We start from the raw sequence: 72,089 nt of genomic DNA, 5'->3' as shown, positions 1-72,089 counted from the left end.
CCGCTGCTAAAAACGGAAGCATCAAAGTGAAGGAACAGTCTACACACCAGTGTTTTCCTTCTCTCGAATTTTGTTTAGGACAAAAATGTGCCAATGTTGTTCTTAGAAGCCCCACAACCATCAGCTACCGAAGGAGGAACAGATCCGTTAGGTAAACCCCGCATACAAAGATCTTATGCAAAAACAAAAAACCGGCAAATACACAGTGACATTATAGCAAATCAGAAAAAACACATTTCCACCCCCACCCCCAATAGAGTCCTTAATTTCCTTCTGAATCTTGTATTCAGGTTTCAGCTGTGCAGTTTCAAAATCATTGAATTAGGATGGGTTTTTTGTTGCTATTGTTATTGTTGCTGGTAAGTTTGATCTGCATATAGATGCATATAAAAACAGGTATACAGCAAGTGTGTGTGTGTGTGTGTGTGTGTTCTAAATATGGGATGTGTGCTATAAATATTGCATGCTTATGCATTAAAAACTATTTGCTCTCCTTTGCATTGGCCCCGTTTTTAAAAACTGATGAAAATCCTAATCCTAAACACAGGCAGTAGTCCTAGAAAGAAGCTCGCTCATTCAGATAAAAACTACTTGGAAGTGAGTGAGCTGAAATGGAAATGGGCTTCACCTGTATTTAAGACTGCAATTTCAGAAAACCTTTGTGCTTGTGTGTGTGTGTGTAGGAAATCACCCCCATAGCATCTTCATTTTAATGGCCCATTCTGTTTCCTACCCTTGCTTGCTAAATGATGTTGTTTAATTTTATAAATGACAACTTCTATTTAGTTAATGGGAATTACATCCGGACTCAATTTTTAATTATCTGCTTGCTAAGTGAGCCTTTTTGGTCACTGACATACAATTATGAAATCACAATAGTTTTTTAAAATAATTTGACTTGATTAAAAAAAGGAGAGGAAATAAAACAATCTAAAAATGGGTGCAACAGCTATCTATGTTTAGAGGGTTGTAATAAGGCCTTGTCTGACCACCCCCACCTCAATCTCGCCAACAGCCTTTTTCATTGATGTCAACCTTCTCTATTATTAGGAACTGGGACTCTTCTCAGACAGGATTTGTAGCTGGACAATCTCATTATTTTTGATCCGGGCATTTAACGAAGAGTCTCACCTTCTTTAAATAAAGTGTGGTGTATGGTGCTTTCTTTTTTTCTTTTTTAAAAATGCCCTCTTTAATAAAACTCATTTCCATTTGAATTAAATATTGATAGAATTGTTAGAACCTAAGACTAAGGTACTTTCAAGAATGTATAACTTGCTGTTAAAATGGAACACACAAGATGAAATGGTTAAATCGGCTATGATAAAGTGGGCACAGGACATTGGGCACAATATTATGTTTGAGGACTGGGTAAGGTTGTGGACCACTGGGCTGAACTTCACTGCATGTAATGCTTTGAAGGAAAATATAATGAAAATGATATATAGATGGTACATGTCCCCAGTTAAACTTGCCAAAATATACCATTTGTCTGATAACAAATGCTGGAAATGTAAAGGAAATGAAGGAACATTTTTTCACCTCTGGTGGACATGCCCTAGAGTGAAAGCCTTCTGGGAAATGATATATAATGAGTTGAAAAAGGTATTTAAGTATACTTTTCCCAAGAAACCGGAAGCCTTTCTCTTGGGTATGGTCGGCCAGATGGTGACAAAAAAGGATAGAACTTTTTTCCTGTATGCAACAACAGCAGCAAGGATACTCATCGCCAAGCATTGGAAAACTCAAGATTTACCCACACTGGAAGAATGGCAGATGCAACTGATAGACTATATGGAACTGGCTGAGATGACCGGCAGAATCCGAGACCTGGGAGAGGAGAGGGTTGAAGAAGATTGGAAGAAATTTAGGACTTATTTACAAAAATATTGTAATTTGGTTGAATGTTAAGAAGGATGCTAGATCATAAATAATTGACCACCACTAAATAAGATGGAATTAAGACGATAAGTAGATTGAGGAAAATATAAACCATTTGGAGAACTCTTAGACTATATTTAAAAGAATGGGACCTAAGAATATAAACAAGATGACAATTTGCTGGTTAAAATTTAAGACGATGCAAGTGGGAGCGGGAGATTTGAGGGAGTCCAAAGAGGTTTTGAAAATATGTTATGATATATGCTATATTGTTGATTATTTTTGCATTTGTATTTAAAAAATCTTAATAAACATTTATAAAAAAAAAATGAATTAAATATTGATAATCTGACCTTTATGTTCCTTTAACTAATCAAAAGAAAGAAATTTCAAATGTGGATGGGCCCCAGCCTTGCCCTGGTGGGCCTTTCCGCTTGAATAAGTGCTCAGATTAAACAAACCCAACTTCCTTTTTTTTCCAGAGCACCCTCTCTTTGCACTAATTGCTTATGCAAAAATGCAGATCCATATTAATTAGTAACTCTACTGATTAGTTCAGTGGTATTTCCACATAATAAATCATGCTGCAGACATGGGGTTTTTGGCACCTCACCAAGAGTGACTCAGGATACAATAAGATTTCCATATTAAATAATAAAAATCATAGGCTAAGGCTACCTTTTTTTGCAGGTAATGCTGTGTACCACCTGCTCCCTGCACCTGCCATGGGAAATTGCTTTCTGTCCTGGCAGGCCTTCTTTCCTGCCCTTCAAGCGCACAGCACTCTCAGTGTGAATCACAGCGCAGAGAAGCAAAGGGTCAGATTGCAAGCTGATGTCATTTTGCTCTTTTAAAAGTTAGAGAGCTCAGGTTTTTGAGACAGAGACTTGGATGAGGCTACCCAAGGGAAAAACAACAACAATGGACCTGTACTGAATGCATGGTGAGGATACTATATTACATATATATGAAGATGATGTGCCCAGGTGAAAAAGCATGTTTTTCACAACAGCTTAAGACATTCAGTATCGAGACTGAGGCTGCTGCTTTGCTGTTCCAATAATTTCTGAATGCATATCTTGAAGAATGTGTGGATGTGAATCCTGTGATGCACTACTGTCTCAGCTATATACATGCAATATATGGTATTCATTTTGCAATGAAGGCTGCTTCCATATTGGTTTATGCTGATAGAAAAAACCATGCACTCTGTACATCAAATAAGACCGATTGCATGAAATGGGGTGAATGTATGAACACACAGTCTCAATGTCTCAAGAGGTACTTTTCAAAATATGCTTCCACCTATATGTATCAGTCGGTTTCTGTGCTATGAGTTGATGCATTTAAAACACACATTTACTCTCAATATTAATTGCAATATATTATACAATGGATAATCCTGATATATACCCACATTTTATTTTCAGTTGAAATTCCATCTAAGATCTCTATTTCCTGAAATCTGCAGTTCATTTTAACTCAGGAATGGACTGGATAAAAGCCACCTTCCTTCTTCTGCACATTTAAGCACACAACAATAATTTAAACTACACCCTTGCAGTCATGAAGGCTAAACATTAAATTTGTTAGAGTGAGTTGAAAATAATAGGTACCATACTCAAATCACTAGAATGTTAAAGTTGATAGGGCTCTTCCAGGCTTATATTTCCCTATACAAGAGAAATCCTATTGGTTTCTAAAATGCTGATATGGAACAGGAAACATTCAGTACCTAGCTACTTCTGGTAAAAGCTAAAGGACCCCTGACAGTTAAGTCCAGTCACGAACAACTCTGGTGTTGCGGCGTTCATCTCTCTTTACTGGCCGAGGAAGCTGACTTTTGTCCATAGTTTTTCCGGGTCATGTGGCCAGCATGACTAAGCCGCTTCTGGTGAAACCAGAGCAGTGCACGGAAATGCTGTTTACCTTCCCGCTGGAGTGGTACCTATTTATCTACTTGCACTTTGACGTGCTTTCAAACTGCTAGGTTGGCAGGAGCTGGGACCGAGCAATGGGAGCTCACCCCATCGTGGGGATTCAAACCGCCAACCTTCCGATCAGCAAGCCCTAGGCTCAGTGGTTTAGACCACAGCACCACTCGTGTCCCTGGTAATGGTTTCAATTCTGAGACCAGAGTCAGCAATACTTCTGAATACCAGTTGGTGGAAACCACAGGAAGGGAGAGTGCTCTTGTGCTCAGCCCTTGCTTGTCGGCTTCCTACAGGCTGCTGTGAAAAAAGGATGTTGGACCAGTTGAGTCATTGGTCTCATCCAGCAGGCTCTTATTGTGTTCTTACACTCACATGTGGCAGAAGCAAAGGAAGCGCCAAGGTGAGCAGTAAACAGGTTTTTTTATTGTCTCACTTTCATGCAAAAGAAAGGTTGAGTCCTGCCATCAGGCACACAAATTGAAAAGATAAGGCACATAAGGAAAGGGGAGTGGAGTGAAAAGACAGAGGAGGCAAATCAAGGCCATAGCAAAGTGGTGAGCTATAAGGATTTATATCCAGTTTGGAACAAGGTGATCTTCCCTTGCTGGTGTTCTTGCTTGACTAGCAGCTAGTGGTTCTTTTCTTATCGGTGGATGGGTAACAGGAGCAAGGTGTTCTTTCCAGCTGGGAGAGGGTAAATATTCTCCCTGCAGCTGCTCCTTCCTTGGCTGATGGTGGTGTATATGGCCTGCAGATTCAGCACGCAAGACCGACTTGTGGTGACCGTGTGGGGACACAGACAAAGGAGATCGGTATGCCTTTGTGGGATTTGATGGGCAGGAAGGAAGAGTGAGAGCATGTTCAAATAAATTTATCTTGTACTGATTGAGTCTGATATTCAGATCAGATCCAGGTGCTCTTGAGGGAAATTGACTTTCTAGATCCATTTCAGTTGGGGTTTAGGCCCGGTTTTGACACAGAAACTGCTTTGGTCACTCTGTATGAAGACCTCTGTCAGAAGATGCAGGGAAATGTGTCCCTATTAATTCTCCTTCACCTCTCAGTGGCTTTCAATACTATTGGCCATGGTAGCCTTCTGGAGAGAATGTCTGAGTTGGCGGTTGGCAGCACAGCTTTGGTGTGGTTCTGGATGGCCATTTCCAGAGGGTGGTGCTTGGGGAGTGCTTTCCAGCACCATGGAAGGTTCCTCAGGGTTCAGTTTTATCATCTACATGAAACCACTGAGTGAGGTCATCTGGAGTTTTGGAGTACATTGTCAGCAATATGCTGATGACACACAGCTCTGCTTCTCCTTTACATCTGTGGGGGGGGCAGTGGATGTGCTGGACCATTGCCTTGCCTCAGTAATGGACTGGATGAGAGCCAGTTAACTGAAGCTCATCCCAGATAAGACTGGGGCATTGTTTGATTGGGTTGGATGGCTGGGAGGTTGTCTGCTCTTGGTGGGGTTACATTCCCCTAAAGGAGAGAGTATGCAGCTTAAGGGGAACTTGTGGATCTTTTTCTGTCACTTGAGACTCAGGTAACCTCAGTGGCATAGTGTGCCTTCCATCAGCTTCAGCTGGTGGCCCAGCTGTGCCCCTACCTGGGCAGGTTAAAAAAAATGCAACCTGTGCCGTTAGTAAAGATAGTGCAACTCGTACAGCACGTTGGCGACAATTATTCACACAGTTGTTCAAAAATAATTTTACACCATTTATCAAATATGTGCGGAAGAGCCAGTAACTTACAAAGTGCCGTGAAAACTTACAAACTACCTAAAATAAAGTGAACTTGCAATATCAGATTTTACTAGGTTCTTACAAATTCTTGGCTCAATTTTTTCTTTTTTCTTGTTTTTAAATAAGTTCAAGAAGATTCAAGAACAGGGTAAGTTCAACGTTGTTCCCGGTAGTTGTGAGTAAAATCTGAGGCCCTTCTTCATGTGCTGCCTCCACGAGAGGTTCAAAGGGTGGCAACATGATAACAGGCGTTTGCTGTGGTGATTTCCTGTTTGTGGAATGCTCTCCCCACAGAGGCTAGCTTGCTACCTTCATTATCTCTAGGTGCCAGGCGAAAATGTTTCTCTATAAGCAAGCTTTTGACTAATTAAACAATCTATGGCCTTTTAAATGCATTTGTGGGAGAGGCGTTATTGGTTGGTTGGTTGGTTGGTTTGTTTGGCGGGGGGTTGTTCTGTTTTTTTGGTTTTCATTTGGTATGTTTGTGTTATAAACTGCCCTATGATCTTTGCATGAAGGGTGATATACAAATTTTTAAAATAATATATGATAATGATAATACCAGCATACCACCCAATAGTTCTTAAGTGCGAGGGAAGTTCTGCAGTCATTTGTTTCCCTTTAAAAACCAATATTTACTGGTAAAACTGGATTAGGCATCATGCCAGATATACTGTAGAGCAGCATCCTACAAAGTTAGGGAAAATGTAATGATCTGAGTGTGCCTCTTGGTAGACAATCTACCCCCTGTACTGATGAGTTTTCCATATATTCCTTCAGTGATCTGAGAATGAAGGAGCTTTCCAGGATTAAGCTCAGGTAGTCTTTTGAATGAGAGAAATGTAAAACTCCAAAAGCATCACCTACACTTAAATAACTGTACTCTGGCTATAGAAGATTTAATGTACAGCCTTTCTGCCTCTGAATGCCTGACTCTCAGGGTATGTGTGAATACAAATGAGAGACTGAGAATGTAGCTTAGGCTGAAATATAATGCCTGGCCCAAATCCTCCCAGTGAACTTCACAGCTGAGTGAAGATTTGAATTAGAGCAGGGGTCAGCAAACTTTTTCAGCGAGGGGCCAGTCCACTGTCCCTCAGACCTTGTGGGGGGCCGGACTATATTTTGAAAAAATAAAATAAAAAATGAACGAATTCCTATGCCCCGCAAAAAACCCAGAGATGCATTTTAAATAAAAGGACACATTCTACTCATGTAAAAATATGCTGATTCCTGGACCGTCCGCAGGCCGGATTTAGAAGGTGATTGGGCCAGATCCGGCCCCCGGGCCTTAGTTTGCCTACCCATGAATTAGAGTCTCCCTGGCCTAAGTCTACCACTCCTTCTGTTAAGTAGTGACCAACCTGAATTCTGAAATGGTAGAATTTTTTTTTAAAAAAATATTTATTTGGTTTTTCAGATTAAAATTTTACAATCATATATCAAACATAAATAATAATAAAAAAAGATTCCAAGGAATCTCCTGGACTTCCACCCTCCCCTTTGTTAGTCCTATCATTAATCATTTCCTCCTGCATTTTTTATGATGATCCAAATCTTTTACATCTCCATTATATACAAAATCCACCATTAAACTACAAGTGATATTCCAATCCTACTAATGATTTTAACTGTTTACAATGGTCTTTAAGATAAGTTATAAATTTTCCCCATTCCTTATTAAAAGTTTTTTCTTCCTGATTTCTGATTCTTCTGGTCATTTTAGCCATTTTGGCATAGTTCATCAACTTCACCTGCCTTTCTTCTCTGGTAGGGACTTTATATTCTTTCCACTCTAGGCTGATAACATCCGCATAGCTGTGGTCGCATACATAAAAAGTCTTTTCTGCTCCCTTGGTACAATTAGCAGTTGTACCATGTGAATTTTCTGAATGTGTCAGCCGGCCTTAAAGAAATGCTGAAATGTAATGGTTCAAAATGGACAATGGGCCCATATTTCATGGGAGTTACATGAAGTGCCATCAGTTTCCAGTGTCACAGGTGCCATATGCAAAGAATCACTGCCACAAGTAAAGACACTGTACCTTTATTCTTTAGGTAAGGATATTCACAGGATGGAGTGGGGGAGCAAACACAGGTGTTTGCAGATAATCTAAAGCTTTGGTGAGATTAAACTGTTGCCTCAATATGAGTTATTACATATACTCCAAATTCAAATCTTCTTAAGGTTAGCTTTAGAGGAACTGATTTTGCTCACTTGTCTTAGAAAATCATTGCTGAAAAATGCACTATGCATAGAACTGCCATTTCCAGCAAGACTGTTGCTAGTTGGATATCTTTTAAGGAAGGAATCGGCAGTGTGATACTCTCAAGAAGTCATTGGATCAAATCTGGTGGATAGTGGGGTGTGATGCTGCCACTCAGCTGACCTCTGGCTGATCAAATTGCTGTTGTTTAGTGGGAGGTAGAGGGATGGTGGTGAAGCAGTGGTGAGGTTAGCATACTACAAATGCACCAGCAGAACCAATCCAGTGCTTCTGCTGATGAGTTTGCACCACACCAAATTCCCCAGCATTTTGCCCATCCTCCTCTACTTCCTTGTGAGCAGCAAAAATGTCTTCTTCTTCTTCTTTGGCAATCACTCGTGGCTGAGTAAGATTGTCTCCCATGAACAGTCTTAACAGTGACAAGTGATATGCTACAATGGCTGTGAAAGCAGATGAAAGCTGCAGCAGACAAGGAACTACTTACTGCCATGATACTCATGCCATTGGAACAGAGCCTTACTGTGAAGACTGTGTTGATCAGCATGCACTGATATCGACACATAAAACAAATTTACACACAGGCATCTTCCCAAAACCCATCCAGTAGAAATGTGACCACCTGCAGATCAAATAAGTGGTAGTGCACCCCCTCATAGGCTACTGTGTCTGGCAATTGGCCATACTGTCTGGGACTGATGGGAACTGGAGTCCGACAAAATATGGAAGGTAACAAATTGGATCCTCCTGTTTCAGGTGGTTTTATTGTTGTTGCTTGCATGGGATGCTGGTGGAGTTGTGGTCTAAACCACTGAGATTCTTGGGCTTGTCGATCAAAAGGTCGGCGGTTCAAATCCCCATGATGGGGTGAGCTCCCATTGCTCTGTCCCAGCTCCTGCCAACCTAGCAGTTTGAAAGCATGCCAGTGCAAGTAGATAAATAGGTACCGCTGTGGCGGGAAGATAAACAGCGCTCTGGTTTCTGTTACGGTGTCCCATTGTGCCAGAAGTAGTTTAGTCATGCTGGTCACATGACCCAGAAAAGCTCTCTGCAGACAAACACTGGCTCCCTCAGCCTGAAAGCGAGATGAGCGCTGCAACCCCATAGTCGCCTTTGACCGAACTTAACCGTCCAGGAGTCCTTTACCTTTTTTATTATTGTTGTTGCCTTTTTCTTTAATGTAAAATTCTAAATAGACACACACATGCACAAATGTTGTTTTTGCTATGTTATCTGAGCTTTATGCTTGAAAAGAATCCATAGAAAATAGGGAGTTCTGTCGGTTATTATTGTGAACCACGACAACAGATTCAGGTAGGGACTGTTTGCTGTAAGTGGGTGTTCAGAACCATAAGAGGTTCAATAAATGATTCAGCGGAATGCAACATGGTTGTTTAATTGATTGACTGATTGATTCAACATCTCCCTATCCCACCAATCCACCAACTCAAGAGAGATGACAATCTCATTTAACCTTGGTGCATCATTGTTGGCAGCCCAGTAGACATATTGCTCTTGGGTGTTGTGGAAATGTACTTAGCATACAAAGAAACAAGGCAATGTGGTCAAAACCCACCCCAAAAGGAGCAGCATGGTTTCCTTGAGAGGAACCTCATTGCATTATGCAGGCCATCCTTCTACACACACATCTCTCTCTCTCTCTCTCTCTCTCTCTCTCTCTCTCTCTCACACACACACACACACACACACACATGCACAAAGACACACATTTCCTTAGTAGGACAGGAAATAGGACATTTCCCTAACAGTAGTACAGTTGCTGCCTTACTTGTGCTTGCAGTTCATATCTGCTCCCTGCAATAAAATAGGACTGCATTTTATAGGCTGTGTACATGAAGATTCATAATTACAAACACCAGAAAAATAATCCAGCATTTACTAAGCCATTCAATTAGATTAGCATCCAGATTTACATTTTCCATTACACGGCAAAGTTTATAAGTTTGATTCTCAGCCAGCACTTACTGTAAATCTTCCGTGAGCTCCATTAGTTCGTGTCAATGTTTTCCATGAACAATTTTTTTTTTAAAGGCCGTAAGATAGCTAAGTGAGTAGCTCCACCTACAGGGTAGCTTAAAAAAAAAATCCCATTGAATTTATTAGCTCCTGTGTCTGTATTGATTTTCAGTGATGCTTCATAAAACATTCTACCTGTTCCATAGAGATTTGCTGCCCTATTGTTTCTGGAGGATGAGAGTTACAGCAATTTTTTAAAAGGCCATATTTCTTCCAGAGCAAAATAAACCTTATTGGGTTGGTGACATGGTGACAGGTGAGCTGTGACTCTGCTTTGGAGCTGGGAAGAGCCTCAAAGCAGGCCCCTGCATCACTTTGTAGAGACTAGACCATTTGGGGTTGTATCCTGATCTCACCATACTATTCAGCCTCAGTTGAAGAATGATGTCCTCTGCTCTAAATACATTCTACATTCTTTAAAGACACACAAAAACTTTTCCAAAAGCAAAATAAAACAGAAATACAGGGAAAGGGTTCCAAGGCTATGTTTTATCCAGAGCATGTAGGTTTCTGCTTAATACTTCTGAGAGGAACTTAGCCACGGCTGGGGTAATATCATTTGACATATCTCCAAGGAGGTACTTATGGTGGAAGGTTTCGGACTTTCCAGTTAAGTTTATCAATAGAGGTTTAATTAATTGATCCCTGGCTTGTTTGAACTGCTTGCAGTGTAGTTGGATATGCTTCATAGAGCCGACACCCTGAAAGCATAACCAGAGCCTATTCTGATAGGGTATACCAGATAGTCTTCCGTTTAGTACTTCTGATCAGGCACCCCCAACCTGAGGCCCTCCAGATGTTTTGGCCTACAACTCCCACAATCCCTAGCTAACAGGACCAGTGGTCAGGGATGATGGGAATTGTAGTCCAAAACATCTGGAGGGCCGAAGTTTGGGGATGCCTGCTTCTGATGGAAATACATTTAGTCTAGCTTTGATGAATAATTGGCAATCATTAGGTACGGACAGATTCATGAAATACGATGGTAACTGAAAATCATGGCCATAGTGGCTTCCAGATGCAAATGGTCCACAGGTTACATAGGATCTAGAATGAAGATCACTGTATGAAATACCCCATAACCTCATAGCCCAGATGTTGTAAGATGGATGGTGAAAGACCAATCGAGGAGACTTTTCAGGCCATAGTTTTCAAACATGCTGTTCTAAATGAAGGGCAAACAAGAAGCATAAAGTGATGCCAGTAGAAGGAGGGTGCTCTGAAGTCCCCTTGGTTTTCTTGCCCCAAGGAGATTCTGCCCTTCTGTGTGTGTGTGTGTGTGTGTGTTTGTGTGTGTGTGTGTGTGTGTGTGTGTGTGAAGGAGCTATCAATGAACCAGGTCAACCACATGGCAGGCACACAAACGGGAGGCACACAACACAGCAGAGTCCTCTGGTTCGAATCAATCCAGCTGAGACATTGCTGAAACTGACCACTAGCTCCACCCTTCCCCCTCTAGCTTCTCACTCTGGTTCCCTCCCAAGCAGACAAAGGCTGTGTCAAGGGGGTGGGCTCCTCCTCTGGGCCTGTCTGGCCCGTTGCTCAGCAATGTGCAGCACTCTCCTTGAGTGGGGTGCCAGAAGGGGAAGAGATTCAGCAGGACTGGGACTGTCTGTGCTCACACTGTGACTCAAACTCTGTCCTGGAAGACCCTCCTTCTCCTGACCTCTCTTGATTGCTCAAACCCCCTACTTCAAGCACCTCCCAGCTTGGCCCTTCTGTAGATTATTCTTCAGTGTCCCACCATTAGGATCCAGGAGCTTAGCCGCCATCTTTGGAGCCCTCCCTGGGGGCCTGTTGGGCAGACAGCTCCCACCACTATTCCTCAGCCAGCCAGTCCCTGAGAATGTGGTGGTGATTCAATGGTACTTCCAGGGTTTGGTTTTAGAGTTGGTCTTCTGCCCTTCAGATGTTGTTGAATGTAGGCTTGCCATATTTCAAAAAGTGAAAATCTAAAAAAACAACAAAATGAATTGGACTCCCTGGCAGGTTTTGAATAAACTTACACAAATTTATTGAGGGATAACTTAGAAGATAGATAATACAAGGATGTATACAGTTTTATAAAAGGCAGAAGTTAACACTGGATGAGAAATCAGAGAGAGGAGCTGGGGGAAGTTGTAGGGGGGAGGGAGGGAGGGAGGGTTTGTTGGGGAGGTAGGAGGGAAAATAATGGGGACGACGACAAGGAAGATGATTTGTTTTTATAATTTCCTATGTTGAAATTGTTAATATTTTTTTTTCAAAAAAATAACAAAATAACAATAAAGTGAAAATCTGGACACAAAAGTATTGGTCAAAGTTGTTCAGGCTTTTTTTTGCAAAATATCTAGAAGAAAAAAAAAAGGTATTTTGGGGGGAAATTACCCAAAACCAGGTTTTTGACTGATTACTGAAAATTCTGCCCGGATGCCATTTTTTACAGACGAATCCTGGCTATGTATGGGAAATTCTGGACGTATGGCAGCCCCAGCTGAATGCCACCTCCCATCAGTCCCAGGAAGGATGGCAGATGGACTCCAACACTGGGGTTGGTGGGAAGTGGAGTCCATCAACATTTCGGAGGGCCACAGGTTCCCCATCCCTGAAACAGACAAACCAGTCCAACTCCCGCAGCCACAACAAGATCCTCTATATCTAAAGGATTTTTCTATTGGATTCGGGGTGGGGTGGGGAAAGAATGACAGATTACCATAGATGGTTTGCTGGAAAGCTCTTGGAAAGCCAGTGTGGTGCAGTGGTTAGAGTTCAAAGCCCCACTTGGCAGGGAAGCTCACTAAGTGGCCGTGGGCAAGTCTCTGCCTCTCAGCCTAAGCTACCTCACAGGGTTGCTGTGCGAGATTAAATGAGGAGCAGGGAGAACCATGTATGCCAAATGGAGCGCCTTGGAGGAAAAGGTGGGGCATAAATGCTGTAAGTGAGTAAGTAAGTAAAAGTAAAGGTAAAGGGACCCCTGACCATTAGGTCCAGTCATGGCCAACTCTGGGGTTGCGGCGCTCATCTCGCTCTACTGGCCGAGGGAGCCGGCGTACAGCTTCTGGGTCATGTGGCCAGCATGACTAAGCCACTTCTGGTGAACCAGAGCAGCGCACGGAAACGCCGTTTACCTTCCCGCCGGAGTGGTACCTATTTATCTACTTGCAGTTTGACGTGCTTTCGAACTGCTAGGTTGGCAGGAGCAGGGACCAAGCAATGGGAGCTCACCCCGTCGCAGGGATTCGAACCGCCGACCTTCTGAACGGCAAGTCCTAGGCTCTGTGGTTTAACCCACAGTGCCACCCATGTCCCAGTAAGTAAGTAAGTAAGTAGTGTGCAAGTAAAGCTGGGCTATACCCACCAGCAACCTAGCTGTCTCCTTCCATTATGTGGGGATAGGTGATCATGCTATCACTGCTGCTGGATTGATGCTCTCACAAACATAGCTGTAAGAGAAATGTGCTCTTTTGAAAGTCCCATCCTATCTGTCAATCACCCAGCTTTCTTCCCTTTGCCTAAAAAAATAATAATGAAAAGATTGAAGCGCTAGCTCATGACAGATGCTGACAAGGGATCGGCATGTAGCTGACTCCCTGGGAACTGCCACGGAGGTTGACTGCCATACCTTTCTTCCTATGATCCATTGCCCTGAGGGGGAGAGTGAAACGTTGCCCCATCTCCAAGCAAGATGCATTTCTCAGAGCAGATGTGCGCTGCGCATGCCAGCATCTGGACTGAGAAGTGAACTTCTGTCAGAGCAGAAGATACGAAGGAAGGTCTTCACGTAGAAAAAAGAGGGGTGCTTTGTGAAAATCCTGCACATTGCAGCAAAGAGGCCTGGCCACAAATGTGCCTTCAGATCATTTCACCTCAAACAGACGGTGCACAGGTGAATAAATGGAAATGAAATGCTTCTCAGGGGTCAATTTCAGGTAGGCAGGTGTTCTTCATAATCTTATTTCTTCAGGTGTTGTTCTCAAGGTGCCACCATCAACATCACTGTGCAGAGCAGCAAGGCCCATAAGATCAAACTGGCTTAGCATAAATGATGATGACAAGGACGAAGGGCTGGATTTATTTGTGAAAAACACAAACAAACCCTGAACTGAATTTATGGCCTTGAGCAGAGCATGGAAATGGAAGGTTGTGTCTCCTTCCCACTTCCTGACCCAGACTGGGGCAATGGGGGGGGGGTCATCTCTGCAAGGTGCTCCTTTGCAAGTGGCTTCTCTGTGAGGAAGCTGCTTGAAAATGATTGATGCCTCCATGCAACAGCTGCTTGGAAACTGCTTGCGAAGCAGCACCCTGCAGGACCGATGCCTCCACTCCACAACTGATGCACAGAGGCAGCAGTCTTGCCGGGCGCTCCTTTGCAAGAAGATTCCTTGCATTGATCCTGTGCGGAATTGCTTCAGGGTCAGTCAAGAAGGGGAGTCAAGCAGCCCTGGGCTCTTGCCTTTTCCAAGAAGCAGTGGTATGCCCTGAGGTTTTCATGTGTGATGCCCTCTTTCCTGCCTGGTACCCTGCCCTCTAGGGGACGCGGGTGGCGCTGTGGGTAAAAGCCTCAGCGCCTAGGGCTTGCCGATCGAAAGGTCGGCAGTTCGAATCCCCACGGCGGGGTGTGCTCCCGCTGCTCGGTCCCAGCGCCTGCCAACCTAGCAGTTCGAAAGCACCCCCAGGTGCAAGTAGATAAATAGGGACCGCTTACTAGCGGGAAGGTAAAGGGCGTTTCCGTGTGCGGCTCTGGCTCGCCAGAGCAGCGATGTCACGCTGGCCACGTGACCCGGAAGTGTCTCCGGACAGCGCTGGCCCTCGGCCTCTTAAGTGAGATGGGCGCACAACCCCAGAGTCTGTCAAGACTGGCCCGTACGGGCAGGGGTACCTTTACCTTTACCTTTACCCTGCCCTCTAACAGTCCCGAATTACTCTGGGTTATCCAGCCTAACACACAGCAATCTGTGGCTGTCTCAACACAATTCATTCAATGTCTGAATAGGCCAATTTGACTTGAGCTTTCAGTAAATCTGGTGTATGGCCCTACCCTATACCAACAAAGTATTAATTTTCTTTTACTGTAGCCATTTCTAGTCTGGGCGTATTTTTTCCTCTTCTTCTTTTGCAACGTCACCACCACCATCATCATTTAAATTTGGATACCACCCTATACTCACTGGTCTCAGGGCATTTACAACATAAAATCACAACAGAAAAACACAAAATATGTAATAAAAACAAAAACAATCTAAAATGACCCCCCCCCCAGCACATTTTAAAAGGGCACTGAATGTCAATCAGTCAAAGACCTAGTTAAAGAGGAACGTTTTTTGCCTGGCACCCAAAGGTGTATAATGAAGGCGCCAGCCAAACTCCCCTGGGGAGAAGTTTCCACAAACAAGAAGCCACACATCTGCATCTCATATGCATGTGATGTTTTAAATGTGGTCACTTGGTGGTGCTGTAGCTAATATGTTTCTGTTTGACCAAAGCAGTTCCACCCTCCCACCCCTGCTTATATTATTTTCCCCACTTGCCTTCTTTATTTATTGTATGCCACTTGGTCCAAAAAGTTCAGCTCAATGTTTCTTTGTTCCCTGTTGAAACCGGAGGCAAGATGAATTGGTTTTGGAAGTTCTTGGCATCAGCGTTGCCACTCTTCAATGAGCATTATTCAAAAGGAGGATAATTGTGGCATGTTGTCAATGTGTCAGGTTGTTTTGACAGATTCTCTTGTCAAGAACTGATTGGGAACCTCTTCTTAGGCACAAAGATGACTGTGTCTAGATCTGATGAAATGAAGGCTTTATTACAATGGGCAAGTCTGAAAAATTGGCCACATCTAAAGAGTATCCAGAACTGTTAAAGTCCATGAAAACAAGGCAAAGGCCAGTTCATTCAAATCCAAAGTGATCTCATTTAATAAGTCAAGCTTTGGTGAGAAAGTTACCCCGTCTTTAAATTACGGCTTTGATTTGAACTTAGCCCAACTTGTTCAATTACAGAGAAGGCAGTGTGATGCAGTGGTTAAAGTGTGCAGATGAGGACTTGGGAGTTGTTGTTGTTTAGTCGTTTAGTCGTGTCCGACTCTTCGTGACCCCATGGACCAGAGCACGCCAGGCACTCCTGTCTTCCACTGCCTCCCGCAGTTTGGTCAAATTCATGCTGGTAGCTTCGAGAATGCTGTCCAACCATCTCATCCTCTGTCGTCCCCTTCTACTTGTGTCCTCCATCTTCCCCAACATCAGGGTCTTTTCCAGGGAGTCTTCTCTTCTCATGAGGTGGCCAAAGTACTGGAGCCTCAGCTTCAGGATCTGTCCTTCCAGTGAGCACTCAAGGCTGATTTCCTTAAGAATGGAGAGGTTTGATCTTCTTGCAGTCCATGGGACTCTCAAGAGTCTCCTCCAGCACCATAATTCAAAAGCATCAATTCTTCGGCAATCAGCCTTCTTTATGGTCCAGCTCTCACTTCCATACATCACTACTGGGAAAACCATAGCTTTAACTATACAGACCTTTGTTGGCAAGGTGATGTCTCTGAGAACCTGGGAGACACAGCCTCAAATCGCCACTTATCCCTTAAAATTGTGACCTTGGCCCTGCTGCTATTGCTCAGGAAACTCTGCCAAACCTACAGGGGTGTTGTTGCTAGCACAGAAGTGACAGGGAGAAGTTTGTAAGCAGCCTTGGGCTTTTGGAAGGAAGAATAGTGTGTGTGTGGGGGGGGGGGTGTAATATTCAATTTTTAATATCTTGGGACTCACCTACATTGGCAAAGAAAAAATGCTTTATATGTGTTGTTTATGCATTCTAACACTGTGACACCAGATGGCGCTGCAGAGTTCCGTTTTTGCCAACCCGATTTCTCAAACAAGTTTGCAATGCATTTAACTGAAATGCTTCTCTGATGTATCTAGATCCAGCTTTGTTACACTCTGGTTATAGCTATTCATGGTCACAAGAAGGCCCTCTGCCTGGTTCCCTGTAACTTCGCTTCTCACAGTGAGGGAACTGCCAGAAGGCCCTCAGAGTTGGTCCTCAGTGTCCGGGCTGAATGATGGGGGTGGAGATGCTCCATTCCATCTAGCTCCCCAGTATCAGGGGAGGTTGGCAGTCATCTGTAATGAAAATATGAAAATCATGCCAGGGGAATAACACTTGTAGTTTAATGGTGAATTTTGGACATAATGGAGATGTAAAAGATTTGGATTATCTTAAAAGATTCAGGAGGAAATAATTAACAGTAGGTCCGACAAAGGGGAGCAGGGAAGTCCAGGAGATTCTTTGGAACCTTGTTTTTATGTTGTATGTTGGATATGTGATTGTAAAACTTTAATCTGAAAAACCAAATACCGGTAAATAAATAAAAATTAAAAAGAGAGAAAATTTTGAAAAAGAAAGAAAATCATGCTAGGCATGGTTTTTTTAAAGACTGGTACTCTTGTCTTTTAGCTCCCACCCATACAAGGGCTCTTAAGGTGCATTGCATAAATAAAAAAGGAATATACCCCGCCCAGTTTGAAGCTGTATTTTATATTGCATAGTGCCATAGTGATGAGCAACAACAACATGATTCACTTTGAATGCCATTTGGAATTTTTGCATAAAAGAGCTAACAGATGCAAAGCTCCCTGTTATTCAGGCTCGTGATCCTGCACTGAGCAAGCACACAAGCCAAGGTATTCACTTGACGGTGAAACATTATATACAGAAGTAGCTTGCAAGGGGGCGGAGCTGTTACACTCACTTTCCAACAGGTGGCTCGCTTTTGCTTACTGAGAGTGTGAGGGACAAGTTGGTGGGGAGGCTCGCAAGGTGTACAATGAATATGTCTATAAAAAACTTCTCAAGTCATCAAATATTCTTGTTTATGTGTGGGTTCAGGGAGCATCTATGCTCTTGTACCTCAACTCCCAGAAAGGCTGTATCTAGAGTCAGGAATCCCATAGCTGTACTGACAGCTTAACAGAACACTAATAAAATCCAGTAGATGGTGGTAGGATGGCTGGGAGAGGGAGGGAATTCTTACTTGACTTCCTGGTAATAGAGTTGCTGCTGCTGCCTGAGGAGGGGGTGAGAGGGACATGGTGCTGAGGAAGTCAGCGCTGTGCAAACACATTGGCAGATCCATTATGGTGCTCCCTGCTGGATTGTTTGCACCATGCCAACTTCCCCTTCCCCTCTCCTTCCTAGTTGGCAGCAGCGAATCAGTTTTGCCCCTTATCACAATATCTGCTTCTTAACAACGTCTATTTCAACTACAGCACAGTCAAGCTGACTGAGAGAGTAAAATAGTTTGTGTGTGTGTGAGAGAGAGAGGGGGGGGGGTATCCACCCACAGAGACTCAGGAGGGACAGGAAGTGGGCTCTGTAAAGATGCTCTCACTGGTGGTTGCATAGGCTGGTAGTAAGAAGAGAAAGAGGAACAGAGCAAAGGAGGTAGGCACATACATACTATAAAAATAGTCATAAAAGTTGGTTTTGTATTAATCAATGGTTGCAGTTAAAAGTGGACCACGACTATCTCTTTTTCTAATTGAAAAACTCTATTGGTTTAGGGCACTACAAAAGAAAGCCCTAAAGTCTCCTAAGTCTTCCTGATTACCTTTCTGTTCATCGCAAGACAGATGATGTTAACTTCCGGGATGTGAAAGCAGTAAACCGTGGCTTATTTCTTCTCTATGTTTTCAACATTGTATATGGTTTGCTAATACACAGACAATGACTCTAAGACTGGAATCTTGTCCTACTTGGGATGTTAAAGTTGAGTGCTGAGTGCTAAGGAGAAAAAACAGTTCTTCTTCTTCTTCTTCTTCTTCTTCTTCTTCTTCTTCTTCTTCTTCTTCTTCGTCTCCTCCGCCTCCTCTTCCTCTTCCTCTCTCTCCACACACCCACATCAAGTTTTATCATATCTGGGTCTCTTTTTAAGCATTTTTTCCCCATTAGCTTTTCAAATTTTACAAATTCTTTTAAACAATCATCGGAACATATATCTCATTATCATATCTGAATCTCAAAGGAGCTTACAAAAATGAAACAAAACGTAATAGCTGAACTTAAATTAAGTTGGTTTTTTGAAGGTTGTGTATAGCATGGTCGCTTATGCATCACCAGCGAAGAGAAAATCTATCTTCAGAAAATAAGTCAGATACAGATTGGCATAATGTTGGCATATGTTAATTCATATGCAGTTAGAAAGAATTTGTATAATTGAAGCAGAAATGCAACACATCTCTCCATAGTGGGGAAGGCTGTGACCTGTGTGCCTGCTCAGTCCAGGTACATGGACTGGCTTTCCCCCTCCTCCATTTACCCTCACAACAACCCTGTGAGGTAGGTTAGGATGAGAGAGTGTGTGTGTGAGTTTTGTGGCTAAGTGGGGATTTGAGCTCTGGTCTCCCAGGTCCTGGTCCAACACTCTAACCACTATACCACCTTGGCTCTCCTGCACCACAGTGACTCATTTGATCAGAGCGTTTGACAGTGTCTACATGCAGTAGGTTTGAAGGCACCCCTGCTTTCATCCACCACTTCCTAGACCATTGTTGATAGACCTGTCATGGCAGCAGCCATGGATAATGGATAATGGCATCGGCAAGGAAGCTCTGCAGCCCAGCAAGCACTGAACAGGCAGGAGGATTTGGGTATATTGTCCTCAGGCTTGTTCGTGAGAATCTTCATGAGTTCAGTACAAACAAACACCCCAGATTAAACAAGTAAATGGAGTAACAGAATTGGAAAATAAATATTTGCTTCCAGACATAACCAACAGTTGTTAGGTATCCATTTGAAGAGAAAATCCTCTATATAAAAGAAAGAAAGCATACAGAGAAACTAAATTAGGTTGTATAAAACAGGCTCTTTCTTTCCTCAGAAGTATTTGATAGAATGGTGCATTGTCCTGAAGTGTAGAGAATTAGGAAGATCGCTGCTACTATTATTTATTTTGGTAATTTACACACCGCTTCTCTGAGCAGTTTATGTTCTACAAATAGCACAAATAAATACAATAAAATTTCCACATTTCAAACCAATGCAGAACAATTAGAAAAGATCATGATCAATTTAAACAAAAACGATGGACATAACAACCACTAGTGTAGACCAGGGATCAGGAACCTTTCTCAGCTGTGGGCTGGTCCACCATCCCTCAGACCATGTGGTGGGCCAGACTATTTTTTTTTGGGGGGGGGGGCGGAATGAACCAATTCCTATGCCCCACAAATAACCCAGAGATTCATTTTAAATAAAAGCACACATTCTACTCATGTAAAAACACGCTGATTCCCAGACCCTCCACGGGCCAGATTGAGAAGGCAATTGGGCTGCATCCGGCCTACAGGCCTTAGGTTGCCTACCCCTGGTGTAGACCATGACACAAAAATACTACACAACCAGTCCCATCCACCAAATATGCAAGCATGGATTTAGAGATAGGCAGGCACTCTCACTTTTGCTGCCAACTCTCCAACTTCAGCTCTCATTAAATGGTGGTGGTGGTGGTGGGAATTACACATGAAGCTTCCATATTGTCGGAGGGTGTGCCAGTCAGTAAATCCCACAGTTCAAAGATGGAATTAACTCTTTATTAGCAGAAACACAATCTCCACAGACTTGGTTGAGTGTCAGTTGCCAAGACTAAAGGACCCCCCTGCCTCACCGATATGTCTCCTCTTCTCCAGGGCTTTTTCCAAGCAATTGGAGACTGTGCCTGCAGGCAGCCAATCTCTCCTCCACCCTTTTCATCCCTCTACTGGTTCTGGGACACAGGGGAGAGGGGAGCTTGCCACAGAAGAAGGGGAGACACCCTTGACTCTTCACCAGCCTAACTCAAGTCTGCCTCCTGGGCTCCCTCATCCCCCTCACTTGCTTCAGCTTCTGCCTCTGATTCTGGACTTCTCTCAACTAGACTCTCCCAGTTCACTAAACACTGTTACCTCTTCAGCTTCTGACAGGTCCCCTTCACAATCTTCTCCCTCTGACCACTCATCATCATTCCACCACCATTCTCCAGGCTCTGAGCCTTCTTCTCTCATCATCATCATCATCATCATCATCATCATCATCATATTTATTACTTATACCCCACCCATCTGGCTGGGCTTCCCCAGCCATTCTGGGTGACATCCAACAATATATTAAAAACATGATAAAGCATCAGACCTTAAAAACTTCCCTAAACAGGGCTGCCTTCAGACGTCGTCTAAAAGTCAGATAGGAGTTTATTTCCTTGACATCTGATGGGAGGGTGTTCCACAGGGCAGGCGCCACTACCAAGAAGGCCATCTGCCTGGTTTCCTCACTTCTCGCAGGGAGGGAACTGCCAGAAGGACCTCGGCACTGGACCTCAGTGTCTGGGCTGAACGATGGGGGTGGAGACGCTCCTTCAGGTATACTGGGCTGAGGCCCTTTAGGGCTTTAAAGGTCAGCACCAGCACTTTCAATTGTGCTTGGAAACGTACTGGGAGCCAATGTAGGTCTTTCAAGACCGGGGTTATACGGTCTCGGCAGCCACTCCCAGTCAACAGTCTAGCTGCCACATTCTGGATTAGTTGTAGTTTCTGGGTCACCTTCAAAGGTAGCCCTACCTTCAAAGAACACCTTGAGGGTTCTTCAACTGATTCCTCTCACCTTTCCTCTACAGCCAACCAGACATAACACATATTCTGAGTCAGACCATTGCTGCATCTAGTTCCATACTACTGACACTGACTTGCAGTGGCTCTCCAAGATTTCAGATCGGGGGTCTCTCCCAGGCCTATGTGGAGATGCCAGAGACGGAACCTGGGGCCAAAACCTTCAAAGCAGATGCTCTTCACTAAGCTATGGGCTTTCCCCAATGACTCCTCACCCCTGTAGCCCCCTGCTGTCACCAGGGAGTGCCCACAAGCATTCCTCCCCCTCACAATGCAGCGGTACCTCGGGTTAAGAACTGAATTTGTTCTGGAGGTCTGTTCTTAACCTGAAACCGTTCTTAACCTGAAGCACCACTTTAGCTAAATGGGCCTCCTGCTGCTGCTGCGCCGCTGGAGCACGATTTCTGTTCTCATCCTGAAGCAAAGTTCTTAACCCGAGGTACTATTTCTGGGTTAGCAGAGTCTGTAACCTGAAGCATCTGTAACCTGAAGCATATGTAACCCGAGGTACCACTGTACCCATAAAAACAAAACATTGCGGGGGTTTTAAAAAAAGCAAATGTAAAAGATTTGCTAAATATTTAAGTACGGTAAATGGGACCTAGAATTAGTTTGGTGTCAAAGATCCATAGCCAACGAAAAGGGATGATTTATTTTAAGTTGACTGCAAATTGCATGAACATGTGGACAGTCAAATATGTAGGTGAAGGAACATTAGAGACTTAAGTGTAACTGATCGTTGCCTGTCGCCAGCTGTTCACGCAGTAACACTGAAAGATCTAAATTGATATGGGAGCTTTATTTCCTCTGGTTCACAGGGAGGAATGCCCTTGACTTGGCTAGCGACATGTGGTGAAAGCCTCAGACATATGGCAAGATTAATTTTGTTTGGAGATGTGTGCTTTTAAATGCCTTTGAACATTCGAGCATCAAATGTTCACCGGCAATAATGCATGCAAGGGAACATTCTGTAACATGCCGCAGTCCTGCAAAGCTCGATTTTGTGCACTGGTTCATTGGGGAAGAGATTTTCACCTGCAACTGAACTAGGATCTAATATAGCAGCATTAGACATGGCAAACAGCTAGCAAGAGAAAATGAGACGGATTATTTGCTTATTATAAGACATATATCATCTGTTGGTTAAATTGAGAACCTTTGCTGATTTGTTTGCCATGCTTTGTTTTGTTTTGGGCAAAGATATAGAACTGGTATAGCTCTTTGAGGTTGAATGATAAAATCTCACTTGAGCTGCAGACACGCAAAATGGTTTTAGGCAAGACAGTCTCGTTCCCAGTTCTCCTTCTGCAATAAGGGAGGTCTGGGTCTATCCTTGAGGATTGTCGTAAGGATTACTTACATAATGAACATGAAACCCTTTGAACACCCTAGAGGAACCTTTCTCAACCTTGGGTCCCCAGATGTTGTTGAACTACAACTCCCATCATCTCTAGCTAGCAGGACCAGTGGATGTGGATGATGAGAGTTTCAGTCCAACAACATAAGGAGGCCCAAGGATGGGAAAGGTTGGCCCTAGAGCAGTGTTTCCCAAATTTGGTTCTCCAGCTGTTTTTGGACTACAACTCCCATTATCCCTATCTATCAACACCAGTGGTCAGAGATTATGGTAATTGTAGTCTGAAAACAGCTGGAGACCAAGTTTGGGAAACAATGTCCTAAAGTGTACACCTATACCATTTTTCTTTAACCATTCAAAAGGAAGATTTAAAACAACAACTCGGTTTGAAATTTTGACACTGAACCAAAATGCTAATGAATAAGTAAGATTATGAAGTGGTGCCTTCAACCTTGCTTCTCACACATAACCATGTGCGTATCCCACATACCAAATAATTAAATCTTTATATATCACACCCACCATATTTTGTGAAGAGTGACATGTTGCAGCAATCTCATCCAGTCCAGAAACCACTTTAAGAACATAAGGAAAGTCTGTTTGATCAGGCCAATGGATCTCTTTCATCAGTGACAGCTTGTCCAAACTCCTAACTTATTTTTGAAGGCAGGTATTTGTTCTGTTCACACCTTATGTTTTCAGGTTGTGAACTCACATGCCAGAAAAATGGGATCCAGATTTTAGTTATGAGGCACTGAAATCATTGGGCCTTAAAAGAGTTGTAACTGACTTTTTGATTTTAATGGGTCTTTTCTAAGCATGGTGGCTAAGTCTTGATCTAACCCATAATTTGTGAGGGAGAAAGGAGGGATAACTGTGAGGCAAACTAGGTATTAGCATATGAATCCGGGATGGGAGAATTGTACTTTTCAACAAATGTTTAATTCTCAGCTGAGAGCTTCCCATGACTGAAAAATAGCCGCATACAAGTTCCTTAAATCTTTGCAACACCTGTAAGATAAAAATAGATACTTATTTTGCATTGAGGAAGTGAGAAGTCTTAGTGGAGGAAGGTGTGGTAGCAGGTTCTTACATATAGATCTAGCTTTAAAATAGCTTGATATAGACCGATGCTGCAATTTCAACATCTGAATAGTTTTTCAGAAAGCTCTGTAGGCTGATATGTTCACTGAACCGCAACCAGCATTTTTTAGTTTTTTATTTGATAGCCTTCAACTGTTTTATTATAATTAAGTAATTGATTGGTTGGAGAATACTGTTTCTAAATAGTTGACAAAACATTTTTAAAAAAACTTTTTTCACAGACATTAAATTATAAACATCTGTAGTTCAAATTCATAATAAAGCAATCCCATTGAGTAAAAAAAAACAAACCACAGCAATTAAAACAAGACAAACCAAAACATCACCACACATGTGACAACATCCCCTCCTCCCATGTGCTTATGAACTTCCACACCATCAGTGACCACAGGTGCATAATGGTTACTTTTGCACTTCTTGGGTTTTCCATGGTAAGGAGAAAATTGGATTAAATGTAGAAGAAGAAGAAGAAGAAAATGTCAGGTGGCATTTTTATGACAACAATGTTCTGTGGATTATGAAGAAACACTTTATGTGCACTGATACCACAGTGAACTCCTATCTGAAAGCCACACAGTATTGTAGATCTTAACTACTGTATGAAAGGATTGTTCTGCTATAGCTCAAAATGTAGTTTTGGTGGCATCATAGCACAAGGTTGTTATTTTGCATTAAAATGTCTGTGCTGTAGAGTTCCTCTAATAGTTGGTAATAACAGAAGGTTTGAGTGAGTGAGTGCAATTTCCATTAAATGTCTGTTGAAATGTTATATGCAATTATATGCTCTTACTAAATTTGACGCAGATGGCATTGTGGTCTAAACCACTGAGCCTCTTGGGTTAGCTGACCGGAAGGTTGGTGATTCGAATCTGTGCAATGGGGTGAGCTCCCGTTGCTCTGTCCCAGCTCTGCCAACCTAGCAGTTCAAAAGCATACCAGTGTGAGTAGAGAAATAGGTACCGCTGTGGTGGGCAGGTAAACAGTGTTTCTGTGTGCTTTCACACTCATCACGGTGTCCCGTTGTGCCAGAAGCAGTTTAGTCATGCTGGCCACATGACATGGAAAGCTGTCTGTGGACAAATGCCAGCTCCCTCAGCCAGAAGTGAGATGAGTGTCACAGCCCCATAGTCGCCCCTGACTGGACTTAACTGTCCAGGGGTCCTTTATCTTACCTACTAAATTTGAGAGTAAGACTCATATTGAGCAAGAGGCAGTAGATTTGATCCTGTGTATTTTATAAATGTTTACTTGAAAGCATAAATAAAGGAAGTGTCCTCTTGAGTTTCTCCACTGATGAATAAATAAACCCTAAACATGGTACTAAGGCTGCCATCCTATATTCAGTTTCCAGAGAGCAACTCTCATTGAATTCAATGGGATGTATTTTTGAGTAGACATGTACAGTCCTATGCTGATAGTTATGAACATCAGATGACAGAAATGAAATCCAGATCACTTAAGTCCTGCTGAAATTATTGTGAGTTAAGGCATGCCTAGCTAGTAGGTCAGTGAGCATAACCTAGATCCGACCTAAACAGCTACAAATCGGTCTTAATATTTTGTGGATTTACAGGCTGCAGTACAAAAATGTATTTGATGTTTATGGTTGCTGGCTTATTTCTCACTGAGGTTGCCAAGTGATAAAAGTCTCTGCTAATAAATCAATGGATTAATCTGATTAATCAAATGTAAATGCAATTGCTAATTACAACTGCTAGTGGTGCTTTGGTGAGTTATGGAAATGTGAAATAAATTAGGAAAATTACAGTGAAAAAGGTAACACCAGATTAAAAAATGCTTTAAAAAACCCTCAAACAAATGCATTTTCCAGCTTCAGTCCCACCAATTAAATTGACCACCCCATATATTTATCAACTAAAATTTTAGATTAACTTTAGCTTAACCCTGCTTCTTATGTAATTTGACCATCAATCCTGTCAGCCAGACGGGTAGGCCTGTTCTTTACTCCATTAACCTGGTAAATCCCCGTTACCATCAGTAAGGCAGTGCTGTTCTGGGAATATCGCTTGTAATATCTCCCTTGAGGCCCACCTGCTTTTACTGAGATAATCATATCTGTGCCTCTTGGCAGTTCTGGCTCATGTTTCCCCCAGGGAAAATCTCCAGGCAACCACGCATTTGCTGCAGAACACAGTCCTTCATATGCCATATAGATAATTAACCTGCCTTTGAAAGCCGGTCACCACTGAAAAGCGATGCCTTTTCTTCTAAAGCTGTTGTTCTGTGGCTTGTCTTGATGGTCAGGGCACAAATTTGCTGTGCTGAACAACACACGCATACACACACAACACACTCTACTTGAAGTACCAAAAAGGTGCCAGTCGTGACCATTCAGCCTCACCAAAGAATGGGAGGAAAAGGTGGTTCACAGGGAAACATCCTGTTCCAATATTTGAGCTAGTCTTGCCACTCCATGCTGTCGCGGTGCCTCCCACCATTGTGCCTATGCAGTGGCGCAGAATAATCTCCCCTTGGCTCTCCTGCTGCGCATGTTACAATTTGGTAAGCAAAGCAGATCCCTATCTTTCCGCCATCGCGGCAGACTCTGGGTAACAAAACATAAGGGAGGGTCATGGTGTCTGTAACACTGTGAACATCTATCGGGTTTAGGCCTGTATCTTATTTCCTGCTCTGATTTCTGAGCTCCTAATCAGTTATCTTCCGAGACATGACCTTTTCCAACCCGGGCACAGCTGTGCATCCTTTCCCCCACCTGCTTCCTTTTTCGATGATCCAAAAATAGGCATCTGCTGTTGCAGGATTATTTCGAGAGAGAGAGAAAATAAAAGTTTTCTGGGCATGTCGTCTGCTGTTTCCAAGGCCAACGTGTGAATGTTTATAGAATGGCTCCCCTGTAATTAGTGAAGTATGGCGGTTAAGAGGCAGAGCTGTGACCCAGCCAAGAGCTTAGTCCAGGCAGTGCCACTGGGGCAGGGAGCAGGCAAGGGAGAAAATCTCAACTCCCGGTCCCCGCCCCCCAAATACCTCCTTCTTCTTTCTCCACCTACCACTCTGCATATGTGTGGGCCAAAAAGTGGGCGAAGCAATGGAGGCGACTCTTACCTTTGTACAGTAGGCTACAATCCAACCACACAAAAGTCCGAGGTTTTGGCAAAACTTACTCTCAATAATATTTATTGAACTTTTAAAAGATTACAAAAAAGAACACAGTATACAAAAACAAAACATATCCCCCCCAAAAAATAATAATAGAAAAATAGCAAAAGCAAAAACAGCTAAAAAAGAAAAAAAATACAATCCAAAAGAAAAATCAAAAGAACAAGTTAAACCTTAGTATAACTCCCTTTCTTAACTTATCTCCTTGACCTCCTCACACCTCCCCTCTTTGTATTCTAATTCATATAGATATTTCAGCAAATCCTTCATCTTATTTTTATCCTTATATCTTATCTTAATATACTGTAATTTTCCATTCTTTCTTTCACCAATTAACCATCCACTTTTACATTATTTAATCTTATTTCTCATTAAAACTTATATATCTGAACTTATTCTTAAGACGTTTCCCCTAGGGTAAAAAAAAAAAAAAAAGATTCTATTCCACGATTTTCCCATCTCTCATTAAAAGAAAAACAAAAACAAATTATATTATATACACTTTAAATTCCCAATTTTCTTTCACCAGCTCCCCTCCCTGGTTTCGGCCCCTAGCAATAGTTCCATCAATCTCAGAAAACCATCAACCTGGAGATCTCAAGTCCGAGGCTCTTAAGTCTCTTTCATGTCCCCTCTGCCGGTCTTTTTGGTAGTCTTTGGTGTTATAAACCAAATCTTGGGGATGCTCCAACCCAACGGTAATCATATTCCTTCCTGGCAGACTTCCATAGTTAAAAGTAGGGCCTATAGGATATTCCAAATCTTGTTTCACACTCCTTTCAAATCCAAAGGCCCCAAAAGCTCCAACCTCCACCTGGCTCTTGGCAAAACTTACTCTCAATCTCTCTGTTCTCCATGTAGTCAAGCAAAAAGCATCCTCACTTCTTGTACCATGGTAGGGATGTGGCTCCGTCATTCAGCATCTGCATTGCACGCATAAGGTCCCAGTTTCAATCCCTGGCCTCACTACTTACGACAGGGACTGTCCCTCTACCTGAGACCTCAGAGAACTACAGCCAGTTGCTGTAGATAGTACTGAGCCACATGGACCAATGTTCTGACCTAGATTCCTACCACAGTTCAAGGACACAATCCAGCCCAAGACAAAACCACTCAGGGAGATTGTGGAGCAGGTCCAGTGAGTGCCTGCAGATGGGCATGGCCTGGGGAAGTCCAGAGGGTCAGACAGAAAGGAGTGGAGGACTACATTTGGCCTCATAGGTTCCCAACTCCTTTTCTAGATGATACCTCAGTCAGGGCCGGCCCACCCATGAGGCAAAGTGAGGCAGCAGCTTCAGGCAGCATAATTCACCAGGGCAGCAGATCCTGATGTTGATCTTCCTTCCTCCTTATTCCCGATGTAGAATCATAGAATCATAGAATCATAGAGTTGGAAGAGACCACAAGGGCCATCGAGTCCAACCCCCTGCCAAGCAGGAAACGTAGATCTTCCCTTACCTCTTATTCCCTGGTGGTGCCATTTTGAGGTCCACCTCAGCTGCCCAAATGTCTGACCTCAGATAATCAGATTTTTAAAAAAATATTATATATTTTATTATTACATTTATGCCCTGCCTTTCCCTCAAGGTGGTATATACAGTTCTCCCCTGTTTTATCCTCACAACATCCATGTGAGCAACTCTATGGGTCTGAGGACAGCTCAGCCCCTCCCCCCAAGTAAGCAGGATTTGGGGCTGAACACCCCCCAATCTTGAGGGGCTGCAACCACGCCAGGCCTCCCCGCAGCAGTGGAGGGCCCCATCAGGCCTACCCACGGTGGTGAAGGGCTTCACCAGGCCTTGTGGTCTCCTCCCAACACGTGAGATGTCATGTGCACATGACAAACTTCCACCCATGTCGCGTGGAACTTGGTGCCTCTGCATGTGAGATAGGTTAGGCTGAAGAAGCATGACTGGCCCAAGTGTGAGAATTAATGTTCAGCTGCCACAAATTTCCAAAATTCCATCAGCTTGTAATCTTTATTGTATTTCTGGGTCTGTATCTTGGGGTGGGGTTAGGGACACAAGCCACGAGACACTGCCAGGCCACCATCTGTTAATGAACTCGTATATATTCTTTTCTCCCCCTTTCCCCAGCAATTGCTGAATGGGAACATTTCGTAGAAACTTCGTAGTATAAACTTGTTGAGGCCTGTTAAGGATAAGACTCCGGATAAAACAGATAGCTTGTCAAAACTGTACAACAAGACGTGAACAAGTGGGAGTTGAATTTATTTTAAAGTGGTAGGTACGTGAAATGCAGAAGCAGGAACAGAATCCGGCCTCTTGTTTCCAGAATCATGTCATTATCATGGTATATCTGCTGCAAGGTATGAGTCAGCTAGAGACGTGGAAGCAGCCTGTGGTTTGTGGGTTCATTTGGGTTAGCCAGGGAATGCCTTATGGGAACCTAGGAAGCTCCTTTATACTGAGCCTGACTTTTGGTCCATCTAACTTAGTACCGTCAACACTGTTTAGCAGTGGATCTCCAGGATTTCAGATAGGAATCTTTCCTCATGTTGAGATACTGCCAGGGAGACAAAGGCCATCATGCCTCCACGTCGATTCCAGACGATCCATCAATCTCCCGTAGATACAGTATCAGTCAATTAGCGACACAAGCCTCAGAAATAGCTTGCCACATACCAGGGCTTGTGCACGCTCTTTCAGCAGAGTTCGCACAACGAAAGATGCACTCACGAGAGCATTATTTACAACTTTATTCAGCGTTGGTCAGAACAAAGAAAAAAACATGACTGCCTGCTTCGATGTCCAGGTGCAGAGAGAGGAAACAAAAGCTATATACAAAAACAAAAACATCCTGTGAACAGGAAATACGCAGGCTGTGACACAACAACCTGCTCCCTTCTTAAGGTGGAACGGAAATATCCTAACACCTCAGACCTACTTGAAGACGTTTTGCATGCAAAGCATGAGCTCTGCCACTGAGCTGCAGTGAGCACCTGCCTCATGGAGCCTCAGGCTGTACAATTCTGCCAAAGAACAAATTTAGTTAACCCCTTCTAGCATGTGGCTTGGGTCACCTCCTTGACTCATCTATGAGCTTCCAAGCAAGGTGTGCTGATCCCGGGGGGTTACAGTGCAGCGAGGTCCAAGTCCAGTCCAAGGTTGAGGTGCGGTATGGAGGCTGTCCATCAAAGCTGAAGCGGGGTCCAAGGCAGGGAGTCGGGCAAGGTCAGGAACTCTGGCAGAAGAGCAGGACAGGGTGCAGACAGGAACCGGTTACCAACAATGTTGCTCCTGGAACCTGGGACTGGGCTGGCTGGCTTTTATCTGCCCCGAGGCATTGGGCGGCCCCAGTCCACAGGTGACTCGCCTCTCCTGGCCTGGAGGCGAGCACTCCTCCTGACAGAACTTAGTTCCCTGCCCTGATCCTCTGCAGCTCAGGTGAGGCTGGAGGGTTACTGGACCCAGAGGCCACCTCACCCTCCCCTGACAGGGCTGAGAGTGGAGCACCTGCAGGCAATGGGTCCTCCATCACCTTAGGAGCCAGAGCAGACTCAGCTGGTGTCTGCTCCTGAGGATCCAGCACAGGTGAGGACCCTTCAGGCTCAGGCCCCAGCCCCGGCTCAGCTGGTCCTGGAGGCGGGGACTCCTGTGCAGGCTGGGATTCCTCAGATTCAGCCTCTGAATCTGATTCCCAGGCCATCACACCAGGGCTGGACTAAAGCTGCAGGAGAATGAGGTGGTGGACTGGTAAACGGACTAGCCACCTTGGATCAGCCATCTTGTTATTTTGCAGTGCAGCCTTTTTGATCCCTTCTGACTACAGAAATCTTATGATGCCAAGAGGAATATTTTAACAAAAGTTAAGTACGTGCTGTACACTCAGAATACGGTCTTATCTCTAAGAAAAGAGAGGGACATGGGAAAATGCCTTAAATAGGGCTGCCATACTTCCAGATTTTCACTGAAATTACTGGGATTTCAGTGGTGGAATTTATGTCCAGGGGAGAGGATTTCCAAAAGGCAGCGTTTTGTCCTGGATCTTTGTCATGTTTTTAGGCATTTGGGCGTTTCTCACTTTTTGAAATATGCCAACCCTACCTTATACAAAGTCTGACCATTGGTTTGTCTGTCGTAGTATTGTCTACATTTACTGGTTGTGGCTTTAAGGAGCAGAATTTTATTTCTGGGGCAGATAACAGAGCTCCCATTCAGGGAACACCTATCTTTTAAAATCAATTAAGCGCTAGCCTTGCCTTTAGAAATAGATAAATCTATCAGCTTTGGTTTCTATCAGCTTCTACTTTTCCCATCTTAGTTCACCACATCTTTGCATCAGCTTTCAATGAAGTCCTCACAAAAATTCACCAACTTTTCAGTGCATATCTCTTCCAATATACGTATTTTTGCATGGAATTCCTTTTAACATAATGCATATTTGCATGTTATTTACACTAATTTATTAATTTCCTTTTGTGCATGCTTTCCCCTAATAGGCACATTTATGTTCACGCTTTTTGGGTTGGAGTACTACATACAGAGCAAAATTTGGAAAAGTACAAATCTCAAAGGATAGCTGCGTTTCAGTTTGCACATTGTTTTGCAAAGTGCAAATGATGTAAGTCTGCATTTCTGCCCTATCCCCATTTGCTTCTGAGAACACAGCCTCATATTTATTTTAAAAGCATATTTTATTTTAAAAGAATTTCACTTGTCATGGTATATGCAGTTGCAAAACATTATATTGGCATGCTGCTCCTGCTCATTTTCACCACAAGTCTGATCTGTGCTGAGGATGTAGGACTACCTATGCAGCCTCCTTTTCATGGTTTTGAAGTGTGTTTGTCTGTGTGGAAGAGGAGAGGTGCATTTATGGTCTGCTGCTGAGCTGCTGCTATGGCTGTTCCTGGCTGTCCAGCCTCCACAGAGTTTTCTTACAAAACGGTTTGCATGGAAAGGGATGGAAGACCTGCTTTCCTGCCCAAAAACTGAGATTGCCACTGGAGGAGAATGAATAGGAATTAGGCAGTGCCATCCTTTCATTCTCCTGCACTGATGGCCCACTAGTCTCTGTGTAACATTGGCACAGTCTACTCAGGATCCTCAGCCTCTCCAGCCCACATATCTAGAGTACTATTGTGCTATTTTTGTTTATTAAAGGCTGCCAAGTTTATTGCCTCCTGTTCTAGCCTGTTAGGTTCATAGAACTGTAGAGCTGAAAGGGACCCCAAGGGTCATCGACTCCAACCCTCTGCCATGCAGGAACTCAGCTAAAGCATCCATGACAGACACCCACCCAATCTCTGCTTAAAAACCTCCAAGGAAGGACAGTCCACAACCTATTGAGAAAGACCATTCCACTGTCAAACAGCAATTACTGTCATAAAGTTTTTCCTGATGTTTAGTCAGAATCTCATTTCTTGGAGCTTGAAGCCATTTGTTTGAGTCCTACCTTCCAGAGCAGGAGAAAACCAGCTTTCTCCATCTTCCCTGTGACAGCCCTTGAGATATTTGAAGATGGCTATCTTATCTCCTCTCAGTCTCCTCTTTTCCAGGCTAAACATACCCAGCTCCTTCAACTGCTCCTCATAAGGCTTAGCTTCTAGACCATTGATCATCTTGGCCACCCTCCTCTGTACACGTTCCAGCTTGTCAACATCCTTCTTAAATTGTAAGCACTAAGAACTGGACACAGCATTCCAGATGTGGTCTGACCAAGGCAGAATAGAGCGGTACAGTGGTACCTCGGGTTAAGAACTTAATTCGCGCCGCAGGAGCATGATTTCTGTACACATCCTGAAGGAAAGTTCTTAACCCGAGGTACTATTTCTGGGTTAGCGGAGTCTGTAACCTGAAGCGTCTGTACCCTGAAGCATATGTAACCCGAGGTACCGCTGTACTATTATTTGCCTTGATCTGGACACTATCCTTCTGTTGATGCAGCCTAGAATACAGTGGTACCTCGGGTTACATACGCTTCAGGTTACATACGCTTCAGGTTACAGACTCTGCTAACCCAGAAATAGTGCTTCAGGTTAAGAACTTTGCTTCAGGATGAGAACAGAAATTGTGCTCTGGCGGCACGGCGGCAGCAGGAGGCCCCATTTGCTAAAGTGGTACTTCAGGTTAAGAACAGTTTCAGGTTAAGTACGGACCTCTGGAACAAATTAAGTACTTAACCCGAGGTACCACTGTAGTATTCTCTATTCAGTCCTGGACTGTTAGAACAAGGGTGGTTCCTAAAGACTAGCATGGTTCCATAATCACAGTGTACAAAGCTTAAAGAATTTGGGTCTCTGTTACAATTTGGGATCGTTGAAAAATAAAGCTGCCCTTTTCTAGTACGATGCTGTTTCTTTAAGCAGCTGCTGAGTCTTAAGAGGAAATTGGAGGTAGTGACAGCTGCTCCCTGGCGGTTAAAGTGTTTCCTCGCAGAATCCCATTTCTGATTGACTTTCATATGTGGATGTCTCCCAGAGGGTTCTAGCTGAGCCATGTGGGTCTTGTCTTTTGACATGACAATTATTGCCGGATGCTGAAGCAATAGCAAAAGCAGCGTGCTGGAGGAATCAGCAGTGAACTACTAATGAATGTTAATGCATTGTTCTAATTTACTACATTTGTTTTGTTGATGTTCTTATTAACCTTCTGATCTGTGGTTAATAAGCCATTCTATTTTAGGGTACTGCAGTCTGAAGCAGTGCAGGGAGGAGGAAGACATGGGAAATCCTGCAGTGTCTGATAAATGTCAACTCCTTTTTTTTGGGGGGGGGGGAGTTGAATTTCATATGTTGGTTTTATGTGAGTTAATGACATTTATGTAGTGCTTGAGCCTGTGTCACATATGTTCTTTCAGTAATACGTGTAGAGCAAGCCTAGCTTAAGTTGACACTGGACTGGGGCAGTTCCCCAGAAATGTTTGTCCTTTTCCCCAAAAAGGAAAGCATGAAATAAAGTACCAGAAAATACATTTTGAAGTATCTTAAATATTTATTATTACATTAACTTTTGTGGACTAGAAAAAAAATGCTCTGAGCTTTCATAGACTGGAAAAAAATGCTCTGAGCATGTGCAGGTATTTCACATTTTCATATTTCAAAGTTGCTGCTCATTGTTTTTGCTGACTTCCTAACTTGAGTCAGTCTCCACCTCTCAGCCCATCCTACCTCACATAGCAATGACTGATATATTGCTGACATTTTCCTATAAATTTAGGAATCTAAAGAGGACTGTGCACACACAAGAAGAACAGATTTAAAGATGGCAATGTGCCCTATTTTACAGAGGATGACACTGTGTTTGAAGGGCTCTCCAATCCAAGCCCAGTTTCAAGATAAAGAACCATAAGCAGAGAGAACAGGGAACGGCTTTGAAGTCCCCACCCCAACCACTGACACCTGGGCAGCAGACTGAGCAGGCGTACAGATGACCTGGACAGTCTCCCCTGCCATGGTGTTTCTATTTAAATTATAACAATTATTTATAAATTTGCATTTGTACTTGTAAACTTGCACATGCAACTGTTATGGCCACCTGTGTCCTATTTTGTCCTCGTGATACATCAAAGGCCATTCCTGAGTTCAGGAATGGTTTTTCACAGGGTACAGGGAGCTCCAGCAATGGGTGCTTGTAAAACCTCAGTCCAGGGAACAAACACCACTGGAATCCTAACTATATTTCCATCAGTCATTCCCTCCCCACCACTTTAAAGCAATTTTTAAGCTTGCAAGTTATTTTATAGAAAGAAGATTGTTTATACGCACATTTCCCACTTTTAGTCTTACTATTGTGAAGATACAGAAGAATGCATTAAATGGTTGTAGAAGAGGACTTAGGGCTTATAGCTGTTGTTAAGTTGTGGGTGAACATATCAGACGACACAGTGATCCTTCAAACAGCTCTTGTTTATTCAGAGGCCAGAACAGAACTGAACTGGAGAGCTCAGTCAGCCTGCTTATATAGAGCTCCAGAACAACGTAACTGTAGCAACTTTCTAAAACTATCCAATCACTGAACGTCACTTTCGATCCTTCATTTGCATACAAACTATCCAATCACTGAACGTCACTTTCGATCCTTCATTTGCATAACTATCTACTGTATCCCCCTGCTGGCCCAGGGTGAGAACTTCAGTACATAACAGCTGTCAAATGTTAGTTCCTTTAACCAGAGGGACATACCTTTGTACACTAAAAGGTACTCTAAATGTACCGTGCAAATTAGTATACCTCCAAGGCTTCAACCAATTGGAACTGGGCCTAATTTTTGCATAATTTTTAAACCAATGGATAAATCCTGCTTGGGTTCAGTTGAACTGGGGGTGGGGGGACTGTGGAAAGCAGAGTGCTGTACTTTTAATTTTATGAGACTGTTACATTTTACTATTTTAATTTCATAGGTAAAATAATAATTTTTCCCAATTGCCCAGCAAAAACAGAAACAAAAACAAACTTCCAGAAGAACACTTTTAGTGCTCTTCTGCTCCAACAGCAAAACCACTGAGATAACTAACAGCATATTTAAATGTTTTTTTTATAGAATATTTATTAAAGTTTTCAAGAAATAATACAATGTAAAATAAAAAGAAAAAATAACAAAAATACAAAAATACAAAAATAATTAAAAACACATAGAATTTCCATTACTTATTTTCTTTTAACTTATTTTCCAGACCTCCTCATACCTCCCTTTCTTGTATTCCAATTCAAATTGTTAGTTCAGCAAATCCTCACCATTAGTTTTTACTTATTTCTAAACCTTTTTTTTTCCTATATCTCTTAAGCATTACAGCTGGAAACCACTTAATTTCTGTCCAACATCGTTCTAACATTCTTTAATCTTACAATATTTCTGTAAATAGTCTTTAAATTTCTTCCAGTCTTCTTCCGCCGACTCTTTTCCCTGGTCTCGGATTCTGTCGGTCATTTCTGCCAGTCCCATATAGTCCATCACCTTCATCTGCCATTCTTCCAGAGTGGGAGCATATTTAAATGTTATAGAATAATTTTCATTTCATTAATAATAATTTAAAGGTAAAGGTAACGGGACCCCTGACCATTAGGTCCAGTCGTGACCGACTCTGGGGTTGCGACGCTCATCTCGCTTTATTGGCTGAGGGAGCTGGTGTACAGCTTCCAGGTCATGTGGCCAGCATGACTAAGCCGCTTCTGGCGAACCAGAGCAGCGCATGGAAACGTCGTTTACCTTCCCACTGGAGTGGTACCCACTTATCTACTTGCACTTTGACGTGCTTTCGAAATGCTAGGTTGGCAGGAGCAGGGACCGAGCAATGGGAGCTCACCCCGTCGTGGGGATTCGAACCGCCGACCTTCTGATCGGCAAGTCCTAGGCTCTGTGGTTTAATCCACAGCGCCACCCGCGTCCCTTAATAATAATTTAATTGTGTTTAAAAACCCCAAAGTTCCTCATGAAGAGTGATTGATTGATGATTGATTGATTGATTGATTGATTGACTGATAAACTACTCTGTGAATTGTAATTCTGGGAGGGGAATAGGGGCCTCCTAACAACTCTCAGTGCCCTTAACAAACTAAGGTTCCCAGGATTTTGGGGGGAAGCTGTGACTGTTTAAGCTGGAATCATGGTGCTTTAAAAGTATGGTGTAAATGTGGCCTGCATTTGTCAAATGCAGTTCAGTCCCCCACATAGCTAGAGAAAACCAAGTAACCCTCAAACCTATTGCTCTCCTTAATGTTGAAGGGCCTCTGAATGTAAAAACCATTCTGCATAATGTATGCTATTTTGTAGGGTTCTGGGGACAAAAAAGTAGGTGAACTGGGAACCCCCCAAGTGTCCCTATTTTCCAGGGACAGCCCCAGATTTACAGAACCTGTCCCAGGTTCTGATTTGATCCCAAAATGTCTTGCTTTTTCTTAGGGTGTCCCTATTTTCACTGGCGAAATGTTGGAACTACCCTCCAGGGTTTTACTCTTACCTAATCATAACTGTTTTTGAATTATGGTGCTGGAGGAGACTCTTGAGAGTCCCATGGACTGCAAGAAGATCAAACCTATCCATTCTTAAGGAAATCAGCCTTGAGTGCTCACTGGAAAGACAGATCCTGAAGCTGAGGTTCCAATACTTTGGCCACCTCATGAGAAGAGAAGACTCCCTGGAAAAGACCCCTGATGATGGGAAAGATGGAGGGCACAAGGAGAAGGGGACAACAGAGGACGAGATGGTTGGACAGTGTTCTCGAAGCTACCAGCATGAGTTTGACCAAACTGCGGGAGGCAGTGGAAGACAGGAGTGCCTGGCGTGCTCTGGTCCATGGGGTCACAAAGAGTCGGACACGACTAAACGACTAAACAACAATAATCATAACTATCTGGATTTAATCTGCAAAGGTCCTAAAAGCATAGATTAGGATACAGTGGTACCTCGGGTTAAGAACTTAATTCGTTCTGGAGGTCCATTCTTAACCTGAAACTGTTCTTAACCTGAGGTACCACTTTAGCTAATGGGGCCTCCCGCTGCTGCCGCACCGCCACCATGTGATTTCTGTTCTCATCCTGAAGCAAAGTTCTTAACCAGAGATACTACTTCTGGGTTAGCGGAGTCCGTAATCTGAAGCTCCTGTAACCTGAAGCATCTGTAACCCGAGGTACCACTGTACTTCATTGCTTATGGAAGGGGAGATGACCTCCAGGCTTTCCACTTCTTAAGCTCCTGTTTGAACAGGGTTGCAAATCCATGCAACCCTTTCAGCAACTACTTCAGCCAGTAAACTGGAAGGCGTTATTGCCTGTCTCAAAGAAAAGGACTATAAGCAGGAGTGACTCATGGAAAACCTTGATAAATATTTTCATTTCACTAACAATGACACCCAGTCCTGACAAGCGTGCCTCAACACTTGCCATTTCTTACACCCACCCACTTAGACATGTATCCCGAAACACCCAGAAATGCAGGTATATATGTTCTGTGGGTGGGAGTCTTCTTTGGGGAGTTAAGCTAAGACATATTTTGTTGCACTGGGCTTAAGGTGAGCAAGGGTTTATTCTAAGACCTCTTCCCCTTACCACAGAGACAGCCAGCACACTGCCTGCCCACCCCAACTTTTTGTAACCAAAAGGAAGAACCAAGAAAAAGAGGGAAGAAGAAAATAAAAATGAGCAGAGAAAAGAAGCAGATAGGTAGAGAAAATAAAACACAGGGAAAGAAGGAAACACAGGAAATTTGGGGAAATGGGGGGGGGAGAGTGAGGGAGCAAGAAAAACAGAGATACCTTAAAAAGAATGGGAGAGTAAGGGGAATGCCCCCTAGTTAATTTGAGAGGAGCCATTATTTCCTTTCCTTAACCTATTATTGAGAACTGATACACCCTTCCCATACAAAGCAAAGCTATGAAGGCTGAGCCCCCATCCCTGCAGCCTGACCAGAAATAACAGTCAGTACCTGTTTAGCTAGAGGACGATTCCACATTGTTCTCCTTCAAATATTTCAACAGTGGCACAAGTGCTCATAGCAGATCTGAAGGAAAGGATTTGGACCACTAGCTCAACCCGTTTCCATTAAATCTAAGTATGTACTTTGGTGCAACATTAGTGGGTTAGGTCTGAAACAGCTCAGTCTGCACCTTCTTAGTGGCGAGGCGAGGGTATACTCTGCACGTTCTCAGAGATGTGGCATTATTCTTTTGCGTGTCCTAAGTCAGATGCCTGGCATTTACGGTAATCAGGTTCGAGAGTTCAGCTTTTGTGAATCAGGATTCATCTTCAATCCCAAACAAGATTGGGATTCAATCCCAGCGTTTTCTGTCTCTCCCTGCTGTGTTTTCCGAGGTAGGGAAATACTCAAGTTGAGATAGAAACCAGTGATAAGGAAGGAAATGCTAATAACTGGGGCTCCCTCCCCTGCCCTGCAAAAAAAAAAAAAAAAAAAAAAAGTGTAAATGATGTGAAGGTTATTTTTAAGCTCTACCTCTGTGATTAAAAATTCTCCAGAAAGCATTTTCCCTTCTATTGTTTGTTAACAATGCTGAGGCACTTTGGAATAAGAATGGCCTCTTTTGTTTTGATTAAGATGCTTCTTATTTTTTAATTAGGAATAATTATGCTTATGATTGATGAGAGTTTTTGTTGTTACATTTCTTTGGAGTCCAAAGAGCAATGAGTAAAAGAGGGGGGGGGGGACAAAACAAAATGTAAAGCGAAAAAGTTTCCACGGACTTAGTCTTAGGAAATCTTTTCATATGTTTCAGAGTGTTCCCACCCAATGACTGTGTGATGGCCGTCAAAAACATACCAAATGGCATTTTGCTTGTGTGTCTTATTCACTGAGAGTCACCCTCTGGTCTTCCAGCCCGGCCTCTTGATAAACAGCTGCTAGACATGGCTGAAGGTGAAGCAACAATCCTATCCTCAGTGGTATAATATGAGAAGCATTATCCAGAAAGCATATTCATAGCAATCATCTGTACAGTGGTACCTCGGGTTACAGACGCTTCAGGTTACAGACTCCACTAACGCAGAAATAGTACCTCGGGTTAAGAATTTTGCTTCAGGATGAGAACAGAAATCGTGCAGCAGCGGTGTGGCAGGCCTCATTAGCTAAAGTGGTGCTTCAAGTTAAGAACAGTTTCAGGTTAAGAACAGACCTCCAGAATGAATTAAGTTCTTAACCTGAGGCACCACTGTATCTTAAACTTGGTTGTTTCAGTGGAGTTATGGGAGCCACTGCAATGCTGCTCCTTTGCATGCGACTGCGGTTGTGCAAAGCCCCAACCACACAGAATGAGCAAAAATGGGGCTGTGTGCAGAAATGGCCGCAGTGTAAACCAAAGCAGGGCTCATCAACCTTTTTAGGCCCATTGGGGCTGTGGGTGTCCATACCTTCTGGCCACTTCTATCAGAATTATTCTGAGCCTTGAAAAGTACATAGAGCTGGAGGAGGAAGTGGGGAAGAGCATCACTCTTCCAACTTCCTCCTTCAGCTCTCTGTACCTTTAAAGGGAGAAATGAGGTGACCACCCTCACCATCTTATGACCACAAGGGCAGTGAGGAGGTAGAGGCTCAGACATTTTGTGTGCAGCAGGGGAAATCCTCAAGGGCACCATCGAACCATAACTGTTGCTTTGGAAATTGGGGTGATGTTGGTGTGGGAAGGACAACCCATCTGGGATTTTTCCAGTGCTTTTTTTCTATAAAAAAAAATATTGTTTAGGGGTACTCTCATTTTGACTCAAGAAAACCACCATTTTATAGTTCAAATTGGGAAAAATTAATACAGTAAATGGACAAAAGTACAAAGAACATGCATTACACCGGGAAAGGAAATGAAGCCGCCATTGGCGATGGTAACAACAAAAGTGACCAATCACCATGCTAGATTCAAACTGCTACTTCACACATTAAACGCTCGCTTCCGTCTGAGACTCAGGAAACACCGTGACAGGAAATGAGACTGCCATTGGGCGCAGCAACAGAACTGACGATTCACTGTGCTGGAGAAGAAACTAAATTTTAGTTTCTTCTCCCATTAGGTTCTTCTCCCGTTACGTTCCCAAAATGTTTAGGGGTATGTGCTGGATTTTTCTATATGGCCCCAAGATTCTCACATTGTCCTGACAGTTTTGGGGGGAAATGTCCCAGGCCACTGACTTACGTAGCATGAGAAGGTGTATAGTTATGGTGCTGCAGAGAAATGCTTGTATTGAGCTAAGAATTTGGCATCCTCTGAGGTGACTATTATAACAGTTTCGTATAGGACATGAGCCTTTTAGAATTGCTTATACACACCAGAACCTGTGGTTATGGAAAAGCCCTTTTTTTTTAGGGTGGTGCATTTGTTAGAGTTGACTCAGTATAAGTCACAAAACACACATGGAAAACAGAGTTTGTGGCACCACAGATGACTCACTACTGAAAGCCCAAATGAGTTTGCTCCTATAAAATGCTCCTGTGAGGATTTTGTAATTTGAAATCATTAATTGGATATTTTCTGAATATTGAGATATTTGCTGAATATGCACCAAATATGTCATCCAATCATTATTTTATTTCAATATTATATATTTAACAGTTGATGCCTGACAATATTAAACAGGTGATACACTGTGGAATTATAGTATTTGGTGGTTTGAAGTATTAAATATTCCCCCAATGTTGTTTTGCACTTTCAAAATGGAAGCCAAAAAATGTGAGCCTTCAGCAATCATGGCATTGCATGAGCAAATGAAGCAAGAGAAACTTCTGAAAATTGCTACTCTTGCTATCCTTCGAGCAGATTTTCAGGACTCACCTAGGCAAGATGAGCAGTAGAGTGTTCGTTGCTGGCAAAATACTGTATTTTTCGCCCCATAGGATGCACTTTTCCCCCTCCAAAAATGAAGGGGAAATCTGTGTGCGTCCTATGGGGTGAATGCAGGCTTTCGCTGAAGCCTGGAGAGCGAGAGGGGTCGGTGCGCACCAACCCCTCTTGCTCTCCAGGCTTCAGGAAGCTATCAGCAAGCCTGGGGAGCCCGCTAGAGTTCCCGCAGGGCTCCCTAGGCTGCGGATAGCAGCTTGCTGCCTGGAGCGTGGGGCGCTCTGAAGCAGGGCGCCCCACGCTTCAGGCAGATATCCGCAAGCCTGGGGAGCCCACGGGAGTTCCCGCAGGGATCCCTAGGCTGTGGATAGCAGCCTGCTGCCTGGAGCACGGGGTGCCCTCCGGAGGGCGCCCTGTGCTTCACACAGATGTCCACAAGCCTTACAAGCCCAGCGGGAGTTGCCGCCGGGCTCACAAAGCTTGCGGATAGCAGCCTGTTTTGGGGGCTGGGGTAGGGGGAAGCTCGGGGCTGGGGGGGATTTTTTTTATTATTCATTCCCCCCCCAAAAGGAAGGTGCGTCCTATAGGGTGAAAAATACGGTAAGTTGCTGGCATGGAGGACAAAAATATGGGAAAAAACTAAAATAGAAGATAACCTCCAACTAGGCATGTGGTCCCTGGAAGGCTGGGCCTTCAGATTAAAAATGGTGCACCATCTCTGAGATAGATGGATTAATGGTTAGACTTGGTCCAAGCTTTGTATGTTCAGTTTAAGAAGAGTGGAGCAAGAGCAGGAGATGAACAGGTGGTTGCCTCTTTGCCTATTGTGTAGGGAAATGTAATGGTAGAAAGCAGTTCTCTGGGGTGCAACCTGATGACCCTATGCACCTCTGAGGGGCTGGGCATCCAAGTCAAAAGGTGTAGCTTCCAAGCCTGTTGGATTCCTCCCACCTTCTCATTTCAGGTTCCTATCCTTGTTCTTGGCAAGCATGGGAAAACTGTGCGCCGGAAATTGCTGTTTAGAGTTCAGATCTAGATCATGCCTCAAAAAGACCAGTTATGTACTCTCCATCAGCACATTTTCAGAGTCCTTGGCTTCTCTGTGGGATTGCAGAAAGCCTCTGCCATCAAAACAGCTGGGAACGGCTGCAGCCAGAGATCTGTGATAACGGCTCCCATTGTTTGTCCGCTGCTGATTTTGCTGTGGTGATTGTTAGCATTGCGGGTGGCTAGGAAAGGCGGAGCCCCAAACTTGCACAGAACACTCCTGTGATAGGGATCCTTTGCAGGAACAAAGGGGCTTCTTCTCAGGGCTGTGCTTATTTTGTATGCTTGTGTTTTGAAGGTGGAGATGGGAGGGAGTGATAGAGCACCAGCTCCACTGATGAAAAGCACTAATTTTGTTTGTCTGGGTTGCATGACGACAGAGTCAGCAAAGCGAGACACTGAAGATAATAGGCAGCTACAGGGTTGTGTTTTAATTAGGAAAGAAAAAAACGTGAATTGTCTTGAAACACTCAATTTGATTGTGTGAAAATTAGGAATCTAAACTTCTGCATGATTGCATGAAAAACTGTTAAGTTCAAACAGCAGTCAAGGAACTCCTATGCACACTTCCCAAAGGTTCTGTTCTTCCACCAGACCTGTGTGCTCCTCAAACTACAATGTTAAGTATAATTATTTGATTTATATCCTGCCTTTTGATCCAGAAGCATCGCCAAGGTAATGCACATCAAATAATAGAATTTTGAATTGCCAGTCATTTTAATGATAATTTTGTATTGGTTTTTTATGCTTTTTCTTTTATTGCACTTGGACGTATTGTTGCACACTGCCTAGATATTTTACATGAGTTGACGGTATATAAAGACTTTTAAAATAAATAGATACATGTACCATAGAACTGCTCCCTTGTGACACACACAGCACAGCTCTGGGATGGCATATTCTCTCTCACAAAGCCCAATTCTCATTAAGTCATTGTTTTAAGTTGCCTTTCATCTAGCACTGGGAAAAATAACACACAAACCCTCATTTCAAAGCCCTTTGGGTTTTAGGGGCAGTTTTTCTTTGGGGAGTGCTGGGCAAAACTTATCATCAGAACTCTTCAAAGCTCTGTTGGGCTGGTAGCTGCCATTTTAGATTTCCCAGGCCAATCCATTCTGAAAAACTGGGGGTGAGGGGAAAGTGTCTAATATAAGGGCATGGTGCCCCCACCTCAGCACCCACCATTCCCTCACAATTCCTCCTCCACATGGTGACCTCCAGCATAACAGAGCTCTGGTAAATTCCTGCTAATATCTTGTCAGTGGCCAGGAGGAACCTGGGGGGCAGTTAAGTGCAGCAACTATGCCAATGGTTATTATCATGGTGGTTATTATTTATATAGCACTATCAGCATTCATGCCACTTTACAGAGTGGGATAATAAAATTTCAATTGTAAATTTCGATTGTAAGTCTGCCAAGGCAGAATTACTATAGAACCCTATCTTGACAGGCTTACAATCTACATTTTCACATGGGGAGATGAGACCGTAATTCCCATTAAACCCAGGGCAGTGTATTTCTGAAGGAATGGGACCCTGTTGTAATTCTGTGCCAAAGTTACTTCATGGTGGGGATGGCGAGGGCAGAGGGGAGCAGAAGGTGCTTCTGGTAGGGATGGGGAAAACCTCTCCATTTCACTTTCTCATTTTTCCAACCTTAAATTCAGTTCTTCCCCTATTTCCAAATCAGTTTGAGATTTTATATATTTTAAAAAGTCCTTGTGAATTTCTCCCAATATACACAATTTTTGTATGTAAAATTTGCCCAACATACCACGTCATTTGGCTGGAGAACTGCCCTGCAAAATTCAGGAAAATGTGAATTTCAAAGGATGACTGCGTTTTGGTTCCTCTGCCATTTCAGAAAGTGCATATTGGGTAGATCCATCTTCAGATGCAAAGTGAATTGAATTTCTATACCTTCCTCAGTTCTAGGGAGTGATGGTAACACTAAACTGGACGTGTGAGAACAAGTACCGCACAAAACAGGTAGCAAAGGGGTATGGTTGGCACTGTGTGTTCTCAGCCACCTGGTTTGTTTGAACTAGCAGCAATCACCATGGGGATTAACATAGTTCCTATTTTAATTGTGGCTGTCTGAAAAGCATCCTTAGGCATGATGACTCAGCGCACCCATGTTGCTGGTATGCCGGGAAATTCAATCCTGTAGCTCAGTGGTGGAGCACACACGTTGCATGCAGAGGTTCCAGGTTCAACCACTGGCATCTGCAACTAAAAGGAGCAAGTAGCAGAAGATTATGGGGAAAACCTCTGCCTTATTTCCTAATATTGGAGGTAACGTTGTGCTGCCAGACCGGAGGAGAACTATTGTAATATTATTTGGAGAATCTTCCTTGGAGTTCTTGCATTGAAGGAATTAATGAGAGTCCCAGATCGAAGACTGCAAAATCACTTAGCAGAGAGGGAGTAGCTGAATACTAATTCAGACTAACACTGAACTATTTTGAAGAACTATTGTGCTGACAGATGGGAGTCCTTACCTTTTTCTTTTCGTTCTGTTCTTTCTTTCTTCCTTTCTTCTTTCTTTATTCAATACTTTCTGTTGCTCTTTCTTTATTCTTTCCTTCTCCTTAGATTAGTTTGACTTGTTTTCTATGTTGAAAACTTTTAATTAAAAAATTATTTAAAAATAATAATTAAGGAAAGACCCTGCGTGAAACTGGGAGAGCTGCTACCCACCAAAAGTACACAATACTTGGTGAAGTGCACAAACAGCCTGACCTCGGTACAAGGCATATTTCAATGTTCTTGTAGTGGTCTAGATTCCCCCCCACCCCTCAATATATTCTGGTCTAATATAGGCCGCATCTGAGCTATACATTTAAAGCAATATCATAGCACCTTTCCCCAAGTCAAGTGTTTCCCCCAAAGAATCCTGGGAACAGTGGTTTGTTATTTGCTGCTGAAAGTTTTTAGGAGACTTCAATTCCCTTCACGGAACCACAGTTCTCATAGTGGTTTAACAGTCGATCCCTCTTCCCAGGGAACTCTGAGAATTGTAGCTTTGTGTGGGGAATAGGGGCTCCTAACAATTATCAGAGCCCATAACAAACGGCACTTCATGATACTGCTTTAAATATATACAGTGGTACCTTGGGTTACATACGCTTCAGGTTACAGACTCCGCTAACCCAGAAATAGTACCTCGGGTTAAGAACTTTGCTTCAGGATGACAACAGAAATCGTGCTCCGGTGGCACAGCAGCAGCGAGAGGCCCCATTAGCTAAAGTGGTGCTTCAGGTTAAGAACAGTTTCAGGTTAAGAACGGACCTCCGGAACGAATTAAGTACGTAACCAGAGGTACCACTGTAGCGCTTTAAATATACACTGCAGATGGGACCATAGTTTGGAGAACTTCTGAAATCTGCAAAACCTCTTTGAAAAGGAACAACCACAACATCATCATCATCATCATCAACAACAACAACAACAGCAAATAGTATTAGTAAGTGTGATACTGCTAACCGAAAATTCACAAGTGAAAGTGAAAAACAAAAGTAGCACTTTAAAACCCTGCCATGCTTCTCCCATCTCCAGAAGAAGCTCCTTCGAATACTGAGTGGCTCTTTCATACTGCCTTCAGCTCCTTTAAAAACTATTATCCCTCTCCAGCTTGGAATTGTCAAATAGACAAGGCTCTCGCACAAAGTGGCTAACCTGAAGTGCTCTTTTTGTGCCCTCCTACAAAAGGCAGAGCTCCATTGCCACCAGAGCCAAAGAATGGCATGATTTAAGTTTCCTTTTTTCCTTCAGGAAAGTGCTTTTGACACAATCCATGTCCTACTTCAACCCACTCTCTCAGCCCTTCCCAGTGGCCACACAGCACATAATTCCACTTGACCTCAACATTCATTCCCCCACCCTTGATGTGACAACCGATAGAGTGAGGCCTACCCCTTGTTCTTTCCTCCTGGTGAGTCATAGCTATGAGTCAGGCAGCCTTTATGCTGTAGGGAACTTGGAGGACTTTGGAAAGCATTGTGTGTTTGGGCCAAGTGATTTTTCTTAACTGCTCTGAGGGCGAGATAGGAACGTTGCACGTATCATTTTGTTTCTCAAGTCTGCTGCTGAAAAGAACCAAGTGAAGGAGTAGTCGGTTATATTTGCCAATATTTAATATACCAGTGTTGATTTCTGCTTTTCTTGGTGTAGGCTTCCTTATTATTATGTCACTTTTATTTTGGTGTGTTTTAAGGCAGGCTGTGTTTTGCATTGTACGTCGCATACAGGTTTATAGCTTGAAGCAACTGATTTCTCGTAACTAACAAATACGAATTTCTGCTTAGAACAGAATGTCATTGGACGCCATTTCCCACCCACCCCAGCCAGCATGGCCAATGATTAAGAGTCATGGGAGTTGTAGTCCAGCAATCAAAAAGTCCCCTGCTGACATTTTACTGTTTAGAAAAGTCTATACAGTGGTACCTCAGGTTACATACACTTCAGGTTACATACGCTTCAGGTTACACACTCTGCTAACCTGGAAATAATGCTTCAGGTTAAGAACTTGGCTTCAGGATGAGAACAGAAATCGTGCTCTGGCGGCACAGCAGCAGCAGGAGGCCCCATTAGCTAAAGTGGTGCTTCAGGTTAAGAACAATTTCAGGTTAAGTATAGGCCTCCAGAACGAATTAAGTACTTAACCTGAGGTACCACTGTATAAGGTTGTGCTGGCCTGCAACTTCTCCTCCACTTTGTAAAAAAAACCAAAAAAAACCCAGTTCTTCTCCGATGAAAGAGGCCTTCGCTTTTCTGCTTCCTTGTCAGGGTGCTTTAGAAAGCCATTAGAACTTCTGTGGATATGGGGTCATTGTTGCAAGGTAGCTAAGGATGGTTGGTGCTTGCTTTTCCATTGAACATTTCTCCAGCACTCTGCAGCCTCCCTAGCTGCCCACAGTTCCTGATCTGAGAATGCTCCTCAAAGTGTCCAGGAAGGCTGGCGAGAAGATTTGCAGTATGAAATAAAAGCTGAGAAGAATGAGACGAACCCCTCAAAAGTAAGTCCAACCCTACACCCCACCCATTAAAATTTTGCTGAATTTTTCTCTTTGCTTTGATGAATTTTTGAATGTGATTTCTTCTCTCATTAATCAGCAGAGAATGGCTGAAAAGAAGTGGGAGAAGATTTAATATAAGTGAGGGAGCAGCACTTAGTATTTCCAGCTGAATTATCATAGGAATAACAACAACAACAACAACAACAACAACAACAACAACAACAACAACAACAATAACAATAATTTATTTGTACCCCGCCCATCTGGCTGGGTTTCCCCAGCCACTCCAGGTGGCTTCCAACAAAGATTAAAAATACATTAAACTGTCACACATTAAAAACTTCCCTAAACAGGGCTGCCTTCAGATGTCTTCTAAATGTCAGGTAGTTGTTTATCTCTTTTACATCTGATAGGAGGGTGTTCCACAGGCTGGGCACCACTGCCAAGAAGGCCCTCTGCCTGGTTCCCTGTAGCTTTGCTTCTCACAGTGAGGGAACTGCCAGAAGGCCCTCAGCACTGGACCTCAGCGTCCTGGCAGAACGATGGGGAAGAATATTTCCCTCCACATAAAACTAATACTGGTGTCTCACGTTTCAGTCTGCAACAGTGCATTTCCCATTTGCCACTCAACAATTTATTGTCCAGGCAAACCTCACCGCCCTTGGAGAAGATCTCTGCATGACCTTGGATCAAATTACATCCTGGCTGATTAGCCACACCTGCCCTCTCTTTTCTTCACAGTGAGAGCTGTGTTTTATCACCTCCTTTGGTTAGAAGGTGCACAGCCAACAAAAGTCTAGGGATAACAGTGTTGCAAGATTATCAAGGACCTTTTCATCAGAGAGCCAAGATGTTCAGGTTTCAATCATGTGTGTGGTGGGAGGGGGGGAGAGATAGAAGTCCCAATATTACTTTCCTCATGCACCTCCACCCTTTATTTCCTAGCAAATCCACAAGCCACTTTACCTCAAAAGTGCCTTGGAGAAGTATGGCAGCCACGCTCCTCATCTCCTCTTTTTATGCAATGACAGGAAGCAGCCTTATACCAAGGGAGACCCAGCTCAGTATTGTCCACCGCAATGGTTCCTAAACTTTCCCCCTGTGAACCACTTGAAAATTGTTGAGGGCCTTGGCAGATCACTTACTGATTTTTGCAGGGAGATAGCAAGGAGGTTGGTGTGGTGCAAACCCACTGGCAGAGCCAGTACAGTGTTTCTGCCAGTGTGTTTGCACTCCCTCAACCTCCCTGCTACCTTGCCCATCTCTCTCCTGGTAAACAGCAGTGTCCCTCCTGCTGGGAAGCTATTGAAGTGGCTCCATTCCACCCAGCTAGCTGCTTCTGCCACTAGAGGCACTGTTGCTGCTGCAGAGCTATCCTTTCCCCAGACAACTCTGCGTTTGCCATCAGGGCGTTGCTGTTTCCAACTGCTTCTACCTCACCCTCCAGCCCTAAGAGCCTACCCAACTGAGCTGCTTTAATTTTATTGAACACCGATTGAACCATTTACATCAACTCATAAGCAAAGGCGCATGCTTCCAGAAGAAGAGTTGACTGAAGCAGAAGACTGAGTGGGGAGAGGCAAGGCAGTCAATTTCTAATGCGGATTTGGAACTACATTCAGAGATTAAGCTACTGGATATTTTACTTGACCTATTGGTGATTTTAATGCTCACTTAAATTTCGATGTATGTTCAGCAATTGCTAGTTGCTGATTTTTTATATTAGTATAAGGTTGTAGTGATGTCATGAAGACAGGTTGTCTGTTTCTTGTGTCTGAAATGAGGCAACTTTACCTTCATGAGAAGCTCCTTGTTGGACTAGGCCTCTATCAAGTCTACCTTCCTATTTCCCACAGTGGCCAACCAGCTGGATATCTCAGAGGATCCCTAGGGGAGGGCATGAACCCCCCCCCCCCAAACCTTCTCCTGCTGTTGATCTTCCTCAGAAACTGGCATTCAGAAGCCTCTGTTGCCAGGTGCATAAAACAACATTTTTTTTGAGGCAATGAACAGTAGCCATGTGGTCTACGTCCTTCACTCTGCAATAAAATCTGCACTTCCTTGAAACAAAAATTAGCATTGCATGACGCACAACTACCCTTCACTGGACTAATTGAAGTATTGCTCACTTCCCCCTCATAATTCTGGCTACCTTGGCTCAACCTTTTATTGTGTCTTCAAAATACACTTCCCTCCTTTTTATGAATGTTTGGCTAAACACCTTTGCTTCAGCCAATTTCAATAGCATTTTAATGATTTCCTCACTCCAGCATGTTTCCCCTCCCTCACTTCCCCCTCCCCTTTGTTTTCTTTGCAATATGGAGAGAGAAGGTCTCTCCTTCAGATGAAGACTTTATCACTATTAACAGAATGCAATCACATGGCATATAGAAAAATATTGGTAAAATAGTATGCTGGAAGCATTTATGGTAGTTCTGAGCTTACAATTTTTTTAAAAAAAACAATTTCACAAATTCTAGAATATAAATTTTATTCAACAGTATTTGAATCATTTCCATCAGCTCATAAGCAGAGGGCCATAAGCCACTTATGACTCCAAGAAGCTGAATCTGCCTGCTAAAATTCCCATAGCTATGCTTGCTGTTTGTGCTATTCTGTGAATTTACTTTGTTATTTATTCATAATAATGCAAGTATTATTATTATTATTGCTGTTGTTGTTGTTATTATTTCATGTATAGACCACCCTTCCACCTAAAAAAGCATAAAATGCACAATCACTGAATAAAATATATAAAAATTACAATATTTGAAAATAGAATTACACAACCAGCATTAGAACAGAACTATTAAAGCTCCAGAGCCAGTTTATGGTCAGGCAAACATATTTTTACCCCATATGACATCCAAATAATGGCAGTATGGGGAACAGCCATCCTTCCCTGAGAAGGGAGTTCCATAATTGGGGCCACCACTGAGAAGGCTCTGTCTCAAACCACCGCCCCATGGACTGTGCCTACTGCTGAGACCACAAGCAGAGCCTCCCTTGCACCCATACATATCAAGTAAGATATGCAAATCACTTCTGTTTGGGGGAAGGGACAGGGAGATGTGTTTTTTTTCTTTTCCCCTGTCAATGTGTATTCCACCCTATTCACAAGGGGAGCTTTCATCATCCAATGGCTGCATGTCACATTGCTTCTAAATACGCAGAAGCAGATCTGGCAAAGAGATCAAGGAAAATATGACAAGTGTATGCATATTTCATGGGCAAATCACAGTTTTAAATTATACTGTTGGGGAAGAGGCATTTTATTTTATCAGACTGGGGCATGAATGACAATTATCTGCTTACATGAGCCACGGCAGTGCATTAATTCTAGTGTTGGCAAAGATCTCAGTCGAGGCAGTGTGACAGGACCAATAAATTTTTAAGCTAGGCCAGACTGTGGAATGGACTGAGTTTTGTCTTCTGTGATCTTGTCTTTGAAAAACACCATGGGGGAACCCATTTGGGCCTCTCTAAAGAAACTTCTCTTCTATACATCTGGAGATTCTTATCTAGAGCCCTGGCAAGGAAACACAAAAAAGGGATTAAAAGATGTGATTAATTTGATATTGTTACCTGGATGAAAAACCTTTTCCCCTTATCAGTTCAGCAATAACATAGCCGTTAGCAAAGCACTTCAAAGCCTTCTGGATCCCCCCCCCCCAGAAGACATAAGGAATGTCAGGAACTAATCTGGTTCTCTAATTGTACTATCAACCATCATTCCCTGTTTGTGGTCGCAGGGTGAGTGGCAGTGGGGTGGAGCTTCTGCCAACTATGTTGCAAAGAGTGTCGCTCTTAATTCGATTGTGAAAGGGGCGGGGAGAATATCTTGAAAGTTGTGAGTGAAAATGATGAAAAACAGACCCAATTCAACTTCCTGCTTTTAAAAAATGGATGTAGCGAGGTCATGTCTAAATTTGGAACAACTTGAGAGCTTCACTGTAGTGAATGATCCGGACAAGAACTGACTTGAATCTAAGTAAGACGACCGACTGGCTTGTAGGAAGAAGCTTGTAGCTTCTTTTTTATTGCATGAGGTAAGTGTCGAATGAGTGCCCTGACTTGTTTTTATCTTTTAGGAATTTCCTTTGTGAAAGTAAACAAGATGTTGAATAAGGATTTTTTTAAAAAAAGCATCATGTACATTCAGTTTATCATAATGCATCTTTGGAGCTCATAAGACCTTCTTACTGGGCAAACTGGTTGGACAAACGTGAGGGTCTAGAATTGCTCAAGAAATGGACTGTTGTTCAGTTGGATTGTGGGGTTGTGAGTTAAATTGCAACTTGTGTGACTGGAAAACAAAAACAAAAAACACTTCATAAACTATACATTTCCATCTGTCTAGGAACTTATGTACAGTGGTACCTCTGGTTAAGAACTTAATTTGTTCTGGAGGTCCGTTCTTAACCTGAAACTGTTCTTAACCTGAAGCACCACTTTAGCTAATGGGGCCTCTTGCTGCCGCCGAGCGATTTCTGTTCTTATCCTGAAGTAAAGTTCTTAACCCGAGGTACTATTTCTGGGTTAGTGGAGTCTGTAACCTGAAGTGTCTGTAACCTGAAGCATCTGTAACCCGAGGTACCACTGTAGAATGCATGTCATATGTGTTATTCCTTCATGGGCCCAATTTACTGTGACAAATCACCTGAGTGGTTTTACCTTTGTGGAAATGACTTCCACCTGATTTTTAATGATCCTCTGCAGATCCCCTTGCCTCCCAAAACAGCTGCTCCAGAGTTTTGAAGTTGCCTCTGGAATATGGAATATGGTGTGGACAACTACAATGGAGATGGAGTATCTGTGGAAATTTGGCATTCTAACTCGTGGAAGTGGAAATGACTTTTCCTAAAGCATTCTTTCCCAAACTTGGGTTTCCAACCCTAGCTAGCAAGACCAGTGATCAGGAACAGTGGCAGAGCTTCATGCTCCGGCACAGGGGGGGGGGGGGAGAGCAGGCGGGGGCAGGGCTGGCGCACATCCTGGGGGTGTGACGCGCATCCTAGGGGCTTGACACACCGCCTGAGGGGGCATGGCGCCCAGCGCAGGCGAGGGGGCAGCTGCGATGGCACCCTATTGGGATCATGCTGCCAGGGGCGGTGCGCTCCCCCCGCAATCCTCTTCCTCCGCCAGTGGTCAGGAATGATGGGAATTGTAGTCCAAAAACACCTGGAGGTCCAAGTTTGGGAAACGCTGTCCTAAGGCAAAGCCACAATTGGATATACTGCTTCTATTTCACTATGTATGCATTTGATGGAAGAATCCAAGGAGTGGATGGGGTTCAAGTATTTTTACAGATTTCATGGCAGGTGGAGTTTGGGTGAATGATGGTTTCCTCACCACAGTGAGACAAGCTGCACCAGCCTCATGTGTACAGCTCTTCCTTTTTACCAGGCCAACGTACAAAGTGCACAAGAAACGTGCAAATGTGTTTTCATATTGAAATCTCTGGCTAAGTGCAATGCAGTGGCTACCCAGGTCTGGCTCAGTGTATCACCTATGGAATATAGGAGAGCATGCCTCATCTACCTGTTCCATATTCTTTGAAGGTTGAGCGTCAAAGTGTGACGTCAGTAGGATTGACTTCTAAGCAAGTATTCTTAGCATTGTTCGTACAAGAGCTCTTAAGCGGCAGAGGGTGAAATGAGATTTACAATTGCTTCATTCTCCTTCCAGTATTGTAAGTTCTAAGAGCATTATATATAAAAACCCCACAAAGCAAAAGAATGCGAAGTATGTATCAAAAGGCTGTTGAGCAAAACCCACCTATAATCATTAAGCTTTTACGCAGTGTTATAAGTGTGTAGCTCCAGATTAGGCTGACTGCAGACTGGAATGAGCAACGAATGCTCTTTAAGCAGACGTGTTCTCTACTGACATGCCTGCTGTATCCTAGCACAGTCTCTAGCATTATTGCATGCATGCTTACGCAAGTCAGCATTTCATTGGGAACGCGCTAGGGTTTCAGTGGAAATATGAATGAATAACCATGCAAAATGAATCCTTCTTGTCCTTTGTTTCCTGAGACTGATTGATTCCCCCCACCCTTTGGCAAGCGGAAGTAAAACACTTTTACTGCGTCATGGGACCAGGGAGGCATAGTTAAAAGTCAGGTTGCCTCTCACCACTGCCATCATAGTCAAAATATTCCAAACTCTGCAAAATCCCCAAGTATTTAATTGTACTGTATTGTGCAAAATCAAATGGGTGAGGATCTGTTATTATTTCAGCCTGGTGCTGTTTTACTTTCCTGTTTCATTAAAACCACTGGAAAACACAGAGTGTATTGGGAAGACATGGGGGGAATTAAAACATTTTGGGTTGTTTTTGTGTGTGTTTAAACTTTCCAGCATGGAAATGCAGTTAGGCGAACAGCATCACCAGCTTCTTTTTGCCTGGTTTAAAGGGAAGGCTTAGAATTTTCAGAAGTAGAATGAATCTACTTTCATTCCTCTAAATAGGAGGTGCAGAACCTGTTTGTAGCCTGATGGCCACATTCTGTTTAGGACTACTTTCTAAGAGCCACCTGCCAATTGTGGGTAGGGTCAGAGGTACAGGCATGTGAATGCACAAAAACACCAAGGCACTGCACAGCTTTTCGGGTATGTGTATCAACTATTGGTAACTACCAGGAGGAGCTGGGTCTCTGCATAGCTTCCCTGCAGCTAGCTCAGTTGGTTAGAGTGTGGTGCTGATGACACAAGGTTGATGACACAAGGTTGTATGGGACAGCCGCATATTCCTGTATCACAGGGGGTTGGACCAGATGATCCTCAGGGTCCCTTCCAGCTCTATGAATCACTAAACTGCAGGTTCAAGTTCTGGACTGACTCTGTCCACCCAGGCTGGCCATTGGACCTTCCTGGATAGGAAGAAGACTTCCTGTTCCAATTGAGCTTTGCTTGAGCAACAAGGCATACTCGAGCTCATGTCGGATTGGGGAATACATAGGATGTTGGATTTCAACTCCCATCAGCCCCAGCTAGCATGGCCAATGGTCAAGGTTGATGGGAACTGCAACCCAACAAAAGCTGGAGGGACACAGGTCCCCATCACTGAATCTGGGATTTTTTTGGACCTGTCTCCTGGTTTGTCCTCCACTCCTGATTCCTGTCTTGTTTCTCAGCCTTGCTTCCTGGTTCAGACACATTCTTTAATCCTGACTATATGGACGTGCTCATCCCAAGCTGCTGCCCACCACAGTCCTGCCCTAATGGTAGCGGATTGTGGAGAAATTACGTTTTTTTTTCCTGGAACCCCAAGGGCAAAACTGGAACCCCAAGGGCACACCTGGAACCCCAAGGGCAAAACCTTTCTGGGTTTTAAATGAGTGAATGGGAGGCTGTTGTAGAGTAAATGAATGCAACATACAACAGAAAGAGGTACGTTTTCAGCTGGCGATAATGTGGGAAGGGAATCATTGGACTAGAATGCTTAGTTTGAAAACAGGGATGTTGTATATCTCTATTTTTGTCTGGGAAATGTTACAGGGATATGATGCATTCATCCAGAGAAAAAGATGAAGCAGAAGTGAGGCATGATATAATTTTTCCTTGCCTTGTAGTTTTAGATTGTAAAAAGCCTATCGGCCTTTTGGAGTGCCGTTCTATTGAAGGGAGTATTAAAGAGGGAAGCCCTCCCTTACTTAAACAACTGAGACACAACTTATTCCACACAGGACACACCCAGCTGGCATGCAGAAACACGGGAGCAGGAAAAGCAATAATTATGGTTTGCGTTCAGCTTACCACCCGCAAATTTAGTTCTTTTTAGGCTTGATTTTTGTGTTGAAAACAGTCCATCCTGTAATGGACAATGTAACTTTGGACATAGCATGGAATGCTAGGAATGGTTACAGGAAATAATTCCATCTCCATCATTTATCTCCTCTCCTTCCTCCCCCACCCCAAATTTGCAAGTAAAACAAAGAATGGTACTTTTGGACTCTTCGTATCTATTTGTTTTCTAATCAGCTTTGCATTCTGTTATTAGTGTTTTCATGACTGGGAATTAGGGATGAAGAGAGATTCCACTCAGTTCACATTTAAAGGGGAACCTACAAAACTCACACTTTCAAAAACAGCGCACAAACTGAAACATAGCCATATTTTGAAATTTGCACTTCTCTGAATTTTGCAATGCAGACTGCCAGCCAAGCAATTCATGCCAAAACATATATACCAAGGTTAAGTGTGCAAAAAATCCATAAATTAGAGAAAAATGCATGTTAGGGAAAATTCCTTTGCAAAAATGTGTATATTGTGGCAAAACTGCATGCAGAAATGTGTGTAATTGGAGAAATTCTTGCTAAAATGAATTTTCATGTGGAAGTGTGGAAAACTGATCTGAAGAGTGGGAAAAATGAGAAACTATAGCCAGTGGAAATTGATACAGTCACCCATCCCTATAGGAAATGCATGGATTTGAATGGATTCCAAACAAAGCCTCTGTTTTTATTAAAAACATGTATACCCTGCCGCTACAAAAAAGTAGTATTGAACCATAGAATTGTAGGGTTTTAATGAATCATGAGAGTCATCTAGTCCAACCCTTTGCAATGTAGGATTCTTTCACTCAATGTGGGGCTCAAACCTGCCACCCTGAGATTAAGAGTCTCAAGCTCTACCAACTGAGCTATTCTGACTGCAAGATGGATGCCACCTTCTGAACCTCATCTACGCCTATTGCATAAACATGCATATATGAATCCAAATGTAAGGTGTTCCAGCAACATGTTGCTTATGGGACTCAGGTACGCTGAACAGATGTGCCCAAGACACTCCAAAAACCCCTTCACGTAGAATGCAGAATGTGGCTTAAAAATATATATTATTATTATTATTTTGTTAGATTTGCTTTTAAAAAAAGATGAATCAATTTGGCATCCCTATATGGCAATAGTAACATTTTTCATAGTATGGGAAAGGGGCACTCTAGCTTGCTTCCTTCCTCTGGCCTGATGAGAACAAAACATTAAAATGAAAAGATCTGCCTTTTTAAATACCATACTGAAGTGGCTTTTCTTCTTACAGCTGTTTTGGACACTCTGCACCTTCCAGTGAAATTATCCAGAATCTTATCTGTTTGGGTTACAGCTTTTTCTTACTTAACACATACTGTCATAACTTCCAGAGTTTGGCAGGCTTTTTAAACAAATATTGTTCCTGAAGATCCTGCTGGTTTCAGTGTTTCGTTTCTTTAATGCTCTTGTTTGTCATTAATGGAATTCAAGCACATCAAACTGATTGAGGGGAAGAGGGCAGGGAAAAGAAGTCTTTAAACGCATAAGTGACCTTCTTAGTAATAACACCGGAAGCTGCCTTAGACCAGTGTTTCCCAACCTTGTGCCTCCAGCTGTTTTTGAACTACAACTCCCATCATCCCTGACTAGCAAGACCAGTGGCAAGAGATGATGGGAATTGTAGTCCAAAAACAGCTGGAGGCACAAGGTTGGGAAACACTGCCTTAGACCACTCAGACCATTGGTTCATCTAGTTTGGGATTGTCTATACCAGTGTTTCCAAAACTTGTGTCTACAGCTGTTTTTGGACTACAGCTCCCATCATCCCTAGGAAACAGGACCAGTGGTCAGGGATGATGGGAACTGTAGTCCCAAAATGGTGGAAGACCCAAGTTTGCGAAGCACTGGTCTACACAGACCACCAGCAGCACTCCAGGGTTCTCCCAGTTAGTGATGGGGAAGAAATTAGATTCAGTTCACCTTTAAAGTTGAATCAACCCAACTAACACTCACACTCCAAAACAATATGCAAACCTAAACACAGCCATCCTTTCCAATTCACACGTCTCCCAATTTTGCAATGCCACTCTCCAGCCAAGAATTATGCACAAAAATATGTGAACTGGGGTAAAGGGTGCCTTAAAATGCACATGTTTGGGGAAAATAACATACAAAAATATAATTGGGGGAAAATTAATGTATGGGGATATGTGCTTTACAAAAATGTGCATGTTAGGAAAAATTGGACACACACGCCGTCTATATCTATCTGTCTGTCTGTCTGTCTGTCTGTCTGTCTGTCTGTCTGTCTATTACATTGCTCAGAATGGTTGGGGCAACCCAGTCAGATTGGTGGGGTACTACTACTGCTAATATGGGAGGCGGGTGGCGCTGTGGGTAAAACCTCAGTGCCTAGGACTTGCCGATCGTATGGTCGGCAGTTCAAATCCCCGCGGCGGGGTGAGCTCCCGTCGTTCAGTCCCAGCTCCTGCCCACCTAGCAGTTCGAAAGCACTCTTAAGTGCAAGTAGATAAATAGGTACCGCTTTATAGCGGGAAGGTAAACGGCGTTTCCGTGTGCTGCGCTGGTGCAGGCTCGCCAGAGCAACTTCGTGATGCTGGCCACGTGACCCGGAAGTGTCTCCGGACAGCACTGGCCCCTGGCCTCTAGAGTGAGATGGGCGCACAACCCTAGAGTCGGACACGACTGGCCCGTACGGGCAGGGGTACCTTTACCTTTACCTTTTACTACTGATAATAATAATAATAATAATAATAATAATAATAATAATAACCACCACTAAAATGCTAATTTGCAATTTCTAAAATTGCAAATTGGCGTGGAAATGTGGAGAACTCAATTTAAGATTGGAAACAGAGTAACTGGGGGAAAAGAGATTTAATAGATTCACCCTTTGCTACTCCCAGCCCTATCTGAAGGTGCCAGGAATCTGGGATCACCTGCACGCAAGATGCTTTGCGACTGAGCTGAGACCCTTCCCCAAGGGTCAGAATTTGCTTCCATTTGAGAAAAGTAATAGCAGTTACCATAATTTGCCATGCCACTTGTCTCCGGAGTGGCTGTATATATGCAGGCTCATTGCATCCTAAAGCCGCTGGATATATGACAAATACCCAGGTTAGTAAATGTTAGGAGCAGCTCTGGCTTTATAACATTTTTCATCTTATCAAAGAACTAGGAAAGTAACTGATGAACTCAGCGATCAGCCCAATGTTTCCTTTATTCAGAACTCAGTCGGGAGAGCACGAGACTTTTAATCTTAATCCTTCCCATGGACTGTCTCGCTAGAGTGGTGCATGCTCTGGTTATCTCCCACTTCGACTACTGCAATGCACTCTACATGGGGCTACCTTTGAAGATGACCCGGAAACTACAACTAATCCAGAATGCGGCAGCTAGACTGGTGACTGGGAGCGGCCACCGAGACCATATAACACCTGTCCTGAAAGACCTACATTGGCTCCCAGTACGTTTCCAAGCACAATTCAAAGTGTTGGTGCTGACCTTTAAAGCCCTAAACGGCCTCAGCTCAGTATACCTGAAGGAGCGTCTCCACCCCCATTGTCCAGCCTGGACACTGAGGTCCAGCGCCGAGGGCCTCCTGGCGGTTCCCTCATTGCAAGATGTAAGGTTACAGGGAACCAGGCAGAGGGCCTTCTTGGTAGTGGTGCCCACCCTGTGGAACGCCCTCCCATCAGATGTCAAGGAAATAAACGACTATCTGACTTTTAGAAGACATCTGAAGGCAGCCCTGTTTAGGGAAGCTTTTAACATTTGATGAATCATTGTATTTTAATATTCTGCTGGAAGCCGCCCAGAGTGGCAGGGGAAACCCAGCCAGATGGGCAGGGTATAAATAATAAATTATTGTTATGATTGTGATTATTATCTCAGGAGCATGGGTTCAAGCCCCACGTGGGCAAAAGATTTCTGCATTGGAGTGGGTTGGGCTAGATGACCCTTGTGTTCACTTCCAACTCTACAATTCAATCATAGCAAATGCAGTATTGAGGAAAAATAGGAAATGGGGCTAGAAGTCATGGAGGTTGGCTGTACCATGGAAATGCTACTCAACCAATTCTCCCCACTCACCCTGTGATTTTTCTTACTGCCTTCTTGTCTCCTATCAACTTGGAAACTTTGCTGTTTTGAAAATGTGCGTATAATATATTATCATATAACTTTTATGTACAAAATTCTACTTTCATCTGATTAAATGTTACAAGAGAAAAATGGGTTGTCCCGGGAAAGCATTTTTATTTGTAAGTGTGCTTGCCAGGGAACTTGAACATATGGATTATTTGGTCTCTCTCCCCCCCCCCCCCGGGTAAATATTGAACACATTCTTCAGCACTGGGCTATGGCACCGCCGTATTTAATCTAAGATGTTCAACTCCACTCCAGGCTGAGCAGACCTCAGGCACTTGCCATGAAAACAGAAAGATTTGTTCTAGTATGTTACTTAAACACAGGTTTGTGTTGACCTGGATGTGGGTGAGGATTGCATGCCACGGTTGCCTAACAACTGCAAACAAATGATTTATCCACACACCAACATGATGCAGAACTGGGAAGAGGTAGAAGAGAGGACTGCAAGCTTTCTTGTAGGGAGGTCACCTTAGATAGTGATATTGGCTATAAAGCTGTCCAAAGCTGATTCAGGACCAGCCCAGACTATTTTGCTGCATGACGTGAAACTCAAAATGGCACCCCCTTCCAATTCCACATGCGGAAGCCCACCAGACTGGCAGCTGAATCATACTTTAGCCATCATTCATTTGCACCATTCTGGTGCAAATTAGGTAGGTTCATCATTAAATGCAAACTGAATCGCATTTCTCCCCGATCCCTATCATTATCATCATCATTATCATTATCGGTCTTTTTCACCTGTTGTTTGGTTGTCTTAACTGTATCTTGTTTTGAAACTGTTTTGTGGGTCTATGGACCGCAATAAAGATATATAGATATAGATATAGATATAGATATATAGATATATTATCATTATGTTAGTTAATTTTGTATACCATCCTTTATTCAAGGATCACAGGATGGTTTGCAATATGAAAACACACAAAATTGCACAACATAGTAACAAGCAAAGACAATACCTCCCTAATAATCCCTACCCCTGGGGTTTCTGGTTACACCCATGATGGGGGATGTTCAGGCAGGGGATAGGGAGAAAATGAGGCATAAATCTCCCAATGCTTCCCACTGGGGTCTGGGGAGCAGCGACAGAGCAAGCCGATCAGGCGCCTGGGGCGGCGTGCATGCCCTGCATCCAGGCCAGCTGCCCACTGGGCGGGGCCAGCCAGGGTAGGATGCTTTGCGGGGTCTCTGAGGAGTCTACCTGCTTCCTCCCACTCAGCTGCCCTATAGCTGAGGGGAGGTGGTGGGCAGACCATTCAGGGCAGTGCAGAACCTGCGTGCACCCAAGCCACCATGTCACTCCCAGGAGAGATGTGTGGCTCGGGCGTGCTGCAGGCCCCACGGTGAGTGCCGCAGGCCCCACGGTGAGTGTCACCCGCCATTTTATCACCCCCCTCAGTGAGGACACCCGGGGCACCCCGCCCCCACCGCAGTCCCCTTCCTCCACCCCTGCTGGGGCGTTCACTGTAACCCACAGTGCCACATAATCCCATGTCTGTCACCTTCCTCACTCTCCTCTGAGGCAAAGTGCCTCAGGACACAGATTGTAAAGGCAGTGAGAAGGCAAGAACTAAGCAACTGCAACCTCCTATTCCACTTGGAATTAAAATATATGTTTCTCTCCTGTCAGCAAAGCACGGTCTAGATTTTCTGCCCAAGATGACAACGTGTTTCGAGCTCTGCATAGTGTTGTTTCAGAAAAAGGAACTACTGAAATGTGTGAGGCTCAAATGGCCAGTCAAAATTCTACTCACACTTCCAAGTACACTGGCTTGTGAGGAAATTTCTGTTCTCCCTAATGGACACGAATAATATAAACAGGAAAGGTGAACTGTACAGAATCTATTCACTTGTTTCTCCTCCTGCATTTCCAAGAGCCCAATTACCTCTGGTTTGACAAATGAAACAAAATTACCTTGTGCTCCATGAACAGTCTTTGAAAATACATATATCTGCATTTCTGAAAGGAAACACCTGTTGCAATGCTGGCTCTATTTTTAGCTAGAAGCAGGCATGAAGGAAAGCACACAGACATCTAATGCTTACAATGCCTCCTGAACAAAGCTAGACTCATCTCCATGAGTTCTCAAACATCCGCAGAATACCTCTTATGCCCTTCCCTGGCACTGGGCTCCCTTAATATTGGGTGCAAGACAGGGCCTCAGATCTTTAATAATAATCAATGTCCCAGTGTAGATGAAGGTTCAGTTGAGAATGCTAAGATCTAGTTACGAGGCTCTGTTTGATTTAAGTCACCCTGTCCTCAAATTCTCTTTAACCCCTTTCCATGGTTAAACAGTCACCATCAGACCTGGCTTTCACTTCTGTATATAGTAGCTAGTCATAAAACAGTCTCTGCTTCACAGTGGTGTGTTTTTTTTTTTTTTTTTTTGCTTAAAAATCCCATAATCTAATCTGAACCAAGGTGCAATTTTAAATATGTCTAACCTCACCCTCCTGTCAAAGTGGACTATAGTAGAATGGAGAGTTCTGGATCAGGTCCATCAGTCGGATCCAGTTCCACATTCTTGGTTGATGAGGAGGAGGGCAGTGGAATTAACCTCACTTCTTCACGCCATTATCCAAATTGCACTCCCTTCCCAACCTCCCACCTATTTTCTTGAGAAATATAAATACAGTATGGTAGGACTTCCAAACCCAGATCTTGCACATCATGTCTTTGTCTGGCTTTGAACTATGATTCAGAAATTCCCCATGTTGAATCTTTCCTCTTCCAACATCTCCTGACTTGGGCTTGGTCAAGTGACTCTTACCTTCAGACCATTTACCATGTTGAGAGACAACCTAATTTATAGGGTTGTTTTAAGTATTACAGGAAGACAATATTTTGAGCCCAAAAGGAATGCCCTCTGGAGTAATTTGAACAGTCCATGCAAAGTCCGTGGGTGTATTTACATATGGGATTTTAATCCATTTCCATGACTTTTTCCTAATGGTTAAGTTCCGTGTTACATTTGAGCTTGCATGCAATGCAAAAGCCACTTCTGGAACCATGGTAGAATTTAGTGCAAATTTAGCACTCACTTCCATATTGTTTGCAAATAGTTTTTTTTTTCCCCTTGAAGGAAATAACATAGAAATGAGCATTGGACATTCACTGTAGTTGCAGAAGTGGCTTTCACATTGTGTGAAAGCTCAAATGTAGTATGGAAATCTTTGTGAGCATGAAATTAACTGCCATGTGCACACAGTCTATATAAGAGCACAAGAAGAGCTTGCTGGATGATGACCAATGGCCCACCTAGATGACCAATGGCCTCACAGTGACCAACCAGATGGCTGGAGGAAACCTACAAACAAGACCTGAGCACAAGAGCATTCTCCCTTCCTGGGGTTTCCAGCAACTGGTATTGATAATCGTTACTGCCTCCAACCATATATAAATTCTGAGTGTGATGATTAATCAGTCAGATGGGAGCTATGCTGGAGGAATGCTTGGTGCAGACATCTAAAGGACATTTGCACTCTTGAGTCTCCCACTCCTTTCAACCTATCCTTTGCTGCAACTGACCGCTTCAGTTGTTGCTGTTTAAAATATTTTTTTTCAAAAAAACACTCTGGCTTTTATTTGACATATTTAACTGTTTGGTAATGGTATTTATGTATAGTTGATGCATTTTGTAGCTCCGGGGAAAGAAAAACCAAGGCCACCTTGATATTGGTTCAGGTATCATAATTCATTTCTCAGAAGGCTACAAGCCATTAATAGCAGGAACATATCTCAGAATGTTTTTCCAGTTGGGCCATTCCCAGGACCATGTCGATTACAGCTAGTTAATGATTACCGTGAATTTGCATCACTCCTGGAAAGAAACACACAAGATTATTGTTTCGGCAGAATACGCTCTTCTGTTTTATGGAAATGGCTTTCTATTTACGTTCTTCTTTCCTCATACTTTCTTTCCCCTTTGCCAGTACTTGGAAGGTTAGGGGTAAGGACAGAGGGCTGGCAGGAGGTTAATGCCCAATCCGTTAAGCACCTCCTTTAAAGAAGATTATTGGACATCCAATTTGCAAAGGAGAAAGTCCAACTCTAAAATAAGCTGTAGGTTCCAGTATTATCATTATACTGAATAGCTGCTTGGAATCTGTCCTACTTATAACCAAGTGTATATTCCTAGGAACCAGAAAATCAAAGGCAGTTGGGCACAAAGCTAGTAGGAGTTAAATTATCTGTGTAGCAGGGGGCGGAAAGAGGACTTCAAACAGATTATTGAATTGAACTTTAATCCTACAGGGAGACTGTTGGGTAGCAGGATTTTGGCATAGGTAGCCATAGCATGGGATGTTTGCCCTTGAGTGCAGCGTTTTGAGACACTATTATAATCTGCTGTATGTGAGCTGTTTTAGTATTAGTCACTGTCAGGGTGACTTTTAGAGGTTGCAGCTGTAACATGCAGAGTCAGCATAGCCTAAAGGATAAATAAAGGCAGTTAATGGGTTCCAGTCCTAGTCATGAGTGACACAGACACACTGCAGTATGTGGCTCTGGGGAAAGTCACTTAACTTCCCTGCCCTTCCTCTGCCATCTTGATTCTTGAGATTGCATATCCTCCAACATTTCTCTGATGAAAATGAGGACATCCTATTCCATAATAATAATAATAAAATAATAATACTCTGCCCATCTGGGCAGCTTCCAATATGTATGAAAACATAATAAAACATTAAGCATTAAAAAAACCTTCCATATACAGGGCTGCCTTCAGATGTCTTCTAAAGGTTGTAACGTTACTTATCTCCTTGGCTCAGGGGTTGCGTAACTCCATACCCTCCAACATTTCTCCCAATGAAAATAGGGACGTCCTAAGGAGGACATTCTGGGATCAAATCAGAAACCAGGATGACTTCTGTAAACCTGGGACTACCCCTGGAAATAAGGGATACTTGGAAGGTCTGAGATAGGCCCATTTAATGTTGGTTCGGGTGGGTGGGGGTTTGGGGGAGAGAATAAAAGGGATTTGCACAAACCTTGACTTTTCTCGCATGCTTTTCTTCCCTACCCAGCAAATGGCCAGGGAAGGAGAAGACCACTTTCCCCAGAGGTCTGAACTAAAATTAGACCAAGGCTGAGGGCCATAGGCTTTTAGGAGTGATTGATTGGTTTCACAATTCTATTCATGGGAATCTGATTGGAAAACTCATTGCAATATGTGTTATCAGCACAACAAATGACACAATTGTCTTTCCAGCAACGGGCTTGGAATTCTACCTGCTCAGTACATCCTTGTGATGCAGGCCAGCCTTGGCTTAAGTGGTTCTGCTTTGGTCGTCTCAGCATCAATGCCCGGGAATCCGAGTAGTCATTGAAAAAAATGGGGCTTCGTTCATGGGTCCATCAGTTGTATCTATGGTGAGGAGCCACCAGTACATCTCAGGCGGTTGACTTTCTGGAGCTAAGTGCTTCAACTGCAACACACCGGTTTTAATAATATATTATCAGTGATATGCTGTTGCCACACAAAAATGGTTTAATGACTTCAAAGGAAATAATTAGCTGATGACTCAAATGGTAAACATGTCAAGCAAGGGAAAGGCAGTTTGAACAAGAGCTGTGGCATGATTATTTTTTCCAGTGTTTTTATTTTATTTTTTTGGTTCTGTTTAGAGAACTGAGACGCAGTTTAGAGAACTAGGGGACGCAGGTGGCGCTGTGGGTTAAAGCCTCAGCGCCTAGGGCTTGCCGATCGAAAGGTCGGCGGTTCGAATCCCTGCGGCGGGGTGCGCTCCCGCTGCTCGGTCCCAGCGCCTGCCAACCTAGCAGTTCGAAAGCACCTCCGGGTGCAAGTAGATAAATAGGGACCGCTTACCAGCGGGAAGGTAAACGGCGTTTCCGTGTGCGGCTCTGGCTCTGGCTCTGGCTCTGGCCAGAGCAGCGATGTCACGCTGGCCACGTGACCCGGAAGTGTCTCCGGACAGCGCTGGCCCCTGGCCTCTTAAGTGAGATGGGCGCACAACCCCAGAGTCTGTCAAGACTGGCCCGTACGGGCAGGGGTACCTTTACCTTTACCTTTTAGAGAACTGAGAAGACTGTCTGCTCCTCTGATTTCCAAGGAGTTGCCTCTTCTCCCTTAAATAATCATAAAAAACACAACTCTCTCTGTTGCTTTTTACATGATGCAAAAGGCCAGAGAAGTAGCTTTTCTCATTTGCTTACTTAAATTTATTTATTTGCAAAAATATCTATACCACCAACATTAGGAAGAAAAGAACATGCCAGTGAACAGCATGGAATCAATAATTTTTATTCTTGACTCTATGCTGCCCATTAGTGTGATATTTTACATTCATAAAACAAGTGCAATTTAGGCCACAAATCAGTAGCTTAGTACACCAAGATAGCTGGCCAAAAGTATCTATAGATTTAAATATATTCATAAAATAAGAAAAACGATTTATTTAAAAGGTTTTTTCCTTCCCTCACTCCTCTCCTTTTTCTTCTTTATGTATTTTTAAATATTTTTCTTTTCTCAGTTATTAGCAGATCTATAATATTCTAACAGATGGATTCATGATACCTGTTTCTATGACCCTGTTTGATTTGTGATCTGTGTCTCTTTTCCCTCTTCATTTATTTTCAGCTTTTTGATGTACTTTGTGTACTTTCACAATGTGGTGATGAGATAATGCTACTATATCTTTCTGATTGCATGACGACACAGAACTCAGCAACACTGAATTTTAAAAAGCACTTTATATGTGTTATAACACTGTGACACCAGCTGGTGCTGTAGAGTCCTGTCTTTTGCCAACGTGATTTTCCTTTACGAAGTTTAGAACACGTTTTCCTGAAATGCTTTTTTGATGTGTCTAGATCCAGCCACAGAAACATATTTTTGAGCAATAAAAAAGAGAGAGAAATTCTCTTAGGAAGAGAATTAAGCCCATGTGGAATCCTTCAGTATATCTCAGCATTTATTTTGACAAGCCACACTTTCCTGAAACTTTCCCCAACATCACAGAAAATAAAAAGTGAATGTCTCCAATGTGCTTTCGCTGGCATCTGAAAGATGGTGTAAGTGCTTACTAACACCTCTCCAAAAAGTGTTTCCAAACAGCAGCGCTGCCAAGTCAGAAAGGTGGAGCTCTGAACCATCATTAATCAGGTTTTGTAACTCTGTTGGTGCAGCAATTAGCCATGACATGTTGAGTCAAGTGGTCTCTGCTTTCATGTACCCAGATACTAAATCTCACCATCGAACCTTTTATTAAAATCAACTGCTCTTTTGCTGAATGAGTCGTCTGCAGAATTGAAAGGTCACTGTGTTTGGGTTTTGTTGTTGTTATTAGTTTTCTACAGCAGGGTTAGCTGGACTTCATCATCCCTCGCCAGGGCAGCAGATGGTCAAGGATGATGGGAGCTGCAGCCGTACAACATCTGGAAGACTACAATATCTCCACCCCTGCTTTACAGTAGCACTTATGCGAGTTGCCTTGGGGCGAAATCTGTTTTCTTTTGATCAAAGGAAAACATGATTGTGTTCAAAGAATATTTAGAAAGGAGAGTTAGCTCTAACAGCAACACGGCACAATTATCCTAACTGTGGGTCGGGGAACTTCTGGTTATAATTTTGTACATAATGGAACTCCTTGTTTTAATGCACCATCACGCACCATCTTGAGGTAGAATTAGGGCCTCCACAATCCTCTCATGCAAACTGAAAATAAAGAGGTATAACAAAGTAATAAACTTAAAACAAAATGGTTAAAATGGCAGGTGAGCAGAATTAGATTATCATTAAAATTGTGGATGCCAGGGAGAAGTCCTCACAAACATGTAACAAAGTGATGGGGAGCCTGTGGACCTCCTTACATTATTGGACTACAACTCCCATCATTCCCGACTATTGACCATGTTGCTGGGGATGATGGGAGTTGGAGTCCAACAACCTTTAGCGACCCACAGATTCTTCAACCCTGGTTATAACAGTTTCCTAGCATACCAAGGTGCAAGTTTATAAAATGCCCCTCACTGTCAAAGAGACACTATGGGTTGCTGAAGGAACGTGCACAACCCTGAGTGCAGTCCTACGAAGGCCGAGGCTGCTAAACTATATATAAAAAAATTAATTAAATTTGAAAGGCAAGGGAATTGCTTCACGCCCACAGCAGTACATTTCCTTGGAGTCATAGCAAACTGTTAGAAACAGCTGACTCATTAAGTAGACAATGAGTCAGAGCTGCATCTTTTAAAACTTCTCACACAAAGATAGCCTTGTGCAGAAGAAGCACATTGGTGGTGCAGATGGGCGGGAAGTCAGTGTATGCAGGGCCTGTTAGAAAATTGGCAATGCCGCTACAATTTGCTATCAGCAGACTGTGCACCTTGCCAGTGGTTTTATGCAAACATTGGGTTCTCATGTGTATATAGAGGCATGTTATTTGCAAACAGTGGGGAGGTGTAGGCTTTGTCGCGGGATTCCAGAAGCCTGTTGCATAGTGACATGCTCTTTCCTTTTCATTGCACTGAGACGGCTAAATTCCAAGCCAAATTGGGTGCTCAACACCTTTTGCTCTTGCTGTGCAGAGGTGTTCCCCGTACGTCAGCTTGCATTCATTCAGGTGATTCATTCCTTGTTCCTTTTCCCCTTTTCCTAATCTAGTACTTACGCAAGATGGCAGTTGAGTTTATTTGGCCCACTTTCTCCTTATGGCTAAACTTTGCTCACATTCACTTCTATGGATTAAAGAAGGTCAGGAAGAAGAGCAGATTGGGAGAGAAAGTGCCTTGGTCCTGTGACCACATGTCTGGACCTGACACCGAGTTAGATTGGCACCACCTTCTGGGCAGGGGGCTAATGTGGGATAGGAAGATAAAAGGAGGGCATGGGAAGCAGACTCAGGGGGTAGAAAGCAGGAAACACAGCTGCAGGAAATCCAGGGTGGGTTTGCCCTCCACTGGAAAAGGGACCCATAGTTTGTGGCCCATGTCTTTCATCTGTCACCATCTCCCTCTTTGCCTCCCCTAATGGCACCAAGAATAGCCCACCTGAAGCAAACTGCCGCACCTTGTCTCTTGGCAGGGCTACGTCTGAATCCCTGCATAAGTAAAAATGTTTTAGCTCCTCTGATTCAGGTGGTGAATCAGAGCTTGAAGAGACATGAAGGAGGAGCTACAAGGAGCATCCAAAGGTCTCTTGGGTGAACTATTTTTCATCCAGATACATGGGACCATCATTTTCAATGATAGTAGAGACATTACTTCTGGCATGCTATGTTGACAGTTCCATTAAAGAGCCACAGAGCTCCAGGAAAAGATCCAAGTTAAGACCCAATGTCATTGAAGAACACCTGCTCCCACATCTCGTACCTGGCTAGGTGATAAGCCTACTGTGGGCCCTCTCTGGGTACCCTGTCATTAAAGATCAAGCAGGTGGTGACTAGGGAGTAAGATATTTCAGCTGTGATGCCCCAATTATGGAATTCCCTCCCCATTGAAGTATACCCAACTCTGTTATCTTTTTGATACTGAGGTGGGGAAAAATATTTCTGTTTCCCCTGGCTTTATAATTACCTCTTATATACCTGTGGATTTATTATATAATTTGCCTTGTTGTTGTATATAGAGATTTTTGTTTTCCTGTTAGGTTTTCCTTGTTACTTTTTATCATTTTAAATTTGCGTTGTAATCTGTCCTGGGAGAGGAGATCATGAATGGGTGGCACAGAAGTGTTCTGGATAAATAAAAAGTCAATGAGATGACATACTCTGGAACTCTTCATTCCCATGGCTAGGAGAAAGCTCCGAGTCTTAACTGTTTAAACAAGCCACACAATCAGATAATACCCCCTCAGAGAGAGAGAGAGAGAGAGAGAGAGAGAGAGAGAATCTGCATTGATACTGGTGTGTTTGTTGTGTTCTTCATAGGAACATTTCAACAGGTTTATTCCAAAGGCTGATGTACACAGTCTGAATGGACCAGGAGGCTGGGAAAAGGTGAAATTGGATTAGATCCAACTTCAGCTAAAGAAAAGAAGGAGACTCTTACGTCATTGGTCTTCAGGACTTATTCTACAAACAATAACTGGCAAGTCAAGGGATGGAAGGGAAAAATACTTCAGGACTGCAGCATATTGGCTTCATAACGCCAATCTGATGATTGCCTATATACAGGTACATTGTTGGCACCTGTTGTTTTTTTCTTAATGAGAGGTAGATGTCAGATAGGACACAGTTCTTAACACACTGGTAAACAGCAGAAATCTTAATCAGGGATTGCTTTGCAGCAGAAGTACCCTCTGATTAAGGTTTGTTTTACAAAGACAAGCACATCACTCAATTCTAGAGCAAAGATGGAGAGGATATGGATGTCAGGAGTCTTGCTGGATGAGACCAGGGCTATTTTTCTTTAAAAGGTGGTGCCAGAATTCACCATTAACACCTCCCTCATTCTTTTAGAATGGCAATGGCACGCACCTGAGAAGGGCCAGAATTGAGTTCCAGCAAGTTCAGGCAGAGAAAAAGGCCCAGATGAGACCAAAGGTCCATCGATTACAGTGTTTGTAATGATAAACCATCAGTATAGATGGGACTTGGAAAAACCTGAATTAGAGCCCGGACACAAATATTTGTCACCACTCTGCTTCTCTCATGCTCCTTTTCTGCAGGAAGACACACACGGAGAGGGGCTGAGATTCAAATGTAATGGTCTTAATAGGATGGCAGATTCTGACCTCCACCATCTTCCTTCTCCCGTAAGGAGCCAGAAGGAGGGGCAGGGCTTTTATTTTTTCAGCCGGAACTCACTGGAACTCAGCTCTGGCCCCTCTCAAGTGGGCACCTCTGCCATTAGAAGAGAACAAGGAAGATGTTCACAGTCAGTTCTGGCACCTCTTTTTCTAGAAAAACAGTGTTGGGGAGGGGACCATGCATATTAAGACCGTTCCTCATCATACTGATATTAAAAATACGCTTATAAGGCATAATTATTATGGAGAAAAGCTGCTGGCATCACAAGTTTATGAAGCTGCAAAGATTCCTTTCAGTCCCTGGGAATCTGCCACAGCTGGATTCAGATGCCTTTGCAAGAAACCCGGCCACTGCTCTTTCAGGTATAGGTGTAACTTAGTGAAACCAATTTGTCCACAGAGCCAGGAGCTCATAAATTCAGCTCGTCCAGCCTTTTTGCAACTACAGATTAGAATTTTCTAGTTGTGATATGAAGACAGTTCACACAGGAACTGATTATTATCTCTTGAAAGAAGTCGCAGCTTTTTGAAGCCTGTGTTAGCCTATTAGAAAGCAAGTGAGCCGAAGGGAGATCTTTCTTCCCTGTTCGCAGGATGTCAGCACTGTATTAAGTTCATGGCAAGAAAAACACTCTTGAGGAAAAGCAGATATCAAGGGCTTTTGAATGCATGTGAATCCATAAACTTTTAAGATTCGAAGGAAGAAACAGTGGTGGGTTGGCCCTATGGGTGTCCCAGGGGGGCAGCTGCCCCAACTAAATCAGTAAAAAATAAATAAAAAGCTTAAGTTCTGCCCCCCCACAAAAGCCTGCTCTCCCCCCCCCCCCAACAAAAATCCTGGCTACGCCCATGGTTGGTCCTGATTTTTTTTTAATTCATACTTTCTTTCAGGTAATAAACATGAGATAATGACTCCATCAGAGGTTACACAGTTCTAACCTCCAGAATTTGAGGATGCTGAAATTGTACATACAAAAATGAAACAATAATGTATTTTATTTTTAAAAAACCCAAGTATAGCGCTCTTTCTCTAGCTCTCTCTCCCTCGCTCTCTAATGATAAGCACACAATGGGTCAACCTATGTAGAACACCTTTAGCTTACCACAAAGTAGCACCATCCTTTAAGACTTTTTTGCTTTGTTATCAATGTAACACGATGAGGTAAAAATGGCCACATAGCAGGGAGAGGGGCCTAAATTTTACACACTGAATCAAATTAACCCATTATTCCTTTGAGTACAGGCTTCTAAGACAAATAGGCTTTGGTTTAAGCAATGTAACTACATGCCAACTAGGCCAGAAATGGATACAATATTTCTTTGTAAACCAGCCACTGTGTTTTCTCAGGTCAATCCCAGCAACCAGTCCCACAGGGACATCCCTGCAAAAATGTTCTGTAGGCATGGCACAGGGAAGAGGACATGAACCTAGGGATGGGAGTTCTGGTTCCTTGTCAGATTTTGGAGATCCTTGGTCAAGATCCTTAATCTAGAAGTGGTGAGAACTGAAAAGTGAGAATTCTCTCATGCTGCCTCAGACTCTATTGGGTGCTCCATGGAAGAGTGTGGTTGTGGAGCAATTAAGGAGCAATTCCTTTGGCTCCTTCCTCTTGAGCCAGCTGTGCCCTGGCTTTACAGTACAGAGAATGTCCTTCTTAGTACAGAGAATGTCCCTCTTGACAATCATTAAGTATCCCTAAGAAGGGAAATAAACATTTAATAACTAGTTGTTGCACATGCCATGTCTTGTTCTTGAGGAGCACTATAAACACCCTAGCAGTGGTCAGGCTGATGAGTCATCCACACTAGGGAGCCAGTGTGGTGTAGTGGTTAAGAGCGGTAGTCTCGTAATCTGGTGAACCGGGTTCGCGTCTCCGCTCCTCCACATGCAGCTGCTGGGTGACCTTGGGACAGTCACACTTCTTTGAAGTCTCTCAGCCCCACTCACCTCACAGAGTGTTTGTTGTGGGAGAGGAAGGGAAAAGGAAATTGTTAGCTGCTTTGAGACTCCTTAGGGTAGTGATAAAGCGGGATATCAAATCCAAACTCTTCTTCTGACTATAAGAAGTGCTTGAAAAATTTACAAGAGCAGGATCAATATAATTCCCACCTGACAGATTCAATTGACCC

The 72,089-nt window shown here is 43.3% G+C and overlaps 1 long non-coding RNA gene across 1 annotated transcript; it reads left to right on the top strand.

Moving 5' to 3' along the window:
• Window positions 1-51,240: 51,240 nt before the first annotated feature.
• LOC307220856 lies at window positions 51,241-71,539 on the top strand. Its single transcript, XR_013841132.1, has 3 exons — window positions 51,241-51,373; window positions 69,139-69,384; window positions 71,308-71,539. It is a non-coding gene; the product is annotated as an uncharacterized lncRNA (long non-coding RNA).
• Window positions 71,540-72,089: the final 550 nt, after the last annotated feature.

Source organism: Podarcis cretensis (genome assembly GCF_951804945.1).
Source record: "Podarcis cretensis genome assembly, chromosome: 1".
Taxonomy (NCBI): domain Eukaryota; kingdom Metazoa; phylum Chordata; class Lepidosauria; order Squamata; family Lacertidae; genus Podarcis; species Podarcis cretensis.
Note: the sequence above shows the minus strand (reverse complement) of the source record. Positions and strands in the feature narration are given on the sequence as shown.